At 40.0% G+C, this 72089-nt stretch overlaps 1 protein-coding gene across 1 annotated transcript; it reads right to left on the bottom strand.

The window, feature by feature from the left end:
* Positions 1-38143: 38143 nt before the first annotated feature.
* On the bottom strand, positions 38144-64847 carry UBE2V1 (ubiquitin conjugating enzyme E2 V1). Its single transcript, XM_026664980.2, has 4 exons — positions 64801-64847; positions 47438-47586; positions 44282-44407; positions 38144-40239 (listed from the first exon to the last, which is right to left on the bottom strand). Exons 1-4 carry the CDS (start codon positions 64820-64822, stop codon positions 40093-40095), a joined length of 444 nt encoding a protein of 147 aa, XP_026520765.1. The 5' UTR covers positions 64823-64847; the 3' UTR covers positions 38144-40092.
* Between the last annotated feature and the right edge of the window lie 7242 nt (positions 64848-72089).

Here is a 72089-nt window from a genome sequence, read left to right as displayed (position 1 = left end):
TTTTCCTTTATGGCAACCCTACCCATTTTGAGACTATATGTGCCAGAGCCTCAGTTACAGAAAGAAAGAAAGAGAGAGAGAGAGAGGGAGGGAGGGAGGGAGGGAGGGAGGGAGGGAGGGAGGGAGAGAGAGAGAGAGAGAGAGAGAGAGAGAGAGAGAGAGAGAGAGAGAGAGAGAGAGAGAGAGAAACGAACAAACCAGGAGTATAGGGATTTTAAAGTGAAAAAGGAGAAGTGAAGGATTTCTAACTCTTAATCTGCTATTCCTCAAGTCTGGCAAAGTGTGAAAGTAAACATATATTTGAAGACCATCAGAGGTTCTTCTCTTACCTACCCCCATAGGTGTGTGTGTGTGTGTGTGTGTGCGTGTGTGTGTGAGAGAGAGGTAGTATTCAGCAGGTTCTGACCAGTTCTGGAGCGGAAATTTTGAGTAGTTTGGAGAACTGACAAACACCACCTCTGACTGGCCCCACCCCCATCGATTCTCTGCCTCCTGAGTCCCAGCTGATTGGCTGGGTCTTCTTTTGGTGCCCTGCACAGGAGAACGGAGCTGGAAAGCAGGTGAGTGGGATGGGGAGGGAATGATATTTTGCAGTAATCTTCCCAGCCACGCCCACCAATCCATGCCCACAGAACCGGTAGTAAAAAAAATTTGAATCCCACCACTGTTATATCCACACGCTATCTTCTCATGGCATTTCAATATTTTTTTTTGTCTGTACAGTATTGTTTTGTATTAATTGAAGACAGTGGCCTGGTGATCAAGACAGCTTCGTTGGAGGAGGAGGCTCAACATTTTGTCCTAATTCAAGGGATTATGTTTTAAATGGATCATTTTAAAGCCTTGAATGAAAAGAATTTGTCTTTCTGGTCATTTGAAAACAAAACTATAATATGGATGGCTTTCCCAATTTCCCAGCCGTTTACAAATACTTTTAAAAGGTGATTGTTCTATAGGGAATATGGATACTGGTGGTTTAAGAGCTGTCTGAGTTGGTCATACTAGATGTGATTTTTGTTTTGTAGTTTTATTGATTATAAATGGTTTCAAATCCTTTGTTGAAGGGGGCATAAATACTTGAACAAACAAAGGAAGGAGCAAATTAGGGGAGTCTAGTCTAGACCATTTGTTCCTTATAAAATGGCCTTGATTTGCAACCATAAAAGACAAAGCTTCCATAAGAGGGAAGGAAAAAAGTCACTATGGCAGTTGCAACCACACTGGTGGGATTCAAAAATTGTTACTAATGGTTCTGTGGGCATGGTGTGGCTTTGTGGGTATGGCAGAGGAAAGATACAGTAAAGTCCCCATTCCCTCCCCACTCCTGGGGGAAGGTTACTGCAAAATCCTCATTCCAACCCCACCCCACTCACCTGCTTTCCAGCTCCGTTCTCCTGTGCAGGGCAACAAAAGAAGACCCAGCCGATCAGCTGGGACTCGGGAGGCAGAGAATAGATGGGGGTGGGGCTAGTCAGAGGTGGTATTTGCCAGTTCTCCGAACTTCTCAAAATTTCCGCAACTGGTTCTCCAGAATTGGTCAGAACCTGCTGAATACTACCTCTGCTGCCAGTTAATCAGAATGAGTTAATTTGGATTCCCTTAGCAAGGGATTCAACCCTACGATCTCAGTGGTCCTTTTAAGTCTAGGCTTTTCTTATTCTAATCTGGGATGGGTGATGATGTAACAAGCAATAAATATGTCCACAGCCAAGAGTGGATTGAGGCACCCCTTTTTTAAAAACAACAACAACAACCCCTGCCAATTTGGTCTTCTTTGGAGCCTTGTTTTTCCTTTCTCTCAAACAGCAGAGGAAAGGCAGGGTGCTCTTACCAGAAGTTTGACCAGATCTCAACCATAGAGGATTTTGTAACTTCAGCTCTTCGTCACCAGTGTAAAAATACCAAAAAATGTGTTCAAAAATGGGAGGGCTAATGATTTGGGGGTACGGGTTATGCAAGAAGGGAAATGCAAAAGGTTTTGGTTTTTTAAAATATTTTCCTCCTTCAAATTCTGAAAAGGTCAAAGAAAACAGAGGGAATGTTCTCAGGACTATGGCAATATAGACTATGATTTAGAATTCCTCTCCTCTCCTTTCCTTTCCTTCTTCCCTTCCCTTCTTTCCTTTCCTTCTATCCTTTCCTTTCCTTCCCTTCTTTCCTTTCTTTTCCTTTCCTTCTTTCCTTTCCTTCTTTCCTTTCTTTTCTTTTCCTTTCCTTCTTTTCTTTCCTTTCCTTCTTTCCTTTCCTTTCTTTCCTTTCCTTTCCTTTCCTTTCCTTTCCTTTCCTTTCCTTCTTCCCTTCCTTTCCCTTCCGTTCCCTTCCTTCCCTTTCCTTCTTTCCTTTCCTTTCCTTTCCTTTCCTTTCCTTTCCTTTCCTTTCCTTTCCTTCTTTCCTTTCTTTTCCTTTCCTTCTTTTCTTTCCTTTCCTTTCCTTTCCTTTTTCCCTTCCTTTCCCTTCCGTTCCCTTCCCTTTCCTTCAGACAGGCTAGACAGGCCATCCAGCTTTGCTTTCTTACTTTTGGAGGAATTTCTCTAAAACAATAATAGTGACATTGTTCCTCTACTTCGCTGGCGGTTTTATGGGGCTTGCCTGGGAGAAAGGTGACTGCGGATGCCTCTTGGTCCACATGTGTTTACATAAGGAAATGCATGTGGGTTTTGGGGTGGCGCCTGGTGTCAGCAGCCGCTCTCTGTACTCCTGACCCTGACAGAGCTGCTTTCTTGCTTCTGGGTACGTTTACTGCACTCCAGATGTGTGCTGGCTCCAGCATGGCTGCGGAGCGTCAAGGATCTGGCATCCCCTGGCTCATCGGTCTGTGGGGTAGAATGCCATGGTGGTTGTTTTAAAAGCTGTAATGTTTCTTGGTAACACATCGTGATTTATTCAGTCCTTGTTTGACAGAGCTGCTTTATCAAAAACTCATGTGAAGGATTTGCCAGGAGGGGCTGGGAAGGGGGAAAACGTTGGAGAGAGAATCACACACACACACACACACACACACACACACACAGAAAGAACACAAGTCCTCCCTGGATTCAGGGCTTTTGTATTCTAAAAAAACCCACCTCTTCTACACACTTGAGACAGATGCAATGGGAGAGGAGCCAGTTCTTTTGCCTGGCCAAAACTTGCCCTTTACTTACTGCCATCTTTGAAAACTATCAATGGATTGGGATGGCTTCTCCAAACCACAGAGTCTTGGGATGAGTAGTGACAATGCCTGAGAAGTGGAGTGGGAGGACTGATCATTTGCTGACTGAGATTTCTCAGAAAAGCTGACCACTGATTTGAGTGGTTGCTCAACCATATTTATTTATTTATCCATTTGTAGCCTGGTTGGGTTTGCATTCTATGGGGATTGTTTTGTAGCTATGACTTGTAAACTTTGTTTGTTATTTTATTTGCAGCTTTAAAAAAAAGATATTTGAGCAGAAGAATAGACCTGAGAAGGTCGAGAAAGATGCTGTTTTGTCAAGTTTTTAAAAACTTGTCATTAAAAGAACTTCCTCAGTGGGTGTTAACAGAATTATTAGATTTGTTTTTGTTTGTTGGCTTATTTCTAGAACACAACCTATCTGCTTATGGCAGGAGTGGTGCAGTGGTTAGAATGCACTACTGCAGGCAAATTTTTCCCACAGCCTAGAGTTCAATTCTCACTGGCTCAAGGCTGACTCAGACTTCCATCCTTCCGAGGTTGGTAAAATGAGGACCCAGATTGTTGGGGGCGATAGGCTGACTCTGTAATATGATATTTGATATCATAATGCAATTTTGCAATTTTTTGAAAATTTTCCCCAAATTTTCTAAATTTTTCCAAAAGTCTGGAACCTCAGTGGGCCAAGAATCATGCTGCTTGGAAGCTCTATTCTAAACTGGAGGAACCTGGGTTGAGTTTGTTGACCTAATGGAACCATCATATTAAGAGAATGTAGAATGCCAGGAAAGGCCATTGTTAGAGTGCAAGCAAGAGGGAAATAGCCTTCACACTCATTGTCTAATAGTTTCATTCTATGGAATTCCTATGGGAATTGAGGTCTTAGATGAAAGTTTCTTTAATACGCTTTTGATTGATTGTGTACATCAAGTCATTTTTGACTCCTATCAACCATAGAGATAGATTTTCTCAATCCCTAACCTTGTCTTTCATGTTTCCCAATGGTGGACTCATTGGTGCATTTGAACTGATACCATCTACCTGGCGTTGATCATCCTTTTCTCTTTCTTTCTTTTTATCTTTTTTAAGCATTTGAGCCTTTTCCAGAGAGCTGGGTTTTCGCTGATAATGTGTCTGAAGTAAGAAAATTTCATCTTGGAGATTTGTGCCTGGAGTAGAATACCGGGTTGATGTGTTCAATGATCGATCAATCTGTTTACGTGGCTGTCATTCTCAGGAATCTTCTCCAACAGCCATGTTCAGAAGCATCAATAGTCTTCCTATCTGGCTTTTTTAAAGTCCAACTTTTGCTTCTGTAAAATATCACAGGAAATACCATGGCTTGCATGATTTTGATCTTTGTAGGTATAAACATAACATGGCATTTGAATGTCTTTGCCCAGGCCTTCATTGCTGCTCTACCAAGTGCTGGTCTGCACCATACTTCTTGACTGCTTGTTCCTTTACTGTTGACCATTAATCATAAAAGGCAAAAGCTATTTTATACTTCAATATTTTCATTGCTGCTTCTAAGGTTGGCTGTTCTATCTGTTGTCATTAGTTTGGTCTTAATTGAATTTTAGTTTCATTTTTTTCCCATGGGGCTTTTTGACTTAGAACTCTATTGGGCTTCTGTAATCTCCAAGTGATAGGTTAACAGAGCTGGAAGGGATCTTGTAGGTCATCTAGTCCAACCCCCTGCCCATGCAGGAGACCCTACACCATTTCTCACAAATGGCAGTCCAATCTCTCCTTGAAACCTTCCAGTGATGAAGCTTCCACAACTTCCAAAGGCAAGCTGTTCCATTAGTTTATTGTTCTCACTGTCAGAAAGTTTCTCCTTATTTTCAGGTTAAAACTCTCCTTGTTCAGTTTCCATCCATTATTCTTTGTCTGGCCTACAGGTGCTTTAAAAAATAGCTTGACCCCCTCCTCTCTGTGGCAGACACTCAAATATTGGAAGACTGCTACATGTCTCCCCTGGTCCTGCTCTTCACTAGACTAGCCAAGCCCAGTTCCTACAATCATTCTTCATATGTTTTAGTCTCCAGTCCCCTAATTATCCTGGTTGCTCCTTTCTGCACTTTTTATAGAGTCTCAAATCTTTTTTTATAGTGTGGTGACCAAAACTGGATGCAGTACTGTAGCTGTGGTCTTACTAAGGCTTTATAGAGTGGTGTTAGTACCTCACTTGATCTTGACTGTATCCCTCTGTTAATACAAGCGTTGGCTTTTTTGGGCTGCTGCCACACACTATTGGCTCATATTTAACTGGTTGTCCACTAAGACTCCAAGATCCCTCTCTTTTAGGAATAGAGCTTGAAGATCCTTTGCATTTTCTGCTATCAAAACAGTGTCATCAGCATAGTGCAGATGTTTCAATGTTTTTTTTTCCTGCAAACCACACCTTCCCAATCCAGCTTCCCTTGATACAGTATATATTCAGCATATAGGTTGTATAAATAAGAAGAGGGCCTTCAGTCTTATTACACTACTTTGCCAGCCAGGAGCCACTCTGTTTCATTATCTTCTTTCCAGATTGGGGCTTTCTGACTTGTATATAAGTTTCTTGTGAGGACAATTAGATGTTGTGGGACTCTTATTTTTCCGATCACATTCCACAGCTTGACATGACTAACACAATCAAAGGCTCTTCTATAATTGATGAAGCACATATTAACATCTTTTTGGTATTCTTTGACTTTTTCAATTATCAGCAATAATGTCTCATCCTTGCAATAGGTCACCATAGAAATTGTCTAGAAGAAGATATACAGGCACTTCAAATTTATGTTGAACATATGAATGAAATGAAACATACTTAACATGTTTGGTAGACAGTAAAAAGGATTAGAAAATTTTGGATTCAAAGATTTTAAAAAAATTAATATACAGTTGAGACCAGAGGCTTTTCTTTTGTTATTGTTGGATAAACAATTGGAAAAGTTATGGAACTTTGTTTTTTGTATATTGCAATGGCAACATGATTATTGTATGCACTGAGATGGAAAGACTCAGCAGTACATGCCAAATGAAAGAAAGGTGGGGAAAATGCTAGAATTTGCTGAGATGGCTAAATTGACTTCTTTGATCAATGGACAAAAAAATGTATTTACATTTATTGCTGACTGGAAATCTCTCATAAACTTTCTGCATGAAAAAGAAAAAATGAACATATTATTTATCATTTTAATTATTACACGGGATATATTATAAAAACAACAGAATTATTCTATAACCATAAGAGGTAAATCTATAATTGTAGTTATAACCAGTGGTGGGATTCAAATAATTTAACAACCGGTTCTCTGCCATAATGATTTCTTCCAACAACCAGTTCAACAAACTGCTCAGAAAGTTAACAACTGGTTCTCCTGAACTGGTGTGAACTGGCTGAATCCCACCACTGGTTATAACTGCTGCAAAGAAGAATTGAATAGAATTCTTTATTGGCCAAGTGTGATTGGACACACAAGGAATTTGCCTTCGGTGCATAAGCTCTCAGTGTACATAAAAGCTATATGTGATAAATCATGATCATAGTCTTCATAAAAATACATACACCATAAATCATAACATCCAACACTTAGTGACAGTCATAGGATACTAAATAAGCAATCAACAAAATCATAGTAGGAAATGGAAGTTACTTCTCTATACCTTCTTCCTTTCTTTTCTCTTAGTTTATTCCCTTTTCTTGCATCTTATGTTTCTCTTTGATGTCTGTTTCTTACTTTATATTAGTTATTATATGTACACAAAGAGACGGGGGCGAAGGAGGGAAGGTGGGAGGGTGGGGGTGGAAAAGAGAGAGAGAGAGAGAGGTGGGGGTGACTGACTCCTATCTGCATTATGTTGTCTTACAGGAAGTCCTCAATGTATGTCTGTAATTGATCCTGACAATTATAATAACATAATGACGGTAATCTCATGATGGTAGAATGGGTCATCATCAAATGACTGGACTCGAGTTTAGGACCGTTTTTTGCAGTGGTTGTAAAGCAAGCATGTCAGTCCTCTAATCAGTGAATGCTCTAGTTATTAAGCAAACCCTTTGTTCTCTGTGGCATGTTTCTTTTCCAGGAATTGGAAGTAAACACCAGGTTTTTTGAGGGGGCAGGGAATGTACAGGCATGGGCTTTCTATACTGGGGAAGGACACCTGTTCATGCAACTGTTTTCCTGTGCTGGCTGCAGAATGACTGTATCCTGGTTCAGGATGGTTGGGGAGGGCTGGGAGAGAGCAGATTCTGCCTGGGCCTTTCTCCATGTTCTTGTTTATTCATTTCTTTTCCCAGCTATGAGCCCACAGAGCTGTCATCTGGTGCACCCTTGGAGCCTATTTCAACACAGCAATTTGCAACCGAGGACCCGATTGCTTTGGACTAATTCTTGTGGCTGCTTCCACATCAAAAGCATTTGCGGGAGTGACTCATCCATATGGTTTGCTCACATGAGGGCAGGGACAGCAACTCCCAGAATTCACCCACCACCCCCCAAGGATGATCACATGGCTAAGCCATTGGCATGTAGCGTTTCCTGTGTATGCAGCCACAGGAATGGCTCCAAACATCATGTTCCAGCTGCAGAAGTTAGACAGGGGCTCTTTTGAACATGAGATAATTAAACCTCAGCAGTAATCTCCTAATCCACAAGAGCTGGGCTGTTCCTAGTTGTTGCTGGGTTGCCTTAAAAGAAGCCCCACCACTTAATTCATAGAGTGTCTGCTGTAAATTTGCTGTCATCCTTTTGTACCAAGTGCAAAACTGAGTGCAGACAATTAGAACATAGAATAATAGAGTTAGAAGGGACCTTGCAGTGGGGGGTATTCTAATTCAACTCCCTGCACAAGCAAGTGACTTTATATCATTTCAGATAAATGGTTATCCAGTCTGTTTTGAAAGCCTCCAGTGATTGAGTACACACAGCTTCTAGAGGCAAGTCATTCCACTGATTAATTGTTTTCACTGTTAGGAAATTTCTCCTTAACTTTAGGTTGTTTCTCTCCTTGGTTAGTTTCCACCCATTGTTTCTTGTCCTGCCTTTTGGTGTGTTGGAAAATAGTTTGATTAATTCAGCAATCCCTCTGATTTCCATCCCTTTCCCATCTTCTTAGCTGTTAAATGCCACATCCGCTCTCTAAAATAACTACAGATAGTCCTTGATTTACCACCAGAATTATGAATTTCCATTGCTAAGGAAGATTGTTGTTAAGTGAGTCACACCTAACTTTATGACCTTCTTTGTCACTGTATTTTTCATTCATTCATTCGTTCATTCATTAATTCATTCATTCATTCATTCATTCACTCACTCACTCACTCACTCATTCATTCATTCATTCACTTTCCATGCCACCCCTCTCATTGCTACAGCAACTCTATATTAAGTGAATAATTGCAGTTGTTAATGATTCATGGGGTCAAGTCTCACTTTCCCCATTGACTTTGTTCATGTAACTATCAGGATGCTGCCATAGTCATAAGTGCAAGGTCTAGTCATAACTTAATATATATAATATAATATAAAAAATATACTGTCTTGGATTCCAGATTTGTTTTGCAACAGAAAGACTGCATTTGAAAGCTCTTAGATTTTCCAGCTCTTAAGGTTGCCAACTTTTCTATCGCTCGATCTGTGAGTACTGTATTAAATGAGTGTATACTGAGTGTCCTAGCATGGATTAAGCTTTTTCAATACCAAGAAAAGCATAATGAATTCTGTCCATGCAAAAGATAAGAGACACACAGCAGATTATTTGCTGATCGACTGGTGACACTCATCTGCATTAGCTCTGCACCTCCGCTGCTTTTGATTTGTACATTTATGATGTGATATTCAGTGCTCACTTGAAGTGTTATTCACATGGGTGAGAATGGATGCAGGAATCTTTAACTCAGGATTAAGTATAAGGCTTCTGTAACTTTAATCACAATGACGGGGAGTGGGGGGGTGGGTTAAGGTTGAAATAGGAGAATCAAAGGAAATGGGGTGGGGGCTGAATCCTATCTCACATGAGCTAGTTCACTTCACAGTTTAAGTAAACAATTCTCATATCCAAGTCATGGGGAGGAGAAGTGTGTTATATAGAAGTGCCTTTCTGCTGCTGTTTGGATAGTAGTTAGATGCCCAAGGATTTTGTATGGATCCTAAATTATTAGTGCAAAAAAAAAGTATTTCTTTAATTTTTAGTAGGAGATATAAAAACTATCAATTAATCTAACTTTTATTGTTCTTCTGGGACATGAGGAAGACATTATTTAAACAAATGGTTTATATTACTTTCAATTATTTTTTTTAAAAAGGTTTCTCACCCACCCCCACACCCATGGAAGTCTTAGACATCTCTATCAGATGAAAAGTATACTTCTACTTTGCTGAAAGGGATAAAAACAGTCATCCAAATCTTTGCTTGAGATGGATTTGTTTTCCGGTTAAAGTACACACATCATAGAATAAAAATGTGAATGGGGAGATGGGTCAAATGCTGGTTTTTGTGTGTGTATGTGTGCTCTAGTTCATCAGTGTGGGTCATGTTGATCTCAGGATTTTGAAGAACAGCAGCTGGTTGACTTCAGACTGCTTTTGAAAGCTGGGGGAGTAGAACCAGGAGCAGTGGAGAAGCGCTTTGAGTCTGATAATCTGGTAAATTGGCTGAGATATCATGAAGGTAATCCTGACAAGACAATTCAGCCAAATTAAGGACAGAGCAGAACTGACAGTAAGCTAGTAGCTAACATAGATATCTGAGCCAATTGTAATAATATCATTTGGTCTCAAATGCCTCTTAAGCAGTGTGAAGACAATTGCCTAACTAGATGGTATTATTTGGTCAACCTTGTTGATCTTGAAAAACTAAACAGAATTGGGCCTGTATATCACCTGCTTATGAAGCCGCTAGGCCAGGGCTGTCAAACTCGCGTCATGACAGCATCGCTAAACTGGGAGTGGCCAGCGTCTGATGCATCCGGCCCACGGGCTGCGAGTTTGACAGCCCTACACTAGGTAATCCTGGAAGAATAAGCTACACCAATGTTTTTAGACCTCAGCAAGTTAAAGATGTATGGACTTCATTTCCCGGAATTCTCCTACCAACCATGCTGCCTGCAAAATTTGGCAAGTTAAAGTCCACACATCTTGAAGTTGCTAAGCAGGTTAAGAAAACTAAGCAAGATGTTCCAGAAAAAGGAATGGTAATCCACTGTTGGGAAAGGTAATGGCACCTCACATTTGCATTGTTAGCAACAAAACGTCATGGATGTGTACATGGTGTTATTAGATGTCAAGTTCAACTCAAGAATTTACCTATAGTGGAAGAAGATGGCTCCAACCAGCAATTAAGATATTTAATCTTGAATAAGTCCTCTAGAGCAGTGGTCCCCAACCTTTTTTGTACCAGGGACCAGTTTCAAGCAGAAACACTTTTTCAAGGACCGGCGGGGGGGGGGGGAGATTCTATTTTCCATTCCCAAAACTTTATGTTTACCCTACAACTAGCATTAAAGACACCTGACTGCAGTCTCTCTAATTCTAGGTCTTGCCCAGCTGTGTAGCTACAAAATTTCATGCAGATGTTTCTCTTATCTCTGTTTGGTGAAAACAGGAATTGAATGAGGAGCATTTAGTCAGTGTGTTTTCCCTAGGAAGCTCCTGTAGTCCTTGTTTAGGGATCATTCAGAGCTACGATGGACCTCTAACATCCAGCCCAGGAAGAAACTGCTTCAAAGAAGCCGGGGGGGGGGTGGCTTTTCCTGTCGCCGCAGCTCCTCCGAAGCGCCCGTTCACCCCCACCCCCACCCCGCCCGCCTGCGCGCGGTTCAATCCAGTGCTCCGTTCTGCCTGTCTGCCTACCTGCCTGCCTGCGTTTCTGGTTGTTTCGGAGCAGCTTTGGCTGATAAAAAGAGGCGAATAGTTATTATTCTCAGCCGAAGCTGCTCCGAAACAAACGAAGGCAGGCAGGCAGGCAGAACGGAGCACTGGATTGAACCTGGATTGATTGGCGGCGGGGTGGGGGTGAACGGGCGCTTCGGGGGAGCTGCGCCGACAGGAAAAGCCACCCTGCCGGCTCCTTTGAAGCAGTTTCTTCCTGGGCTGGTGGAGGAGCGAGAGAGCGACTGAGAGAGGAACGAGGCGGGAGGAAACCGAAGCCGCTGAGCCGGAGAGCAGGACAGGCTTTGGTTGCTTCCTCCCTCCCCTTCTTTCATTTGTGTCCTTGATCCCTGATCCCAGCAGCATTCACCGAAGGTGAAGAAAGCCGCCATTTATTTTATTTTATTTTCTTTGCGGCCCGGTACAGAGTGCTCCACGGACCGGTACCGGTCCGCGGCCCGGTGGTTGGGGACCCCTGCTCTAGAGATCACTGCAATGTTATGACTCAGTTGTGCAATAGGGATTTGGTTTCACTCCAAGCCATCAGTTTGCATGTAGTTTCAGCTTGGTTTTGGTTAATGAGCCTTGGGGTGCCACTAAAAGGCAAAAATACTGAAAGCTGGAAGTTTACTCATTGCTGGATTAATGAGATTTCCCAGGATGTGTTTTAGCTTCTCTGATAAGAGTTCCAGAATGGAGACTCCAGATAATGCTGAAACCATGTGTTTGATTGATAAATCAAAATGTGTTATACATTCAAAGCTGTAATTGGAAGGAATCTTTTCCAGATGGAAGAAGTGTCAAGAAAAGATGGGAGGCTGGCTCCATAGAAGGCAGTTTCTTTTAGGCAGCTCAAAACATTTCCAAAAATAAATTAAGAAGATGCAGAACTAAAGCTTTGGAGCTCTGGGAAAGCAGCAGACAAGCAGGTGAATTATCATCAAGCAGATTTTCTCTTTAAATAGAGACCAACATTGATAAAGGGTCCAGTAATTCCAGGCATATTGAAATAAGGTAATCATTGTTGTTTTTGAAAACTTTATTAGTAAATAATTATTTTATATCTGTTTTGAGGAAGGCCAAATCAAGAGAAAGACACCACTGGGATACCAGGAATGCTATACTGCTTGTTTTTAAAGAAAAGGGTTAAGCAGGGCCTAATCGGAGTCTTTTTTTACATTTTCTATTTTCCCAGGGCTGAGCAACCATTTCAATCTCTCCCATCTCTTCCTCAAGGCCAGAGCTAAATTCCTCTACAGTGTATGAGAAATTGGCTTGGATTCCTACATCAGACCAGTCAGCAGAGGCAATGATGAGGGATTATAGAAACACAGATAGTCCTCGATTTACAACAGTTCAAATTTACAATGGCACTGAAAAAAAGTGACTTATGACCGTTTTTCACACTTACGTCATTGCAGCATCCCCATGGTCACGTGATCAAAATTCAAATGCTTGGCAACTGATTCATATTTATGATGGTTGCAGTGTTCCAGGGTCATGTGATCACCTTTTATGACATACTAACAAGCTAAGTCAATAAGGAAGCCAGTCACTTACCAGGTTACTAACTTAACAACTGTCATGATTCACTTAATAAATGTGGCAAGGTCATAAAAGGGGGAAAAACTCACTTAACAAATGTTTCACTTAGCAACAATAATTTTGGGATGAGTTGTGTTCATAAGTTGATTTGTAGTTCTTTGAACGATCTGGAAGTTATGATTAAGCAATATTTTAATTGCATTGAAACATTCAGTCTTTGCAATTGTCCATGCTTAATCACAGAGAATTGTAGGTTTTGTGTACTACTTAGTGTAATGCATTTCAGAGCATTGGTATCATCATACATGCTATTTAGGGGACACTGCTAAAACTGAGGAGCATACCATTTATATAAAGCAGAGAAAATCAAGTCCAGATTTTTCTATCGGTGTTGCAAAATGTACTTTAGGGTTATGAAATCTGGCTAGCTCAGGTTTTCTGCTAAAATTAGAGAAATGGACTACAGAGTATATGGAAAACATCCCTGGAGAGAGGGAGGAAGGAAGGAATAAATTTTTCAAAGTGCAGACATGAAGGGATGGTGTCTTGAATATGTACAAACTTGCTGGCAACACATTGGGATTAAAATATCTCAAAAATAGTAGCAAGCAGAGTTGCAAGGCTATTGATTACTCAAAACACGTGGATTTTCATCTATTTCCTCCAACTTCTGCAGATACAGAATGTATTATTGTTGTTCGTTTTTGAAGCACTGCTGAGCATCATCTGCCTTTTGGGAAAAATGTATCAAGAAATGTGAATGCCATGAAAATAATATTTATTATTTTTCTAATCCACCTACTAGTAAATCTTGTCTAGTACATCAGAACGCCCAGAAATTCAATCTCTTCTGAGTGATTAATTTATCTGGGATTCCCTGGGATTTGCGATAATTTTCTTTTGTTCGATACAGGAAGAATGCATTATATTATTTTTCTTTTGAGCACCTTCTTGTCTTCCTCATAAAAGTGATTTAAATATGGTGGCAAGAAGGACCAGTTGATGTGGAGGATATATGACCATTTTTCTAGTGGCCTTCAGAGGGAAACCTCAGCAGCTGGAAGAAAACAAATTCTTGCTATCCCTCTAAATTTTGTCCTGTGGGAGAGGGAAGGGTTACTTTTTCTCAGTTTTCACAGTCAAAATAAAATCTGCATTTCACTTTGAATCAGGGAGGAAACCAACTCAGTAAGAGAACTGATAAAACTGATAAGTTTGGGAAAAAGGAATTAAAGGCTTATATTTTTTTTTGTTTTTACTTTGTTTTAAAAAAATAACTTTAAAAGAAATGGTTTAACTTTCCTCTTCAGAATCAGATTGCCAGTAGCTTTAGCTCGCCTGGTGTGTTGCTCTGCCATTAGCTTTGTGGAAATTGCTTGATGTTTTCCCCATGTATAAATGCAATCATCTGCCAATCCCTGCAGATTATAGTATAGACAGTCCTCACTTTACAGCCACAATTGGGATCAAAATTTCTCTGGCTAAGCAAGATGGTTGTTAAGTGAATCGTGCCCAAGTTTATGACATTTCTCCCAGGTTTGTTTAGTGAATCACTGAAGTATCCATAAGGCTCTTAAGTGAATCCTGCTTCCCCAATGACTTTGCTTGCCATAAAATATGACCCAGAAGGTTGGAAACGGTGATCACATCTCAACCATCGCAAGTACATGCCAGTCGCCAAGTGCCTGAATTTTGATCACGTGACCATAAAGATGCTGCAATAGTTCTAAGTGCAAGAACTAGTTCTAAGTCACTTTTTAAGTGCTATCATGTCAGAGCATTTGCAGCGTGACTGAGACAACAGTATGAGACAACCCAGGGGCAAAACACAGCACACAGAGACTTAGACATTTAACAGTGGTTTATATACAAGACATATATAGAAATATATGTGGTAGGCAAATACCTGGCAAGCAAGCAATCTTCTTAACTCTACACAGAGAACTCTGCAATGGATACAGGACATAAGGAAAAAGAAATATGCCCTTTAATGGCTGCCTTATATAAATATCTCTTAAAGTGGTAAAATGTCTAAAACTGGCAATGCTGATTCATCTTCATTGCATCAGGCTTACATTGCATCAGCTTTACAGCTGGTCAGCTCTTAAATCCCAATACCTTAACATATCGTAAGTTTCAAATCTGGTAGTCCTTGACTTACAACAGTTCATTCAGTGACTGTTTGAAGTTACAACAACATTGAAATAAGTAACTTATAGCCGTTTTTCACACTTGCAACCATTGCAACATCCCCATGGTCACATGATCAAAATTCAGATGCTTGGCTCATAGTTATGATGGTTGCAATGTCCCAGGGTCATGTGATCACCTTTTGGGGACCTTCTGACAGGCAAAGTCAATGGGGAAGCCAGATTCACTTAACAACCATGTTACTAATTTAACAATTGAAGTAATTCATTGAACAACTGTGACAAGAAGGGTCGGGGGAAAATTCCCCTTAATAACTGTCTCACTTAACAACAAAAATGTCGACTCAATTGTGGTCCTAAGTCGAGGAGTACCTGTACTAATATTTGTGTCCATCGTTTACACTGTTCTGAGATTCGGTGTGCTTGTAGGAAAGAATAATGCTGGCTTGTCCTTCGGGCACACTTTACAAGTGCATGAGCCTAGCCTGTCTGGCCACCATAGAAAAAGGCCATTTGGAGGAAAGAGTCGCTAGTCAAACGCACAAGCATTTTTCTTAAGAGAATATGTAGCTATCATTGTATTTATTTCCAAACAGCAGTGAGATGCTACCGGTTCGGCCTGGTTCTATAGAACTGGTAGTTCTGAAGAGCAGCAAACACAGAACCGGTTTGCTGTGACGACCTTTTGGTCATATGTTTGGCCTACCCGCCCTCCTGGGCTCTTGGCTCTCCTTTATTTCCTGCTTTTTCAACCTCAGCTGCTTTGCGTGGTACAGCTGAGGTTGAAAAAGCAGGAAAGAAGAGGATTTTCAAACGCTGCGCACCTGCGCACAGCGCTTGTCAGCTGTCCGGGCGGCACAGCTGATTTTTTTTCCCCAAATGTTGTACACGCGTGTGCAGCTCTCACCAAACCGGTAACACTGATTGAATCCACCCCTTCTTCCAAATATGCCTTGGATGGTGTTGTTATGCAAAACAATATGCTTGTGGCTTTATGACTTTGTGAGTAGGTTTCTTGCAGTAGGACAGGTTTTTTTCTTTTCCATCAGTCAAGAATGTGGTCAAGAGAAGATAGAGTCACATATTGCGAAGGTCATTAAGCTATGATTTACAATCCATAATGGCTTTATTTACAGTATTTTCAAACACACGGCTAAACCGCATTAGCTCACTGCTTTGTGAGAATCCAGTGTAAGTGAGTTCGGAGGTGGGAAAGTGACAAGGCTTTTTGAGTTGATTCATCATCAAATATGCAAGTTGAGCAGCATCACAAAGTTGTGGGAACGGCTAGGATACCATATTTGAAACCTTTGGTAAAGAACATGGATGTGTTTATATTCCCTACAACCTACAGCTTCTTTGGGAGAATTTCTTTCCAGTGAAATCATGGCTGAAATGTCATCCTTGCAGAGCATAAATTCAGCTCGATCATTCAGTGGCGGTTTTCCAGGTCTGGGATCGCAATGCAACCCCTTAAAAAAAAAAAAGACATGACTCCTTTCTTACCGAGTCTGGAATTCCCCCAGAATATGATTGAACTGTTGAACCTTCAGACAGGCCCAGACGCTGGTCAATGCGGTAACCAAAAAAATCTTCTTCTATTTGCAATATGTACATTCCTTTCAATCTCCATTCTGCTGACTAACATGCTGATGCATGCACTTTTCCCCGTGTTAATAAACAGAGAGCAGCTTCCTTCATTTGGTACCAACCAGCTCCTGGGCCCTGACATCAGTTGTTTGTAGAACGTAGCCTGATTTCAGATTCTTTTTAAAAATAAATAAATTTTATTCAATATAAACATTAAAAACATTGAACGTGGTGGTCTTCTTTGATATACATTTCTGTTGATATATTTTGCATTTAAAAAGATAAAGAAATTATGCACAATTATATACATATATACATTTAAACTTTGTAGTTTTTAAATCTTTCTCATTAATCCTCAAATATGAGATCCTTCATCTCTTCCCGATTTCACCTTAAAATCTTCTTTCAATTTTATGGACTCCCTTTCATATCCCTCCAGTAGTAAAATTTATTCCAAATTTTATAGTATTCTGATTTATCTTCATCTTTCAATTCTAACGTCAACCTATCCATTTCGGCGCATTGTAATATCTTATCAATTGTAACTTCCTCACTAGGGATTTCACTTGCTTTCCAATTCTGGACGAATATCATCCTTGCTGTCGTAATTACATGTATAATTAGATAGGTGTCGGGTTTGCTAAATTTCTCTTCCATTATTCCCAGTAAGAATATCTCTGGTTTGTAGCAAATTTTTAGCCCCATCATTCCCTCTAGCCATGTCCAAATTTTATACCAGAACTCCTGAGTTTTTTACAGGACCACCATATATGATAGTAAGTGCCCCGTTCTTTCAAGCACTTCCAACAGTTGAGTGATTGGTTTCCGTACATTTTGGCAAGCCTAGCTGGTGGGAGATGCCACCTATAAAACATCATGTACAAGTTTTCCTTGTATGATGTAGCTAGTATAATCTTTTTGTTTCTCTCCCAAATTTACTGCCAAATTTGATTTTCAGATTCTTGATTTGAAGGCTGGGCAAAAACAGCAGTTGGGTACTTGCATGTACTATGTCAGTAGAAAACTTTATCCTTTTCAGGGCTCTAATACAGATAGTCCTTGACTTACAATCACAATTGAGCCCAACATTCCTGTTCCTAAGCAAGACAGTTTTGAAATGAATTTTGTGACCTTTTTTTGCCACTAGTTGTTAAGTGAATCACTGTAGTTGTTAAGTTAGTAACCCGGTTATTAGGTGAATTTGGCTTCCTTGTTGGGTTTGCTTGTCAGAAGGTTGCAAAAGGGGATCACATGACCCCGGGACACTGCAACTGTTGTAAATGTGAGTCAGTTGCCAAACGTCTGAACTTTGATCACGCAACCATAGGGATGCTGGTTGTATGTGTGGAAAACAGCCATGAGTTACTTTTTCAATGCCATTGTAACTCCAAACGGTCACTAAATGAACTGTTGTAAGTCAAGGACTACCTGTAATGTGCCCTAAGGATAACTGTCACAGCTCCGGCAGTTACCGCCATTTAAATCATGAGTCTCGAACCGAACTTCCAAAGCTTAAAGAAGATTTATTAACAGAAGACATGCCAGAGCTGCCTGGGTGTAGCCGACTCTCAGACACATCATTCATTGTCACCCTTGACCCTAGTCCCTCCCCCCCCAGTGTATAATAATTCATATTCTCCAATGGGACACATCCATAGCCAAGAGTAATCAATCATACTCCCCAATTAGAATTTTGTGCGGCAGAAACTTCGGTCACCTAGAAACTATCTTTGAAAACATTTATGGATTGCAAGCTGTCCACTGCTTCCCCCTCCCTTTCTGTAAAAAGGACCATAGAAATATTTTATGAGTTGACCATAACCTTGTAAAGCATCCTCAAGGATTCTCTGTCTATGGGTATTAATGTCTTACAGAATTATGCAAAACATCCAGATGTCTTGGTTGTGCTTTGCTTTATCTAGGCTGGTCAGTCTTGTGTATATGACCACACCAGTTGCTGCTCCAACTCTAGGCAACAACAGGGTTGACCGTGACTCTTTCGGATAGTTTGACTTAAAGTCTTTTGCCATTTTTTTCAGCAAATAGGTGACAAAGGTTTTTTTTTTTTCTTTCTATGCAGAGGTGAAACCAGGGCAGAAAGGAAGGAGGGGTGTGTGTTGTGTATGCTTGTGCAACCGGAACGTAATCACTAGAAGGATGCAGCGATGCACCCTAAACAAACACACTTATCTCCCCGAGGGTCACGCAGGGACTTGGTCGCTGGCACAGTGACCTAAGACTGTCGTTCTATCTCAGGGCTGCCCCCATCTCTCATTCCACACATTAGCCTGTTAACTCTCAGTTAACTCTCTCGCTCTGCTGACAGACAAGACAGCGACTAAGTGCTTGCTGCAAAAGCTCACTTGAGAGTGTCTACATTTCAAATGGCTTGAAGAGTGGCGTCTCTTTAGTCTGTTTTCTGCATTTCATACGGTGGGTTTTTGGCTTGAGCAGCCTTCATCGATGAGAAGAGAAACAAGCTGCCAAAGACAAAGCAGCCAATATTCATCCTGGCATTCTGAGAGCCTCTCATCCCATTGTTTATATTTAATCAATCAATCAATCAGAATAATGCTGGAAGGGGACCTTGGAGGTCTTCTAGTCCAGCCCCCTGCTCAAGTAGGAGAACCTATACTATTTCAGATAAGTGACTGTCCAGTCTCTTCTTAAAAACCTCCAGTGATGAAGCACCCATAACTTCTGAAGACAAGCTGTTCCACTGTCCTTGCTATTAGGAAGTTTCTCCTTAATTCCAGGTTCCTTCTCTCCTTGATTAGTTTCCATCCATTGTTTCTTGTCCTGCCCTCTAAATTGCATAGGTTTCTAGTCCATATGTTTGGAGAGAAAAAGGTGAATGCGGGACAAAGCCTTAAGGTGGCCTCTGACTAAGGAAATGCGTCACTAGTTAAGAGAATGGTAATTTGCACAAAATGTCCAAGTACCAGAAGGACATTGAGAAGGCATTGCTATAATTTAAACAGAATGCAATTAAGTTTGCCACAGGAGGAAAGACAGTGACCTCAGTTGGCAGCTCAAAGAAATGATTTGATAGACAGCATCAAGGTTCTGATAACTGTCCCTTATCCCTTGCTTTTCTGTTTGCACATATTCATCTTGTGTAATCCATGTCTCTCTCTCTCTTTTTCTCTCTCTCTCTTTTTATCTCACTTCTGGTTGCTCTAATTTTAAACCTCTTAGGGCAGAAAGCTGGAGCTTGGGGGTTGTTCTCTGTTTTCATTTTACTTTTGTCATAAAGAATCCATGAACACCGAGGATAACAAACTCTTATGCTTCGAGGAAAAAGTATGATTCTGGCTTTGCAGAACTATACCAACTGTGCAATTAATATAGACAATTAATGAGAGTTCTCAGGCCATAATGCATTGCTAGGATTCTAAGGTGCCAAAAAAGGAAAAGGGGGAAAATGGGCCCTTTGTTGGCTTTGCTGCAGGAGAGGACTCCAACTCATGAAAACTGCACAATTGATGGTTTATGCTGCATCGGAGAAGTTGTGGGAAGCCATTGTGGCTTGGGGATATCTATGGAGCTTCTAAATGGGGACAATGATCCTTTTAAAGAGTCCCACAAGCTGCATGACATTCACAAGATCGAATGGAGCATTTCCTTTGATATCTGAATGGCCCTCACAAAAGAACTGAACATTATTTTCACCAACCACCTCCTCTTTTTCAAAAGAACTACAGCTAATCGTGGGTTCTGAATAAAAGGCATGTTGTCCTTTAATTTCCTGGAAGGTCTGTGACCCTTATGCTGGCACAGCGGGCAGTCCATAGCTTGGCTCCTACTGACCAGACGTATCACATTGTTTAAAACTAGTTTGCCAAAAATAAAAGTCGTCTCACAGCATGGAAGCAATCCATTCATACTGATGGATTCAGAGGACCAGAGATCAATTTGGCTGAAGATGCATTACCTTCCATACTCATGGCATCTCCTCCTTCCACCCCATTCCATATCCCTCAAACTGGACTTAAAGATAATGTCTAAATGCCAGCTTCTCTAGAAGGCATACTGCAATAGGCAATGTAAGAAAGATATCGTCTATATATCTCAACAACTAAATTGTCCCCCCGCACTACGCTGGAAGTGACTTGTAACAGTAAAGCAATATTCTTATAACACTTTTTGTACAATTTACACCTAAGAAATCAGAAGAATATTATCCAATGGTCTATTGTGAATAGCATTCAGATTCTGGAGTTAACCTGGGCTGATCTTCCTCTAACATCCTCTAAAATAGCTCTCTTTGTTTTGGACTACATCTCCCATTATGCCCAACCAGCCTGTACATAAACCACACTGACTAGAGATTAATGGGAATTGCAGTATGAAACTTCTGGAAAGAACACAGGTCAAGGAAAGCTCTTCTTTGCTATTTGGAAGTAACTTTGCCTTCAGCTGGACTTCTGAGGAAAAATGAACGAATCTAAGCATCCTGAATTTCCGCTGAAATTGATTGCTAAAGCACCCAACTGGGAGTTTCTGGAGGGAACTGTTATAGTCAGAAACCAATTCTGGAAACCAAGCCATGCAGTGTGTGTGAAGGACTTCATTTCTGGATCATGGCCATTTAGATAGAAAAACATCCACTTGCATGCAGTTCCCAGGAACAGGATATATGTTTATCCTGTTCCTGGGAACTGCATGCAAGTGGACGTTTTTCCCAACTAAATAAAGTCCAGGTGTTTTGCCCAAAGACAGCTGGTGATTTTAGCTTTAGGAATTAGACTTTTAGAGGACTTTACAGATGTAACTGATTCCTTGGGAATCAGAAATCAGAAAAGATGTGTGGACAAAATCAGCTTGAAGATCTGTGGACTTCAACTTCCAGAATTCTCCAGTCAGTAAAGCTTTGTATTCAATCATGACCAGTTTTCAGCAAAGCTAGCTGGAGAATTCTGGGAGTTGAAGTCCACACACTTTCAAGTTGCCAAGGTTGAGAAACTCTGCTCTACAGGATCGAGGAAATAACAATAACTACAATCACAGAGGATGCTACGCTACCAATCTTGAGGAGTGCCTTCTTCCAGGCATCCTTCAAAACATACTTACAGGTACTTACAACCACAATGGAGCCCAACATTTCTGGTTAAGTGAATTTTGCCCCATTTTATGACTTTTCTTGCCTCAGTTGTTAAGTGAATCATTGCAGTTGGGAAATTAGTAACCTGGTTGTTAAGTGAATCTGGCTATCCCATTAACTTTGCTTCTCAGAAGGTCACAAAAGGAGATCACATAATCTCGGGACACAAGAAGTCATAAATATGAACCAGTTGCCAAACATCTGGATTTTGATCACATGATCATGGGGATGCTCAAAAGGTCGTAACTGTGAAAAATGGTCATAAGTCAATTTTTTCAGTGACATTGTAACTCTGAACATTCACTAAACAAACTGTTGTAAGTCGAGGACTACCTTTATTGGGTTGTTGACAGCCATTATCTCATCATTTTTCTACAAAAATAATGGTATACAGTGGTGTGGGGATACCTAGTCCTCTCCAACTACAGGTAGTCCTCAACGTATGATCACAACTGAGCCCAACACTCATGTTGTTAAGTGAAAAATTTGTTCAATGAGTGTTGCCCCATTTTACAACTTTTCTTACCACGTTTGTTAAGTGAATCGCTGCAGTTGTGAATTTGGCAACACGGATATTAAGCGAATCTGGTTTTCCCCATTGACTTTGCTTGTGAGAAGGTTGCAAAAGGGAATCACATGATCCTGGAATACTACAATCATAATACTACAGTCATAAACGTGAATTAGTTGTCAAGCATCCAAATGTAAACTGATTTGAGCACGGGGATGCTGCAAGGGTCATAAGTGCGAAAAATGGTCGTAAGTCACTTTTTTCAGTGCCATTGAAACTTCAAAGTTACTTTTCAAACAGTTCTGCAACCCAACAGGACAGACACAGACTTCAGAGGATAATTAGGACTGCAGAAAAAACCATTACTACCAACCTGCCTTCAACTGAGGACCTGTATACTGCACAAGTCAAAAAGAGGGCTGTGAAAATATTTACAAACCCCTCGCCCCTTCAAAACAACGCTATAGAGCACTGCACACCAGAACAACTAGACGCAAGGAGTTTTTTCCCGAATGCCATCACCGCTAAATAAATAATTTCCTCAACACTGTTCAACTATTTACAAAGTCTGCATTGCTATTATTGTTAATCTTCTCATCACTCCTTATTACCCATCCCCTCCCACTTGTGACTGTAGGACTGTAACTTGTAACTTGTATCTTTACGATTTATACTGACTGTTTCCTAGTATGATTTGATTGCTTATTGTACCCTATGACTATCATTAAGTGTTGTACCTCATGATTCTGGACGAATGTATCTTTTCTTTTATGTATACTGAGAGTATTTACACCAAGACAAATTCCTTGTGTGTCCAACCACACTTGGCCAATAAAGAATTCTATTCTATTCTATTCTATTCTATTCTGTTCTATTCTATTCTATTCTATTCTATTCTATTCTATTCTATTCTATTCTAATTCTAATTCTATTCTAGTCTAGTCTAAAGTGTTGTAAGTCCAACTAATGCATATTCAGACAGTCCACTCATCCTCGTTTTAGGCCCAGGGAAGAGTCTGGAGACTGCAGCAAGGAAAGCGGGAAGGAATCGCAGGAGGAAGCCTCCTTGGCAAGGCAAGGGATCCATTTGAACTTCTGTCCAATGTTCTTCCTAATGTTCTGCTGCTCCAATTGGCCTCGGGGTTTCTTAAAACAAACAGGCACGCACCCAGCCTCTGCCCGGACAGCGCCCTTTATCTACCCCTCGGGCGAACTTTTGCTCCGTGGGCCGGGAAGATCAAGCGCGGAGGCGGAGCGCCGCAGGAGTTGCGGAAGGCCGGAGAGAGGCCGAGCCTGAGTCAGGCGTGGCCTCCGCCGGCAGCGGGTCATGAGGGAGACGCTGCCGGCTTTCCAGGCGATCTCTACCGGCCATTCTGTTCCTCTTCTCGTCCTTCCTGGCTTGAGAAAACGGTAGAAGAACAAATAGGCGCGCATTCCTCAACCTTGGCAACTTTACGATGTGTGGACTTCAACTCCCAGAATTCCTCAGCCTGCATTTCAAGTGTGTATGTATGTATGTGTGGGGGGACAACTAGTAGGTGTGAGTTGTGTCACCCTTGAAAAACCCCATTTCAGTGGTTCCCCTGGGGGCTCAGAGAGCTCCTATTACACCTCTGCTGCTGTGATGGTCCTGCTCTCTGGTCTATAACCATCCATAGGAAACTCTGAGATTCAATGAAACAATTTCAATTCCCTCTCCCCCTTTTTAATAAGCAACCTAGAACTAAGGAGAAATTTCCTGACAGGTAGAACAATTAATCAGTGGAACGACTTGCCTCCAGAAGTTGTGGATGCTCCAACACTGGAAGTTTTTAAGAAGAGGTTGGTCTGGAATGGTATAGGGTTTTCTGCTTAAGAAGGGGGTTGGACTAGAAGACCTCCAAGGTCCCTTCCAACTCTGTTGTTCTATTCTATTCTAATAATAAAACAGCAAATCCTTCTGATGCCAGGGAAACCTGATGAAGGGCTAGCTTTTGCTCCAGAAACAAATATGATTTGGGTATCATCACTGTGAAAACATGCAAGATAAACAGCAGTTCATAGCTTTGGCTTACTGCCAACTTCTCAAGACAAAAATCCCCTTTGTGTGCCGTCAACGTTTTTGTCTTCCAGCCCCGGACCGGAGGGAAGTCTAAATAAGAACCAGGTTGGTAGATTGAGAACAGAATATTATTGGCTTGACTAAGTGGAATACTTAAATGTGACTGAATGAAGAAATGAATAGGAGGGATATATACAGGTAATTACCACAATTGGGACCAGAATTGCTAATCACGCAACCATGGGGATACTGTGACAGTCATAAGTATATAAGGATCATCATAAGTTACTTTTTTCAGTGTCATTGTAAATTCAAACGGTCACTAAATGAATGGGTTGCAAGTATAGGATTACCTGCACTGATTTCAGAATGGACTTATCAGAAAGGAATGTCTGTGTCTGTGTTTTATTTAATGTCTACCTTCAACTATTATAGTTTCAGCCACCATTTTGCCTTTTTTGTCCCCTCCCTTGGTAACCTGTGGCAGCTATTTTTTGACATTTGTGCAATGTTCATAGCAGCCATTTGCAAGATCAACAAGCAGCTTGTTTCTAAAATTAAAAATTCACTAATTAACCCTCCGGATTTGATGGGCTAAGCCTTTTTTGGTAATAAAATAGTTCAGCGGGATTTCTACATTCAGAATAAGTCTTGCCTGCAAAACACTAGCAACAATTGCCAGGATTAAATCTGTGTTAATTTCATCATTCTCTAAAATTGTCCCAATACATTCAGAAAATAAAAACCAGATTTCCTTAACCTGATGGCCTCCAGATGGGTTCTATTTCAGTTTCCCCAATTCCTAGCCTTCATGATCAATGACTGTTATGGATGTTGAAATACAACATGTATAGAAAGCTCCACGGTGGGATCATGTGACCCCACAACACTGCAACCATCATAAATGTGAGTCAGTTGTCAAGCATCGGTGGCACAGTGGTTAGAGTGCAGTACTGCAAACTACTTCTGCTGACAGCCAGCTGCCCACCAGGCTCAAGTTGAACTCAGCCTTCCATCCTTCCGAGGTGGGTAAAATGAGGACCCAGATTGTTGGGGGCAATAGGCTGACTCTATAAACCGCTTAGAGAGGGCTGTAAAGCACTATAAAGCAGTCTATAAGTCTAAGTGCTATTGCTATCCAAATATAAACCACGTGACCATGGTCAGGCCGAGATGGCCATAAGTGTGAAAAGGGGTCATTTTTTTAAAGTGCCGAACCATTATAGCACCCTGGTACTAAACGTTCTGCTTATAAAATATGCCCTAATGCTTTTCCGAATGGGAAAGCAGATATAGCCAGGATTTTTTATATTATGAGGATTCAGTGGAATTTCAAGCAACACATCAAGAATAGCTTTCCAAGTCAGCTTTCATGTTTGTTTGTTTTCCCATCTTTGCAGGAGAGCAATTTCATGATGTGCAGGGTGGTTTAATCAACATAAGGGAAATGTGAATTCATACAGAAATGCTTGCGGGGTAATATAAAAGAATGAAGCTGAAACATTCCTTTGTATAACTGCCATCAATTAGTGCATTTATTAACCCTAGGAACTACAGGAACTGAATCTTACTTAGCTCTTGTAGCTACATACATGCTGGTCCTGGTATGAAATGGTTGGAAGTCTTCTCTGTATGGAAAAAACAGGTTTTCTCTGAAAATGAAGGCAGATATCTTTTCTTCTTCTTTTTCACCACCAGATCTTGAAATAAGTTACTCTGGAGTGGAGACAACCAATTCAGATTAATTTCAGGCCTATAGTTAAATGATTCGGTGCTATCATGATAATTCTTAATTAATCTATTCATCTTCTTTTCTCCCTTGTGCTCCCAATGTATTTTTCCTCTCCAAAGAGACTTAAGCTATGGTAGCAAGAATCTCAGCTCCATGTTTTCTCTACAGTGGCATTCTGAATATTGTGAGAGCATTTAACCATTCATTCATTCATTCATTCATTCATTCATTCATTCATTCAAAGGAGTTTTTCTCATGTAGCTCTGGGACAATCAGGACAGTGGGATGGGAGATACAGTACAACATAATTGGAGGTCATCAAGCTAGGGATGATTATCTGAGAATATTTTATATTGTACACATCTTAGAAACCATCAACTGTAGTCCGTCCTCCTTGCCAACTGCAGTAATCCACTAGTGAAGCATCCCACAAAGTGGTAATTCAGCTTCTGTGTAAACAATGATGAGCCCACATTTTCTAAGGCAGTCTGCTCCACTGTTATAGTTAGAAATTTTTTGATGACCAACTATTTAAAATATAAAAATATTGCTTCTTTTGCCTTCTGATCGACATTACCCCATTTTCAGAAAGTTGAAGACAGCTATCAAGTCCCTCCGCAGTCTTCTTTTCCCAGAACACTTTAGAAGATAGGCCCAAGATGGATATAGTCGCCTGCTCAAGCAGGTGATATAATAAGATGTTCTCCAGTCTTCTAAACATGTTGAATTAAACTCCCGTAATCCTCATGCTGGTTGTAGATGAAAGACAGCAAGTTAGAGAAACCGCACTCAGATACTTGAGGGTGCTCCAACATTGGAGGTTTTGAAGAAGAGATGGGACAACCATTTGTTTGAAATGGTATAGGGGTTCTTGCTTGAGCAGGGGGTTGGGCTAGAAGACCTCCAAGGTCCCTTCCAACCCTATTGTTCTGTTATGACAATTTGCCATGGCCAACTCACCACGGCCATCTCACCACAGCCAATTCACCACGGCCAACTCAGTATGGGACAAGAGTTACATTAATATCAAGGAAATAGTGGAATAGAATCATTAAAGAAACAGTAAAAAAGGAGGGGCAGAATGAAATGTGAATGGCGAAAATTAAAATAACTTTTTTATTTATTTTAAATAATTAAATAGAATTGTTAAAACGTCCCACGGCGAGTTGTCCCATGGTGAGTTGGCCGTGGTGAGTTGGCTGCGGCAAGTTGGCCATGGTGACTTGGATGTGGCGAGTTGTCCCCTTCCTGCTCAAGATCTGGATGGATCTCGACAGACTGGAACACTGGTCCCTATCTAACAAAATGAAATTCAGTGTAGAGAAAGGTAAGGTTTTTACACTTAGATGAGAAAAATCAAATATACAGATACACATTAGGTGAAACCTGGCTCAATAGCCGTACTTGTGAGAGAGTCCAAGTGGGCAATCATTTAAATATGAGCCAGTAGTGTGTGGAAGCTTTTTGTAAGGAGGCTTTTAAGAAAAGACTGGACCACCATTTGTCTGAAATGGTGTAAATGCTTGAGCAGTGGGTTAGGCACTTGAAGACCTCCAAAGGTCCCTTCCAACTCTGTTATCCTCTCTGCAGTCTTCTTTTCCCAGGCCAAACACACTCAATTTCTGCTATCATCCAATCATTCTTCAGAACTTCTATCATCTAGGTCAGTGATGGCTAACGCTTTCATTGTCGCATGCCGAAAGTGTGCGCGTGCACCCATAATGCAACGTGTGCATGCCCCGTCCCCCTGCACATGTGCATTTGACCCCTTTTGCCCCGTGCACCTCTGTGCATGCGTGCATGACCCCCCACTTGCCCCGCATGCCTCTGCATGTGTGTGCAACCACCGCACACGGACTGCACCTCTGTGCATGCGCGCGCATCTCCCATATGCCCCCACCCCCCCATGCATGCGCGGCAGATACCTGACAATCACCTGGCTGGCAGGAGGCACGCACATGCGCAGTGGACCTGATCCGAGTCGACAACTTGCATGCCGGCAGAGATGGCTCCATGTGCCACTTCCGGCCAGGGGTGGGATTCAATTTTTTTAACAACCGGTTTTGTGGGCGTGGCTTACTTGGTGGGTGTGGCTTGGTGGTAATGTGACTGGCTGGGCGTGGCCAACTCAACATTACTCACATCAAGGCACACATCTCCTCGTCTGGCCTCTCATGACTGTGGGGATGCTGCAACAGTTGTAAGTGTGAAAAATGGTCATAAGTCACTTTTTTCAGGGCCATTGTATCTTTGAATGGTTACTCCACACAAGCAAAGTACCAGCAAAGGAGGAAAAAAAACTCCAGAGACGTTCCTGAGACAGAAAGTCTATCCTGCCAAAAATGTAATAAGGCTTAATGGAGAGGCAGTTTCTGTAAGCAACACCAGAATGTTTCCTTCCTGCCTTCCTTACAGGATTAGGCCAGTAATTTCTTCTAACAACCGGTTCTCCGAACTGCTTAGAATGTTAACAACTGGTTCTAGCGAATAGGTGCGAACTCGTAGAATCCCACCCCTGCTTCCGGTACAATTGCCATAGGTTCGCCATCACGGATCTAGATTGCTCTCCTCTTAACACGCTCCAGTTTGTCAGTGGCTTTTTTTAAATGAGGTGCCCAGCATTAGGGACACTACTCTAAATCCAGTTTGACCAGTGCAAGGTAAAGGAAAATGTGACTTCAACGTGACACCGTATCTCTGTTCACTGCAGCCTAGAAGTGCATTTGCTTCTTTACTTCAGCTGTATGGCATTATACAGTCAGATAAACCCTATCAGCGAAAAAAAGAGGTCATGGGATCGCAAGTCCTGTACAATAACAAATTGATTATTAATTTCCCCCTTGGCCTCCTGGAAGAAGTTTGTTCACAGAGATAATTCGTTTTTGACCCCTGCAGACTTCTGAACAGAATGAATGAGAACCTAGGCCTTTTTTAAAAAGAAAAAAGAAAAAGAAAGAAAAATATTTGTAAGGGCAAATGAGGAACACGCAGAAAGCAAAATGAGTTAATGAAAGCTTAGTGCGCAAATGCTCCCTGTTCTGTATACAAAAGATTTAAGTAAAGCCTTCATTTGCTAGCCTTCCAATTCATAAAGTATGGCTCCATTTCATAATCCCACAACAGACAGGAAGGAATTCTATATTATTTACTTCATTTCAGAAATATCACTAAAACACACTTTTTTTCAAAATAGAGGGGCTTCCCTCGCCATCTCACCCCTGTTGTCAGCATATAAACGGAGGGCATTTGCTCCAATGCAGTTTTTTAAAATTATCAGAGTGAACTGTTGAACATGGACCAGAATAATTATTTTTTCTTACAGCTCCTTGCCCACCCTACTAGTATTTACATTTTTACAGGAAATGTTCACCCATGTAAAAATGTCACAAGGCTATCAAGCTGATGGATACAATCTGCAGATCAAGCGCAGACTTTGTAAACAGGCATTTTTAAAATCCCATAGCAACATGTAAGACACTAACTTAGTCCTGAAACGGGCATAATAAAAATGGAAACCACTTAATAGCAAACTGAAGAGCAATCTGAGAAAGGCTGATTTCATTAATCAAAATTATCTCTTGATACTCTTGCATCAAAATGTTTAAATCTGGTGGGTTGTTTTTTTTCAAACTTCTAAGATGGATGGACTTTAACTCCCCTGGCAGAGGAATTCTGGGAAGTGAAGTCCACACATCTTAAAAGTTGTTAAGTTTGAAAAAAACACTTTTAAAAGAAGAGAAAGGCACTCATATACATTATGTGGCACCTTGCTACTGTTCTGTTTGTGGCACATTGTTTTTGTTGCTCCTTGCAATCCATCTGGCAAAGAACGAAGTTAGCACTCACACCTAAAGATAGCAGTTTTAGTAATAAATATAGCAGTGTTTCTCAACTTCAGCAAATTTACAATGTGTGGGCTTCAACTCCCAAAATTTCCCAGACAGAATGACACAAGTGCATGCATGTAGTTGTGTACCCCACCCGAATAAAACTTTACACTGATGGACACAGAGTTAACATTGCACCCTGCTCCCCTTTTCCTGTTTGTTTTTAGAGGAGTTAGTAGCACTTCCCGTTTCCTTACTGGTCACTTTATCTTAAGTGAAAAATTAAGGTAGTCCTTGTCTTAAAACTACAATGGAGCTCAAAATTTTCTTGCTGCAGTTGTTAAGTGAATCACTGTAGTAGTTAAGTTAGCAACACAGCTGTTCAGTGAATCTGGCTTCCCCATTGACTGTTAGGTTAAAAAAAGTGATCACATGATCTTGGGACACCACAACCATCATAAATAAATGCCAGTTGTCAAGCATCCAAATTTTCCACAAGTGACCATGGAAATGCTGCAACAGTCATATGTGTGGGAAAGGCCACTAAACAAATAGTTGTATGCCAAGGACTACCTGTATATGTTTTCACACACAGCATCCATCAGGTCTCCTCAGGGGTGGGCTTCAAAAATTTTTTAGCAAAGGGTTCTCTGCCTGGTTGCTAGGTAGGCATGGCCATGGTGGGCGTGACCTAGTCGGCCTCCTGCACCACGGCGGGGTGTGTGTGTGTTTTTGCCCTCCCTGGGCTCCGGAGGCTTTCTGGAAGCCGGAAATGGGCTCATTTGTGGCCGTCCCGAACTTCCACGAGGCCCGTTTTTCACCCTCCCTGAGCTTCCGTGTGCTCCTGCACTTACCTGCATCCAAAGTAGGCCACGTGGGAACTTCTGGGAGGGGCGGGGCAGGGGGGGCAGCCAGGAGTGGGATTTGGGGGTTCTCCAAATTGTGCAGACTCTTAGCTAGGGGCTCTCCCAAACCTCTGTGAACCCCCAGCAGCCCACCCCTGCGTCTCCTTGATTTTCACCTCAGAAGAGAATCTCTTTTGTGGAAGTCCATATATTGGGGACAAAGAAAAGATAGGGAGCCCCAGAGAAGCCCAGTGGTATATAGGTAGTCCTCGACTTATGAACAGAATTGAGCCCACATTTTCTGTTGCTAAGTGAGATGGTTGTCAAGTGAATGTTGCCCCATTTTACGATCGTTCTTGCCTCAGTTGCTAAGTGAAACACTGCAGTGTTAAAGATGGTAACACAGTTATTTTTTTTTTTTAAAAAAAAAATCTGGCTTCCCCGTTGGCTTTGCTTGTCAGAAAGTCACCAAAGGAGATCCCGTGACCTCAGGACACTGTGGCCGTCATAAATATGAGGCAGTTGCCAAGCGTCTGATTTTTCGATCATGTGTCCAAGGGGATCCTGCCAGAGTCGTGTGAAAAACGGGCATAAGTCACTTTTGCCAATGCCTTTGTAACTTCAGTCAATAAATGAGAACTCTTGTAAGTCGAGAACTACCTGTGTATTATAATTTGAGCGTACATAAAATTAACTTTGGCACATACATGAGGGCTTTCTTTTTTTCTCCCTCCCTCCCTCCCTCCCAAGTGCATTTTGTGGTATTTCTCATGGTGGGTTTGTAGGGAAGGAGACAGTGTTTCTGCGACTCTGCTTTGCTGGGAAGCCTGATGGCATCCAGTGAACAAGGAGAGCGCTCGAAGCCTTCTGGCCTGAATTATCTGCTAACACAAATAATCAAATTCCAGCGACCACACGGCTCTGGCGCCACTAAACCAAGGGGGAGGCTTGGCCCCGGCATTACATTAGCAGGTGGCAGCTCCAGCTTGAACCACACAAGATATTCTGGGGCAGCAGAATTTCTGGATGGGTCCCTAAGGAAGACAGCATCCCTCACAGTATCGTGGGAAGTTTTTAATGGCTCGCTTAAGGCTAGGCCTCTACAGTGTTTATATTAATACTTGCTTGCTGGATAGCCACTCTTTTCGGTCTCAGCTGGAAATCTGTCCAGCAGCTGAAAAACATCTGGTCATTAACCCTAGACAGCATCTAATCTGGTAGCCCAGGGCTGGAGATTTCTGCAGTGAGGCAATGAAAATATAGTGAGGGGATTAAAAAAAAATTTTTTTTGAGGGGAATAAGGAGAGAAATCTCTGTTCTAACATCATGGATTATGAAACACCAGTTGCAGTTGTATTTTTTTTTTTTTTATGCTTTGGTGTAGGGATGGAACAACACACACACACACACACATAATATAGAAAGAATAAAAGAATAGGAGTCAGCAGTTTCCTCTTAGCTTTAAAATCCATTGGATTTCAAAGATTACTGTGCTTTAATTACCATCTTTCTATCTTATCTACATCACAGAATTGGGGTAAGGCTGTAAAGGACAGGACGAAAAATCATATACATCAGGGATATCCAACCTTGGCAACTTTAAGGATGGTGGACTTCAACTCCCAGAATCCCCCAGACAGCATCAAATTCTCCCATTCAATTCTGGGAGTTGAAGTCCACAAGTCTTAAAAGTTGCCAAGGTTGAACACCCCTGATGTATAGAATCCTGAGAAAACTATCCACAGTTTGGGGGCCAGAATTTCCTTTGCTAAGTAACACAATTGTAAAGCACAATTCCACATGAATATATTGCTTGATGAAGGCAAACCCAGCACTCCCCATTGCTATTGTTAATCGTGGATCATTAGTTGTTAGGCAATTCTCAGGTGGCAAGCAGGCCAGTATTTTATTTATTATTAATTTTATATACCACCCATCTGGCTGCCAGTAGGCAGGTAAGTGGCTACCTGCACCACAAGGTAAGTAAACACACTGCACTACAAATGAGTTCACCATCTTTTAGCCTAGCATGTTAACGTGAACCCAGCCTTGTGATTAGTTTATTGCTCAGCTTACTGATGTTACTGCATCCTACAACATGTTCTGAATCTTTCCATTCTCTGCCTATTTTAGGAGTTAGCAATATGGCATCTACATGGACTACAACCCACCATCTCCATAAAATAATAGATGGCCAAAACAATCATGACTATTGATATGTCTGCTGAAACCTTAAGCAAGATTTTGGAAAGATCACGTTTCAAAATACCTGGTAAAACAAACTCTTGTAAGAGTTTTATTTTCCACATGGTCTCATGAAATGTCAATTTATTTTTAATTTTGGAGTAGCACCTCTTGGGGATCCAGTTCATACTGCACATATCATGTTAGTTTTATCCCTGCTAGCAGATATTTTTGTTCTAACTTTAGACACCAAATTGAGAATGTAGCGTTTACTGGAAAACGTTCCCAATCCCAGTCCCAAATGCAGTAATACCAATTGTCTTATGACCAGTATCTTTAATAATACACCCTTGTCTCACAACTATTAAAGTAGACTACAATTATTGTTGTAAACTGTTTTAATACGTAAGACCAATTGGCTAAGAATCTTTGTCTTATCGACTGAATAATGTATACTATTCAAAATCAAGTGCACTTTACAGATTATGATTTTTTTGTGACAATTCAACCAAAATATGAAATCTTAAAAGCTTTGTAGAGGGGTGTAGTTTATAAATGAGTTACAATTCCTGAATTTCTATTAGGAGTTCTAAGTGTGACAGGACAGCGAATGATGTTCAGTTTCTCTATTCTTATCATAATCACTGAATTCCATTCACTGGATATTTCTGGATGAAACTCAGATTCAAATTTCACAGCCGAAGGAAGGCTTTGTGTTTTGTTGGAAAAAGCAGTGTACAAGGACTTTTTTATTTTTAATGTTGTGCCTATATCTTAAAGAACAAAACTTGCAAGCTCAGGGAGGGAAAAAATTGCGCACGCATGTAGAAATCTGTTAAGATTCCAGTGTAAAATCTCCAACCTCATCAGTACCCTCACCTCCCATAGCTTCACGTCTTGGCATGAATGAATGGCATAATTGTGCCAACCTTCCAATTCAGAGATTATGTAGATTAAAGAAAAATGAGAAATAAAAGCAATGATGTAATGTACAGCATTCAGTTGCATTACTTAGGGTAGCATCGTTGATCAAGACTGCTGAATTCACACATTTTCAAAGGAGCTAGAGAAGATCTGCTTTTTCTTCTTCACATGGGGTAATGCCTCCTTCTCAGAACTGTTGATGGGTTTAAAAACTTGCTTTTCCAGAGATAGTCTTTAGAAGGTGAGAAATTCACTGCTGGAGATGTGCCAACACCTGGATCTCTCTGAGAATTCAGGGCAGACTTCATGGCACATTATTTAATGTCAGGTGTGGCTGCCAGAGACAGACATATCTATGGTACTTTAGTATTTCCAGAGGAAATTCTAGGCCCAGAGATCTCTAGATGACCACAATTTCATTTTATAAACATGTTAGCAACCTTTCCCTTTTTCAGCTTACAACTGGTTTGTAAAAGTGTACTTGTGACTTGATCAAGTTCTTTGCTGGCTGAATAGTGGCAGGAATATGTTCTTTTCACCTTTTATCACAGGCCTTCAGTTGGACCCAATGTTGTGTGTGGCTAAATTTGTTGTGATATTTCTTGTATTTGTACATTAGTGCAATGTCCCCCCCCCCCAACCTTTCGGGCACTAGGGACCGGTTCCGTGGCTAAAACATTTTCTACGGACCAGAGGGGACGTGGTTTCACATGTTGCCTGCATCTCACAGGTAGGGTTTCGTTTGTTTGCGCAGCCCAGTTTCTGGTATGTCCTGACCCGATGCCAGTCCACGGATAGGGGGCTGGGGACCCCTCCATTAGTGCATCCACTAGAATAAAGAAATTGTCAGTAATATTCAGAAAATCCCAAAGTAATCATCATGGTAACCATGAATACCAAAGCAACATTGTTGTGAAAAAGCACCAACACTGCTATCGAGATTCAATTCCTTCTTGGGATCAGGAATGTACAAATGAGCATTTCTAGGAAAGGGCTGCAGGATGATTAGAATTTATATAGATCAGCAATAAAAAAGGTGATCTCCAAAAACATGTTGTCCTTATTTTTAATTCTGAATTTTAATTTTCAAACATTTGGAAAGTCAAAAAATATATACCTATTAGCTGGAGACAACAGGAGTTACACTCCCTCGTTTCTAGAGGTTTTCCATTCCAAGAAAGGTGATTAAAAAAAATATCCAAAACCCAGATGAATCATTTCACGCAAACTAACCATGACTAGGCAGTGATGGGGACAAGAAGATTGTAGGGCTAAGAAAATGAAAACTAGAACCAAGCATGCTCCCAAAGCCGCTTTGCAAAACAACACACACCTCTTATTCATAAGAGGCAGCCAGTGCTGCTTTGTTGCTTCATTTCATCTGCCTTGACAAGCACTCGCAAGAGCTGAGAGAGGAACTTCAAGTCTAGGGAGTCAGAAAAATCTTTACTGCCTTAAAAACTTTGCAAACACTGATGGAGCCAAGCAAAGCAACATAAAATGCTGGTTGAGGCCAATTGCAGTGCTTAAAAAAGGACATTCATGGTGCAAAGCTCTTTGTGAAGGCAAGTCCAAAGTGCTTTGTACAGGCCTAGTAAGCGCAACTGTGGCTGTTTTGACTGGCATTGCTCAAAGCAGCAATACTTTGCATGAGATGAAGGCCTTCCAGGTCATCTGGAAGGAGTGGGAAAAACAATACCAGAAGTTGAAAGAAAATTGTTGGGTGGGGATTCAAATCCTTTTGCTTAAAAATCCCATTGAATTTGCTGAATTGCTTATTACAACAGGAAAAAAAATGACAATATACAGCAACAGCTGTTTTTTTTTTGTTTTTTTTCCTGGAAAGCTTGCTAGCACCCCCTACTGGTACGTTACAGAAATTGCAGGTTTCTTTAGTCCTTTCACCCAATCTTTCCATTCCCCACAAATTTGTAGAAAACAGAAGAAACTTCATGAGAAGTGAATGTTTTCAAAGAAAAAAACAACAACCAAAGTCCAGTTGCCTTTTGGGGGAAAAAGCACTTTTGGGACAACAGCGACTGGATGATTAATAATCTCCATAGACACCCAATCTTCACAGTATGAAACACTACCACTGTGGATGAAACCAAGATCAGGAACCTTTGTCAAACAAACTAGTTGTAACTGCTACAATAGATGAGAAATAACTGCAATCAACTTTCTTGTTGCATTCCAATGATAAAAATATTCTTGGCATATACCAGTAAATTACTAACACTATTATAACACTGCCAATACAGCAATATAGTTGGGTTGGATTGGGTTGGTAGGCATATCAAAGAAATTTGCATAATCTCTCTTTGGGAAGAGGCTACACATGTTTGTTTTATGTTAGTGGGTTATGGGTTAGTTACACTGTACTTTAATAAAAACAAAGTGCTGTGAACAGGCAAAGATCATGTTTGGAAACAAGACAGGTTTTTGTTCATTTCTTGTATCCAAGGAGGGCTCTTGCAGAAGCTTCCAAGCACAACTGATACAGGTAGTCCTTATTCAGCAACCACTTGCTCAGCAACTGTTTGAGGTTACAGTTATGACAGTGCTGAACAAGAGGGCTTGCCATTCCTTGTAGTTCTAGCTATCATAGCATCCCCACAGTCACCATTTGGATGCTTTACAACCAACTTGCAATTGTGACGGTGATAAGTATTCTACAGACAGTGTTCTGCGGTGTTGTGTTATGTGGTTGCCATTTGCAACCTTCACTGCTGGTTTTCGACAAGCAAAGCCAAAGGGGAGGAAGGCGGGTCATAAATGGTGATCATATGACCACAGAGGACACTACCGTTGTGTGGGATTTGCCCAAGGACAGCAGCTAGGACTACTGAAATGGTTGTCCTAAGCCAGTGTGATGCCACATTGTGCTTTATGACTACTTCACTTAGCAACGGAGTTGCTGGTCCCAATTACCGTAAGTGAGGACTACCTGTACATGTAAAAGAGTCAATACTTCAACTGCAATTGTACTCTTGACTTTGTTTTTGCTACACACATATTGCAGATGGCCCCAACTCTTGACATAGGCTTTCCAGGTCTTCACAAAACTCTCCATGCCTCCTTCTGAACAGCATACAATGCAAATTACAATGTCATGTGTAACCTAGTTCACATGGACTAGCTTAAAACAACAGTAACCCTCAAAACAAAATTATACTTTAAAACATTTCTGTGACAATTCCTCTCTATTATTTCAGACACTGGTACATATGTGTGCCTGTACTTGTAGATATCTAGAAAATTTACAATTACTGTTAATAAGTTAAAACACAACTAATTAAATATCCTACATGGATTTATTGGCAGAGACTTTGTATTTGGAATAAAATACCTATAGGAAGGTATATCTGACATTAATCACTGGCAGATTTAATTTCAGGTAATCCTCGATTTACGACCACAACTGAGACCAGAATTTATGTTGCTGAGTGAGAAATCTGTTTGCCCCATTTTGCTATTTTTCTTGCCACATTTGTTAAGTGACTCACTGCAGATGTTAAATTAGTAACACAGCTCTTATGTGAATCTGGATTCTCCATTGGCTTTGTCAGAAAGTCGCAAAAGATGATCACATGACCCTGGGACACTGCAACCGTCATAAATGTGAACCAGTTGCCAAGCATCCAAATGCAAATCACGTGACCATGGGGATGCTGCAGGTAGTGTGAAAAATGGTCATAACTTAAGTCATTTTTTTCAGTTCTGTTGTAACTTCGAATGGTCACTAAATGAACTGTTGTAAATCGAGGACTACCTGTACTGGAGTGATGTTTTGATACAATTCAACCATGTGATTACACCTTTCTTGGAACGTTTTTTTTTTTTTAAATCACACTTGTGATAAGTTGAAAAACGTGCCACGCAGAATTGTGTTAAGAGGCATGTAAAAGTTGTAAGGACTGCTTTGGCTTCAATGTTTCGGGTGAGGGACCCGACCCCCTTTGCCCATCTCTTCTGTGAAGTGCCAGACATCCCTTGGGAGTCTATTCTCGCAGAACAAGCAGCAGAGAGAGGATTCTGAGACGTCTTGTACAGAAGCCTCATCCAATTACTGGATGTGTTGTGCCAAAATAAATGTCGTTCCTCAATCTTTCTGGATTGGGGGGGGGCAGAGGGTAGTTCTGTGCAAAAGCGGGCTCACACCTGCCGCTCGTGCAAATGAGCACGCGAATACGTGCTTGCTTGCTGCTTGCGCAAGTGGGGATGTGTCCGTGCGCCCGCCACTTCTGTGGCCTGGTTCTGAATGGCTCAAGGCGCAGAAGTGGGCCACAGCTCGGGGGTTGGGGACCCCTGTTATAAAGTGTCCTGAGATAACTTTAATTTAATTTGTAGTTGTAGAATTTCCTTGTCAAGTCAAATTGCAGCCACTTCACATAGGTCTACCATAGGCCTAATTCCAACAATTTTACAGAACAATCCCAAATTATACCTAAATAACAGGTCACAGTATCGAAATATTTTTCTGAACTCTATAGCAATATTACGTTTAATAGCAGCAACAATAAATCACATTGAATCGGGCGAGTTTCAGTAACATCCATGGTAGTTGTCTAAGCATTACTAGTGTCCTCTAAAGATCAGGGTAATCATTTCAATGAGATAGTCCTCTCCAAGATCTCCAGTCTAAACATAAATACAATTACAGCACAGTAATATTAATGCACACTTTTTATTATATTAAAATCAGGCAATGGTCTGATACAATAAAAAGGCTGCTTATGGAATACTGTTAATTTTTTTTAATTACAGAGGATGTTAAATCCTTACAACTAATATGCTCCTTAAAAGAGTTAATGGAAACATCAATTATTCATTGTCTTGATACTTCTGCTTTTAAACGTTGACTTTTGCTTTTTGTTTTACACGAACACTGCATTTTTTAAAATTTTCGTTAAGAGGATACATTGGATTGTTTGCATTTAAGCTTTGCATCCACGTTTCAGCAGTCAGTGGTCCAAAACAAGGAGTCTGAAAAAGAAGTGATTTGCCAAGAAGCCTCACCCACCATGCATGGCAGCACCATCTGATTCTTTAGGAAAGAAACGCATCTCCCTCTCTGCAGGTTGTCAGAACACAATCTCCTCTTCACAAAATGGATTTGTCTTTATGCCGGCAGGCTGCTACGGAGCCACAAAGTTATGCATGCCGATGAGCAGTTAACATGGCATTCAAGCAGAGGTAGTGACCTTCAGCTCAGAAAGCTGGAGTGTTTGTTTTAAACATCCATGTAGAGATCTTTCCGGAATATTTAGCCATTCTTAACAACGGACTTAGACGCTCCTGGTAAATTACTGCTCTTTCACTGTATCAAAACCCTGTCTAATATGTCAGCTATGGCTAGCTTTCTGGTATGGAAGCTGCCACAGGATAGGAAGGGAAGGCTGTTTGTGAGCAAAACCAGACATTCTTGTTTTCTCAGCTGGTGAAGATTAATTTATAGACCCTACCCATGCCCCACCCCAAAATTGACAAGCATGAAGCAATAATAATAATAACAATAATAATAATAATAACAATAATAACAATAAAATCAGGCAGTTTGCCAGCCACTTACCTCTTTTGGCCAAATGTAAAGCATCATGGAAGGGGCAAAAAGAAAGCAGCACCCCAACCATGACAAGAAAGACAGACAGGAAAGTCTGAAAAGTTCCCCCAGATCTGTCACCTCAAGGCCCTCATTCCAGGGGGGAAAGAGTGAGACAGATATACAATCTATGCCGTAGCAAAGGTTTTGGGAGAAAGAAGAACCTGCCCCCAAATGGCTGTGTAAGCATTCATTAAAAGCAGAAAAATAAAAAACCAACCTTAGAGACATTCAGCGTTTTACTAGAGCTTGCACAAAGGGAGGGATGACCAAAGTTACCAAAAGCATCCCATTAGTAGTCCATACAACCCAGACACACCTGGTGATTGAAACCTTGTGGCACAATCTTTTGGGAACGTTGTCTTGGGCAAGCCCTTTTGGATCAAAGGAGAACTGTGCAAGAACCAAGGATATTCTGGCTCAGACTCTATACTCTTTTCAAAAGGTCTTGGGCAAGATCACGATCTATGGATTGTGCTCTCCATGTCTACTCTAATAAATAGCCCTGAGCATCAACTCTATTGCAAACACATAAAGAGAAAGGAAGAGAAAGAGGGGGAGGGAGAGGGAGAAAAAGAAAGTGTGTGTGTGTGTGTGTGAGAGAGAGAGAGAGAGAGAGAGAGACGGGAGAAAAGATATAAACCCAGGCCGAACACACAGCAATGTGATTGTGTGATGTATGCTTTTTATGCTTTTTCACAGTCGAGTTCAATGTGACACACTGGTCTTTTTGACAGTAATAAATTTAAATAGACTTTTCTTGATACCAGAAGTTCAACTATGTGGACAGTGGTTACACAGGACAGCATTATTTGTTATAGCACAACTTATTTTCAAATGAAAAAAAAAAAATTAGTATAATTTACAGTATCTCAAGATAAACTTTCCTTTGCAATGGGAACTTCCTTTCCAGTACTTGGAGATCTACAAGATGCATCTAGAAAATTTACTACTATGGAAAATGAAGAGAGCTTAAATTGAATGATGGGGCATGATTTTTCTTTTTGTTTTTTCATTAATTACTGTAACATTGTCCTTCAGGTGGTTGAGGAAGTTTCATATTTTCTTTAGACATCATAAGACGCCGGAGCTCTTGCAGAACAACTTTGATACTATAAGAATTCTGCCATTTTGCTAGGACTGATATGGCTCTTGGATCAACCTGGCGGAAAACAATGAACAAACTTAAGTCTCAAACAGCTTTATGTGCCTTATTTCAACAACGAAAACAGTCAGGCCTAGGGGTAAAGAGCTACAAAATTTCAGAAACACAAAAGGTTCCTGACTTGTATTCCTTGAAAGCTCCAATCTAGCTGATGCATCACTTTGTAAAAATGAGACGGTTCTTAAATACAGGTAACCCTTGACTTACAATTGTTCATTTAGTGGCCATTTGAAGTTACAATGGCACTGAAAAAAGTGACTTATGACCGGTTTTTACACTTATGGCTGTTGCAGGATCCTTATAGTTACATTAGGGGTGTCGAACCCACTCGCATCATGGCTGTATTGTGATGTATTGCAATGTTTTTTTGCCTTTGCCGAGCCGGGGTGGGTGTGGCCGTTTTACAGGCCTGGGTTACATGATCAAAATCCACACATTTGTCAACGGATTCATATTTATGATGGTTGCAGTATCCTGGGGTCATGTGGTTTACCGTTTGCGACTTTCTGGCAAGAAAAATCAAGGGGAAAGCCAGATTCACTTCACAACCAGGTTACTAACTTCAGTGATTCACTTAACAACTGTGGCAAGAAAGGTCATAAAATGGGAGCAAAATTCCCTTAACCTCTGTTTCGCTTAGCAACAGAAATGTTGGGCTCGTAAATTGTGGTCGTAAGTCGAGGACTACCTGTAGTATGAATGGCTGTAGTCATGAATATTCCTATGTTAAGCATGCCAATACCAGCTCTTTGGATTTCATACAATGTTTAATACAATGTTTAAAAGGAGTAAACAGTTGTCGAATCACTCAACAGAGGCCAATTCAAATCTGTAGAACCTGGGCGTTTAAGCCTTATTTGTTTACTTTGCACACAGTCTGTTGGTTTTGGAAAGCAGCGTTGTTTGAAAGTAGGAGGCAAAAAAAAAAAATCAAAGATGCCTTTTTCTTCTATCAATAGTTTTTATTAGTTATTTTCTGAAACTCATATTCCCTTTAATATCTAGATTATAAATGAAAAGTCTTCTATTATTTCATTATTTCTTGAATTGGTATATTGTCATAATTTCTGGTGATATATAAGATCAACAAAATAAAGAATAAGAATCTTTTTAAAAAATCAGTTGAAAACATGTATATCGTAACAGTAAAAATAAAAAGTAAATCTCTACTAAACTTATTATTGGAAATAGATTTTGAGCAATAGCAGTAACCTGCATTTTAGTTACATATATTTTCATCAAAATAAGGGAATGATGCAAAGATAATCTACCCTTACCTATTTTGTTGGACTTATTACAGATTTTAGCTCAGAATATAGGAAGAATCAAAAACTCTTCAGAGCTTAATATAGAAACAGAGCATTATGTAATTAATATGTTTGAAAATAATATGCTTATTTTTCTTAGGCAGCTAAACAGAGGTATATCTCAACTACAGAACAATTAATAGTACAATTTATCTTTGATAAATGTTCTGCTATGTTAATTACTGGCACAGAGACAAGTTCAACAATATACAGGGTGTCACACTAGTCCACTGGATTAAATATTCAGGAGAAATTATTGTAAAGGATTAAAAGATTAAAAAATAACTCAATATTTAATAAATATGATCTCTTCTGCATGCACCAAATTGAAACAAACTTAAGCCATGGGATAGTTTTCATTATCACTGGTCAACAGAAGAGTTGTAGTTAAAGTAATTATATATATATATCCTAAAATAATGTGTTTTAACTTCCTCAATCCCATTGCCCATTATTTGTGTATGGAAAATAATTTTTTTTCAATACTTACACATAACCATCTATAAAAAACTACAGTTAGACAAATAATGCATTATACTTTAAAGCAGGGGTCTCCAACCTTGGCAACTTGTGGACTTCAACTTAGGCAAAGCTGACTGAGGAATTCTGGGAGTTGAAGTCCACAAGTCTTAAAGTTGCCAAAGTTGGAGACCCCTGCTTTAAACTTTATATAATAGGATAGAGAGTATAGACCCCTGCCAGATCCCTAACTGCCATAAGGGTCAGAAAGCTTCCTAAAAACACTATAGGGAGCCAACCACATAAATAGGAGAGAAACCAAAACAACCCCAGGACCTCCTACTTCTGATTCAGATGGTCAACTCAGAAGGATTCCATGTTTAATTGCATACTCCTGTTTTTTCTCTGGAGCAGGTCATCTGTCAGAACTACCAAGCCATCTTTGGAATGGAACTAGACTGGAATGGGGCTAGACAATCCAGATCCAGATCCTCTAGAACAGGGGTGTCAAACTCAAGGATCCAGCCCGCAGGGTGCTTAGATCTGGTCCATGGGGCTGGCCTGGAAACAGCAAAGGACCGACCTGAGGTGCCCCCTGCCAGCCAAAATGGAGCTCGGGGGCGGGGTGAGCACTGTCCCCGCATCCCGTTTTTGGACGCAACAGCCTTCTGCAGCCCTCTGCCAATATCCACCCACCCCCGGCAGCCTGTTTTCAGCCAAGACAGCCTCCCCGAGCTCAGTTTTTGCTGGCAGAGGACTATCCAAACAAAAACAGAAGGAGAAATGTTTCCCCTTTTGCATTTGAATATGCAAGAAGGGACAGGAAAGGAGGAAGGGAAAGACAAAGAAAAAGAAGAGAAGATGGGAAGAGAGCAAGGGAGGAAAAATAAGGAAAGGGGAAGAAGAAAGGAGAAGGAAGAGAGAAGGAAAAAGAAGAGAAGTAAGTAAGTTATAATGAGAGTGAGGGAAGATCTCAGGGAAGTCCTGCCTTAGCACCTGGCCACAGGTGCCCCATGGCCACGCCAACCCCCGGCCTTCTGAGATCAAACACAACCCTGATGTGGTCCTCAATGAAATAGAGTTTGACACCCCTGCTCTAGAATACACAATGTTGATCAGACATTGCCCTCTTAAGTACCTGATTGACTCCCATATTATTGGCTCTCTGTAAGCTATTAAAACACTGAATGGTTTTAGAGAGTCTATGGAGAATAAAACATCCCTTGGTTTATTATTATTGCTGGTGTTCATGCATATCAATAAACAAACATCTTAATAAATAGATGTTTTTAAACCTTTTAATGACCATTTTATACTGCAATTTCTGTCAGAGGGAAGTGAGAAAAAGTGGTAAAATTTCCTTTTTCTCAGTAGCTTAAAGATATTCCTTTCAGTACCACATATTGAAAGTTACCTACTATATAAAATTAATTAAACTTGTTTTGGCATACCATGGTTTTTCCTTCCTGGCTTTAGCTGCTCTCAGACTTGACAAATCTCATAGCTAATCTCAAGTGGAGGATTTGGGGCCTAGAATTAGCATTTCCTATTTGCCTTATAGCTCAAAAATCATACCATTTTGATCTATTCTCAGATAATGGGTAGATTCACTAACACTGTTTATGAAAAGCATATTTGTATGTTATAATGCAGTAATACAAGCCTGTAGGTCATGTAATAGCAATAGCACTCAGATTTATATACCGCTTTATAGTGCTTTCCAGTCCTCTCAAAGTTTACAGAGTCAGCATATTGCGCCCAACAATCTGGGTCCTCATTTTACCCACCTCGGAAGGATGGAAGGCTGAGTCAACCTTGAGCCTGGTGGGATTCAATCTGCCAAATTGCAGTAGGAGTAGCTTGCAGTACTGCACTCTAACCACTGCGCCACTGAGGCTCCTTGGTAATGTTACGAGTGCTGATACTAACTAAATGAAGGACAGTCTTAGGACACCAACTGTTAGGTTGCCAAATTTCTAACAACAGCCATGGCTCATAGAAGTTAACAGGTTTTCATTAACTATTAATTATCTCAGGCTTTCCTGTACAAGTTCTTTTATTGTTTTATATTTGATATACTGTTGTATTATTGTGTTTTTAAAAACTGGTCTCACACTTAAAATATTAAAGTTTCTCAAATGTTTACAACAGAAAAATGGCAAAACAGAATAATAAATAATTAGCTGCATGCTTACAAAAATGTGCTGCTTTCCTATTCTGCTTGAAAAACTGACAGAATATTACTGTTAGGATAGAAATAGTGAAAAACTTACCACTCCGTTAGAACTATTTACTCCATTCATATTAATTTTCGTTACAAATCTTACAAATGGAGGTGCTTCAGGATATTTAGGGCCACATTCTATTTTAAGGCTATATATTCTGTTTTCATAAATAGTCTGTGGGGGGAAAAAGAAATATTTCTGTAAAGGAATCCATAACTAAAGGACCATGGCATACAAGATCAGTTTCAAATTAGCGAAGCTATTTTCTTTCTTTTCTCCCACCCTCCAAATGAACACAATTTGCATGCACATAATACAGTAAATAATGATAACTACAGATGGACAAGTGCATCTAAAAATACAAAGATGTATTCCCTAATTCTTTTTTCTTTTTTACTAATTATTTACCTGACATACGCGACTCCAAGTGTTTCTCAACAAGTGGTTGTCTTTTTAAATTAACAGGATGTACCTGCTCTTTGAGGGAGAGAACCTACAATTTGGCACTCTACTAAATTACTGCTTGGATGTAAATATTCTACTTTGCAAACAGAAGGAAATTCATTTGTATTCATCCTTGGTTACTTGCATGTTCTTTTTTTTTTTGCATGTTCTTTTCCTCTGAACCACTGTCTTAGAAATTTTTTCTGTTATTCAATATCTGATTTTGGAGGTTATGGAGAACTGATGGAAAACTGTATGATTCATAAGCCTTCTGCTTACCTTGGGATGTTGGGATCATATTCCAATTAAATAACTGTTTATACTGGGCTTCTCCAAGAATTACAAAAGGCAAAATATATACAAAGTATCTTCCATCAGATGCATTCTATACTGCATCCTCAGTATAAATTATTGACTAGCAAATTCCATTTGTTATCAATATGCTCTTATTTTTCCTCCAAAGAACATTCTGGCTTATAAATGGATATATTACAAGTGCAACATGACAGTAATTAGGATACAATTTGGATTGCAACTTATTTTGATAAAAAATGACACATACTTGAATGCTTTCTCAAAACTAGTAACCACATAAAGATGAGCACTAGTCCCAAGCACAGAAAAAAATAAGTACACCCAATAGATATACATGATGATATTTTTAAAATATGACATTGTTTCCAGGCTGAACTCATTTAAACCAATTGGTTGTGATTGACAGCTGGATTATTTTATGCCATGCTGAACTGGGACCTGATGGTGAGTAATAAATTAAGACTACACCACAAAAGAAACTCAATTTAAAATTTATTGGAAAAGTCAAATGATTCATATATTTTATAATATAAGAATCAAGTTCATGAAATAATTAATAAAAATCAATATAATTGTTAAACATATAATAAATGGTAAATAGATTAGCTTACATTCAGCAGCAAAAAAGAATATTAATCTAGATCAGGTAGAAATGTGTTAACTTTCAAAATGTCCTAGGATAAGCATATTTAAGCATCTAAATAAATAATTCAACATATAGAGAAATACTTATATCTACCATTTCATATTATAAACTTTGCTTCAAGATGAGTTCAACTCATAGTGTTTTTACGACATGTCCATGCATTCCTGAAGAAAATTCAAAATACTTGACATGGTTCAGAGAAAAATTAGAAAAGTTTTAAAAACTTCTGAAGCGAACTGTTTTTTTCATGCTTCAACTAGAAAAATTCAAAATAAAAATGCCCTGTCTCTCCATCTTGAAAGACTTACCAAAGATTTAGCATTAGAAGGAATTTGACAACATAGCCTAGTATTCAGGAAGAAGTTCCCCTTTTGATTATATCAGCATTTTTTAAAAGCACAAGTACCTCTTCGTACCATGGACATGACATTTTCTCATATTCTGATTGGCTGCTCTATTTGTGATATTATCCTAGAATTTCATTTGGTTACTACTTCCTTGGATGTTCATTGGCTGGTTTTACAACTTGGAGCTTTCCAATTCAAACTAATGTTATTTTAATGGTTGTTAGATCAAAGCTGTATGTCTTGCAGTCTATGCTTCCTAATTAAATTTCTGATTCTCCAAACAATAAATCAAGACATAAGTCTATCCATCCAAATGTCGTGCTCTTGACATTCTACAAATGGCCCTTGAGCTTGTTTGGAAGTTCAAGCAATGTAGCACATTGTATCTTGTATGATTTGACATTCTCTTTCACGGAGAAGCAGTTTTGGGAGAGAGACACATGGAGCACTGAGAGAGGAAGAGGACACACCCTAGTGAGCAGATCGAACCTGGGATGGGATGGCCACCAGTCAGATTTCCTCACATCTATGTTTTTGACATAAAAATCACCTTAAGAAACTGAAGCTAAACTGAATGTTTCTTCTATAATTTCATCACAAAACTTGTTTCTATATAGAAGAATGCTTTGTTGTAATGTAGTTATATTATAGGTAAGCATATTTAAGCAACATCAATGAAAATTATTCCTGACATTTATAACTATTAGGTATCATGCTCTATATTCCTTCGTGATCAGATGGGGGTGCTATAAGCAAATGTAAAACTCTCAGTTTTAAGTTGTCAATTTTAATTATGAGGAATTGGTAACTGTACTATCTTTACTCCTTCGTATTTCAAAGTAAAATGGCGTATTATTTATTGTCTAATTTTCTTTCAGTTTGTTTATAACATTTATTTTTTGCATCTTTCATTTGAAGAGACTGAGAAATCCTATATGAATTCTTTAAAGCAATTTTGTTCAGACTTGGGTCCTCAAAACAAGATGAACAGATCCATTTAAATTACATTTGCTTCAAAGTCCCATTTATGAAAGATGTCTACAATTTATGCACAGCATATGGCATTCAAAAGTATGTTCATATCCTACTCCCTCATCTATTATTGTAAAGCTGAACTTTTCCCAATTGAGTTTTGCCTTAGCAGTTTTTGATTCATTATTATGTGCAAAAAAGAAATTGTGATTAAATTACCCAGTTAGTCAAATAATCAGTTGAACAACAATCAATTTAATGCTACACTTTAAAAACATTAAAAACTGAAATGGAATCTCCATATCATTTAAAAAGGCAAAGAAAAGAAGTTAAGCATGGGATTTACTATTATACAACCCTCTCATACTATGAACTACTGTATATTACAAAATCAATCACAAAAATAATGTATCCTATTATAATACTAGAAATCAGTTTTAAAACAAAGCAGTAGTTTTATATCTTTAAACTGATGCTTACCCTTGGGGGGCCAATAATCATGCCTGTCCATCTTGTAAGTGTCATATCTTCATCATCTTCAAGACCCCAGCTAACTGTTCCATCTCCTACTCCTTTCTGGCCTTCTTCTAGCTCTTCCAGCAGTCGAAAATTACGAGGAACCTTTACTCCTGGAAATAAATCAGATTGGACTTTTGAGATTAGAATGGTTGTTGGCAAAATAATATTGAGTATCTGGACCGAGGTGTCTTATTAGTGTGCTAAACATTTAAACAGAATAACAGAGCTGAAAGGGAACTTGAAGGTCTTCTGGCCCAACCCTATGCTCAAAACAGGAAACCCTATAGCCGTGATGGCAAACCTATAGCACACGTGCCACAAGTGGCACACAGAGCCATTTGTACTGGCATGCGAGCTGCAGGCAAACTTACTTCACTGCGCATGCCCGCGCCTCACAGCTGATTTTTTTCCAGTTGGTTTGAGGCCTTTTCCGGCCTCCCAGAGGCTTGGAAAAAGCCTCTGCAAGGTTTCTCAGGACGAATTATAGGCCTGTTTTGTCACTTCCTGTAATATAATTCGGCCTGAGAAGCCTTGCAGAGGCTTTTTCCAAGCCTCTGGGAGGCCGGAAAAGGCCTCAAACCAGCCAAAAAATCAACTGTGAGGCACAGTGCAGGTAAGGGGGTGAGGGTGGGGATTGCGCAGGTATGCGCAGGGGGCATGGGGGCGCACATTGCATTCTGGGTGCTGGCACACGAGTATGGGCGTGCTGGCCACTCACAATTTTTGGCACAGGAGCCCAAAAAGGTTTGCCACCACTGCCTTATAGCATTTCAGACAAATGGTTATCCAATCTCTTCTTAAAAACTTCCACTGTTGGAGCATCCACAACTTCTGGAGGCAAGTTGTTCTACTGATTAATTGTTCTACCTGTCAGGAAATTTCTCCTTAGTTCTAAGTTGCTTCTCTCCCTGATTAGTATCCATCCATTGCTTCTTGTCCTGCCTTCAGGTGCTTTGGACAATAGGTTAACTCCCTCTTCTTTGTGGCAGCCTCTTAGATATTGGAACACTGCTAGTCCATGTCACTCCCAGTTAATAATTAACAATATAACTCTGATTACAATTAAATCCTGCTAAATCCTGCTTTTGTGTGTATGAGTAGCTGCAGCTAAAAGAAGCTATTACTTTAAGCATCAAAGCACATATTAATAAATAATTACCAACAATTATGTTTATAATTAGTTTGATAACAATCTGCATCCAAGATTAATCTCTATAGAAGATACCCATTTGATTTTACAGACCTTAGAAAAGTATTAAAAGAACAATTTAAATAGTAACTTCTTCTACAATTCATTTTACGTGGCAAATTAACCATGCCACGCTGCGGAGAAACTATTATGTCATTACAAGATGTTATTAAAAAGAAAAAGTATCTCTTGAGCTAAAGCTGTAAATAAACAGAAACATAAATATACCTTGATCATATCCTTATTGTAACAAAAAGTTAAGCCATTTGCAGTGAGGAGATAAGGGAATCAAATAGATAGAGAATGCTATCCATTCATAGAGTACACCTGGGAAAAGATTGGGAGTACAAGATTGGGAAAAAGAAAACAAAAAGTATAAGGGGTCCTTGGTGCTCTCTGAGCTCGGTTGTTCTCCAGGATGGTGTAGACAGGATCCATGCATGGGATGTATTCAACTCTGTTTGGCTATATAGACTGAATAGAAAAACTGAAGACACACGCATTCTCAGGTAAGTCTACCAACGTTCCTTTTCTTGCAGACCTTTCATTACACGAACTAGATAACATAATCAGCGCTAGTAAAAACAAAAAGTACACTGGGCAAATGACCAAAAAACCCCAGCTTCTTTCAATAGATTACTCTGCTGTTTTGCTCATTACTATACACTGCTGCACAGAATGGAACGACACCAAGTTCCACAATCTGTTTTCCAGATGTGTGGCATAACAAGGGCTGCACTGGCTAGAATTGGGAAGTTGTGGCAAGATATTTGAAAAGCACCAAATGGGAAAAGCTGCTGTGGATAATATTGGGTGTGAATGATCCTTAAAAGTTACCACCAACATTTTGTGGGAATGCATATAAGCTGCTTATTTCATAAGTCTAATGGAACAGGAAAAAACCCCAACAGATAGAATCTCCCGCCCTCCCCCATAAGCCTGCTGGATTCCTCATTCAGTTAAAACAGAACAAATAAAAACCATTCTATATTATTGCTAAGAGAAGTACATGGATATGGCCATAGGATCCCCAGGAATTGATACTGACTGAAGGAAAAAAATTATATAGATAGGTTGGGAGCTTTAATTGTATTTGGACTATTTTTTTCTCTAAAGCATCATTCACGGGCATAAGCAAAATTAAGCATTTGTCAACCATAAAGTCGATATACAGTACTATTGCTAAACATAGTTTGTTTCCAATTATACCTGAAGTACCATCTGCTCCCCTTTCTAGAAAAACAAAAACTTAATAAACATTATTTTGTTCCTTGGTAACACCAGCATCAATAACTGTAACCTAAGATCAACGAGTTTAAACTGGAGCGATTCTTTGGAAACTGCAGCTAGTATTTCACATATACTGTACTGAGAAATCACTATCTTTCTAAATGCAATGCTTATGATTCATCCCATTAATTTTATGTACAGAAATACATGCAGTTAGAACCATTAGGGACCAAGGGTTTGCTGAAACAATATAGACTTGATGTACTGATCCGAATAGAGCTGAAGAAGCTTCTTGATGAGAAGCAAAAGGTCTTCAAAGGAAAAACAGAAAGTCCAGTTGCCTCTTGAAAAAGCACCTTTTGGATTACTGATGGAATAGTTAGCAAGATAGAATCTGCACATATTTCCAGACGCAGGAAGTTGCACGAAACCAAAATTGTCTGAAAGAAGTTCTGTTGGGTAGCTCATACCCTTGAACCTCATGAAGGTTGTGTCGGGGACTTTCAACATGCCCTCTTTTGATGACGTATGTGCAGATTCAATCCTGGCAAGGCACAGCTTGACATATTCCAAAGCTGTGTGGTTTAGGGCTTTAAAGGTAATGACTAGCAATTTGAATTTGACTGGAAAGCCTTAACTCTAGTTGCTTGGGAGCTATTCACATCAGTTTTAATTCTGATCTGCTGTTGTTTTTCTCAACTTACTGTAGCAGTTGCCAAGGGGCCAGAAATAAAACTCCTATAATCCAGAATTCTGGCTCAGCTGCTGTTTTCCATATTGCAAAACAGTTAGTAGCTAGGATGCTTCTTCTCTACCGTGTTTCTCCAACAATACGGCCTCCACCAATAGGAAGACGCAGCATGTTTTCTAGGCATAAAATCAAATTAAGCCCCTCCCCCCAAATTTAGGCCTAGTTTAAAACATGCAAAATAGGGGGAAGGGTGGGGGGATTTGCCATTTGGAGTGCCGTTGGAGCTGCCACCGCCATTTGGAGTGCCGTTGGAGCTGCCACCGCCGTTTGGAGTGCCGTTGGAGCTGCTGTTGCCGTTTGGAGCTGCCTCTGCCGTTTGGAGCCGCCGCCGCCGTTTGGAGTGCCGTTGGAGCTGCTGCCGCCGTTTGGAGCTGCCTCTGCCGTTTGGAGCCGCTGCTGCCGTTTGAAGCTGCCGCTTCCGCGTTTGGAGCACTGCCGCTGTTTGGAGCACCACCGCCACTCCAAACACGGCGGCAGCTCCAAACATGGAAGCGGCAGCTCCAAACGTGACGGCGGCACTCCAAACAGCGGCGGCGGCTCCAAACGGCAGAGGCAGCTCCAAACGGCGGCAGCAGCTCCAACGGCACTCCAAACGGCGGTGGCAGCTCCAAACGGCAGAGGCAGCTCCAAACGGCGGCAGCAGCTCCAACGGCACTCCAAACGGCAGCGGAATGGGCAGAAGGGAAAGCAACAGCGGCAGGTGCCAAAGGTCTTGGGTCTGCAGCAAAGGTGTTTGGTGGGAGTAGGGAGCTCTCTGCGCTTCGCCATGATCGCCCGTTAGGAGCGGCTGGTGGCGAGGCTGCCCGCGGGGCGCTCTAGATGAGGATGAAAGGGGGGAAATTAAGTTACCCCCGAAAAGACGGCCTAGCCGTTTTTTCGGGGCTCAAAAAAAATAAATAAGGCCCGGCCTTATTATGTGAGAAACACGGTAGTGACTATCCAAGATGTTGACCCCATCCACTTAGCTCACCCTCCACCAGTGGTATTGCTGTCAAAGGGTATCTATCGTTCATTTGCAATAATTTTCTGGCAGGTCAGTCAAAACCAATGCCAGCATCCTCTGCAGAAAACTTCACACACTACCTCTCCAATTTCACATTCTCCTCATTTATAAAGCTTCCTTCCCACCTTTGATTCTATTCAATTACCACTCTTTCTAACTCTTCCACTTTCCACTCCAGCAAGTTTCATTTGTTTGCACTTAAATCTCAAAGAAATTACACTTTAAAGTAAAATCTTGCATTAAAACTGACAATGAAAGCTTGATATTGGAATTGACTAAAATAGATATTTAACCTGAAGCCACCTTTCAAAATACATTTTAATTAAAAAAAAAACCTGAATACATTTTGAACTGTCCTAATATCTCTCAAAGACACTGAGATCTTATTGCAGCCATTTGGGCTACAATTTAGGCTCTTCTAAGCAGGCTCTCAGATTCCATTTAAGTGTCATTCTTGTCCTCAGTTAAGTGGCTTCTTCTGGTAACTTTTATTTGTTATTTTAATACATGCTGCATTAAATTTTACTGATTTTTAAAAAGGATATAATTTTATGATTGTATTGACTTTAAGCCATCCCTGCATGAGCATTACTCATTAGTAAATGGTTCCTGAGTGATGCGCAAGCATAAAAAATAGGAAGATCAGTAATGTATAAAGTGAGGATGTAGAACTTATGGCCGTCCAGATGTGGCAAACTACTGGAACAGGGTGAAACATTGAGGAGTGGAGGTACTTATGAAGTGACAAAACTATTGAGGCACCATAATTTTTCACAGACTTGTCACAGCTATTTTGAGGGTCTTTTTTTATGTCTTCTGAATATTTTCAGAAGATACTTGGATACACTGCTATTGAAATAACACAAGGTGGCGAGCATATCCAATACACCTTCCTCCTATTTTCTCCACCACAACACTGTGAATTATATTAATATAGGGGGAAAATACATATGACTAAATGCCAGTTCCTCGAATTGGAAGTTAAGGGATGCACCTATGATAATCTGAAAACTTTAGATGCTGTTCGACTTATTTAGTTTTTGCAAGTGCTGTTCCCTATCCTGAGCTGTGTTCAAATGCTTTACACTGCATGGAAAGTGATATAATTCCAATGGAGGCAACAGTACACATTTGTCAGCCAGGCTAATTTACTCCTGTTTCCCAGTGGCTCACTGGTGCTGTTAACTCTCCTTGATGGTCTCTCATCAAAGTGGAAAGGAAAAAATCTCAGCTGACCTGTGTCAAAATGACCTATCTCCTGCCCCTAGGTTTAAACAATGCTAAAGCCGTAATCTGTTGAATCCAATGGATTTGGGTTTGGTTTAGCAGTTACGGTGCTGGTCTAGAAAACTAGGAAACTGCGACTTCTAGTCCTGCATCAGCCATAAAAGCCGGCTGGGTGATAAGTGTGATGCCTTGAAGGCCATCTGCAGGGAGACCAGAAGGCTTCCTTGTGCACTTGATTCGCCACTATAAAAACATAGAGAAGGATCACACAAACCAGGGATTTCATCCAGCAATGCTCTTTTTATATCCTTACTGCTAATAGGCCTGTCCCCAGAAGAGGGTAGGGTGAGGGGTGTGTGTGGGGGGGAGAGGAATTTCATACATTGTAATGATAAAATGTTTCTCAAGTACCTTAAAGTCCCATCCTAATTACAGAGGTAAGGTCTTGTTTCTAGGTGAGTGCAAAACATTTCATTTTGAAGGATTTCTGGCACAAAATGTCATAAAACACCACATTTTGAGTGCCAAACTTCTGTCGTGAATGTGGATCATTTCCAAATGCTTGAAACACATAATTTCATACACAAAAATGGTAGTTTTAAACTTGAAAACGGTTCTGCAAAATATCAGTTTTAAAATGTTTCAAAACAAAGTATTTTTTTATTCTTTTCCCAGCTTCATAGTAATATGAATATTAGGGCTAAGGGATACGTTCTAGGAAGGCTTGATATAAAATTTAGAAGATCTCTTGTTTGTCTGATCTGGAACAAAAACCACCTCATATCTTTTAAATTTAAAAGCAACAGAAAGACATCTCTGCTAAGAACATGACTGTCTACACATGAAAAGTGACAAACCCAAAATTAAGTCGGAAAACATATCCTTGAAAATAACCAGAGAAAATGGCCTGACTCAACCAACAATAAAAAAAGCTATTATACTACCCAAGGGCTGAACGGATCTTAAAGTAGACTAGCAGAAGATTTATATGTATATTAATGCTTTACTGGAACAGTTTAATAGGAACAAAACATAACTTGGCAAGATTGTTATTTAACAAAAAGGTGCAAATTTACATTTTGGTAGTGTCATGGCTGTTTGAGTTATAGGCGTAGCTACAACATTAAAAGCCTACGAAGCAGTTAAGCATTTAATGTTTAATTGACCACTGTCCAAAGTTGGACTAAAACATTATTCTGCTCTACGAACCAATATAAATGTTAAGTTGGCAATAAAATTCAAACTGTTTGATCATTTTGGTATTTCTTTGCCAAGGTTTGCTGATATAAATAAACATTTTCAGTTTTATAATAGTTCTTCACCTATTATCTGTGTATAAGGTGTTCACTTCCTGAACAGGACAAAGCCCACAATTAAGCCAGTATCAATCTTTTTTCACCTGTGTTCCTCCTGAAATATTCTAGGAAAGTAGTTCTCAACCTTTCCTTCACCACAGACCCCCTTTAAATGCCGGTACCTTTTGTGGCCACAGACCATGACCACGGAACTCCAAGACTTAACTCAAGATTTAAAGCATAACTTTTCTTCACGTGGAACCCCTGTGACAATATTGTGGCCCCTCAGGGGTCTGTGGCCCACAGGTTGAGAACTATTGTTTTATCCTCAAATGTTCATTATTTGACTTCTAATTGCCATTGCCACATTCAGAGAAATGGAGAGCTGGAAGAATTCTAATTTGTATAATTAATTTGGAAGATACACATCAGATATTCATTTCCAAATATGGACCGAACCAAATCATCAAGCATTCTTAATGTTATAATTACATCTTCTATTAAGTTTAATCCTGAATGTAATTCAGGGGACAGAGCATATTTTTCTCTTCCCCTACCTTCCACAATATTACAGAATAATTTATAAAGTGCATTCCCTCCTGTTGACAGCAATGATCAATCAATGTATTTTTTGTTGTTGCATACATCAGTTCTCTTACCAATTCTTAGAAGGATTTGGGTTCATAACTCTACCACATTTTAAATCTAAATAGAGAACACTGAGACTTGAAAATATATGAAGCTGAATTATCATTAAGTATATACAATACAAGGCCAGCACAAACTGGTGAATATCAACTCAGAAGTAATTGCCACTCAGTTCAGTTGGGTTTACTCAGACAATAAACGGAAGAGTCCATTACTCTGGACACCTTTGCAAACTCTTTTTAATCTTAAACGGTATTTATTTCCAAGTAGATATGCAAAGTTGTTTTCTCACTGTTATGAAATGGTTTGATCTGTAGTGCATGTCTCATCTAAAATTAACATAAAATCCACAGTTATCTGCATAAGAAAGTAGCAGTTTAGCAGAGTTCTCCAACCCACTGTATGAAGTGATTCTAAATTCTGTTCTTTACTACCCTGCATCAGCAATACTTTATTATGTGGTTTCAAGCAGAGTAAACAAACCAGCTGAAAAATGTCAGTGATTTGATGATAGATCTATTGCTGCTACAATGATTGACATTTGCTGTTCCAACAGAGACAGCAAAAGAAACAAAAGGGGACTTTACATTACATCTGTCCTAATCTTTGTATAACCCAGAAAGAGGGAAAGCAAAACAAAATGAAATTATGACAATGGATAATAGAGCACCCGCATCTTAGTGATCATCAGAAACTCACAATTAACTTCTGGAAATTAACTCTAAATCTATAAGCCTGCTCATTATTATTTATTTTCTAACTGCGAGTATAATAAGTAAGTATCCACATCATTGTAGAAATTATTCATTTATGGGGGAAAAAACCCTGAAGAGAATGGATCCGTATTTTCACCATCACAAAAACACTGTAAGAAAAAAACATGTGCACAAACAATATCTGACATTAAAAAAAATATGAAATAAAATATGAAAATAATAAATTTAAAAGAAATTTTAAAAGGGCAGGCTCGCTGGACTATTAGATATTTTTCCCCCTGCAATCGGTTTTCTATGTTTCTAATATAACCAGAGAAACTAGCAGGCAGATGTGCTCCATAACTCTCTACCCATGCTATTTTATACACAATGGCTGACATGGCAATATGTTGATAATGGTGTCTATAGCTCCTCTCAAGATAGACTCTTAAAGCAATTCTTTAATGGAACAGGAGATAATCCTTGTTTAGCGACTACTTTGGATAGCGACTGTGGTTACAATAGGAATGAGAAACCTTGTGATCAAGCCTGGCATTCACACCTTCACAAGTCAGTAAAGGGAAGCTGAAGTAAGATCATAAGCACAGTCACAGTTTACCTAGTGACTGCTGTGTCCCTTAACCAAGGGTTTTCAAACTTCGCAAGTTTAAGACTTATGGACTTCAACTCCCAGGATTCCTGAGCTAACATGACTGGAGGAGGAATTCTGGGAGTTGAAGTCCACAAGTCTTAAAGCTATCAAGTTTGAAGACCCCTGCCCTTAACAATCAAGTTGCTGGTTCCAGTTGTGGCTAAACAAAGGCCACATGTATGAATAATTTGCCTTATCATTTTAGTCAACTTAAAACTGCAAATCAGCAGCTGAAAATATTATAGATGTATTGAATTGGCTTAGCAACCTGAAATGAAGCAGAATAGAATAGAATAGAATAGAATAGAATAGAATAGAACAGGGGTCGCCAACCTTTTGGACCTCAGGGATCACCAAACTCATAATTTTAAATCCCGGGGACCACTAACTGCTTTTATGGGCATGGCCTAATTTGTGGGTGTGGCTTGGTGGTCATGTGACTGGCTGGGCATGGCTTGTATTTAAATATTATCAATATTTATATAAATATTGAATTTTTTATAAAAAAGAGCAATTTTTACCCAAAATCAGGCAAAGCAGGCAGGCAGATTGAGTTGCTCACAGAATCACAGATTCATTCAGAGAGATCTTTCTGGCATCGGCTAGCACTGCTTCAGTCCTAAGGAAGATTCGGCTCATCTAAAGATTAGATAGAAAGCAAGGAATCCAACGATTTCCAGCTTTCTAGCTAATCTAAATCTCCCGGCACAGCAGAACAGATGATAGTCGGAAAAAGGAAAAATAGCAATTTAGCAGGCAAGTTTGCCAGGTAAAGATGAGTGGGCGGGGAGAGTTCCCGCGGGTCATGTGGGCAGCGCAGCCTTGTGTTCCTGCACAGCCTGGATTAGTTGCTTTGGGGGTGCTCTGGGGGTGTGTGTGACATTTCTCTGCGGACCACCAAAATTTTCTTGCAGAACCACCAGTTGTCCGTGGCCCACCGCTTGGCAACTGCTGGAATAGAACAATAGGTGGAAGGGACCTTGGAGGTCTTCTAGTTCAACCCCCTGCTCAGGCAGGAAAGTATTTCAGACAAATAGTCGGCCAGTCTCTTCTTAAAGGCTATTATTACTAAAGGAGCTCATTGACAGCATCAAAGACATTAGCCAAGTGCTGACTGTGGAACAGCCCTGCCATGTGCTAGTTCCAGTTAAGTTAAAGAAGAAAGACAACCAGTTTCCACAACATGATCTTGAGCATATATCCACCATTTTCAAAATGAACATCAGGAAGCACTTTGGAGTCTTGAATTTCATTAGTAGAGAATCACAGGAACGGTGGAATGAACTTTAAAAAGCTGTTAAAGATTGATATGGAAATAAGAGTCCAAAAACCCAGAGGCAGAAGGAAACAAACTAGGGTACCAGAGTAAACTGTGGAAATTGCCAAGAAGAGAATAAAAGACAAAGATAAGAAAGACAAAAATCTCAAAAAGGAACTGAATAAAGTTTCAGAAAGCTGTGACAAAAGATAAGACTCAAGTACATTATTGCAACAAAATCTGTAAAGACACTGAAAATGGAATAGCCATACCAATTCAAAGATTAATTGGTATGGCTATTCCATTTTCAGTGTCTTTACAGACACAAATGGACAGACTATCTAATTCAAAACAGATCAAAGATAGATAGAGTATACTGAAATACTGTAAATATATCAACATCCAAAATACCTTAAAAGATATTCCCTACTTACAAGAATGTCTAACACTAGAAGATAAAATTAGATCAGCATCTGATTATTAGCAAGTTAGAAAGCTACCTACAGAAACTGATGGAATACCCATAGAAATGTAGCAAGCAATAGAAGAATCAATAAAGGTCCTAACCAAGTTATGCCAGCAAAAATGTAAAACAACACAGTGGCCAGCCAATTGGAAAAAGTCAAGTTACATTCCAATACCAAAAAGACTTTTAACAAAGTATGCAAATTATCATACAATATCCTTAATTTCACACGCTAGCAAAATAATGCTTAGGGTCATCCAACATACATTAAAACATCACATGGAAAAAGTGAAACCAAGCATTTAATCTGATTTTAGAAAAGACCAAAGAACATGAGACATTATTGCTGATAAACCCAATTGAAAAAGCCAAGAATACCCCCCCCCCAAAAAAAGGAGTCAAGTAAATGATTCATTGATTATAGAAAGGCTTTGCATTGTGTTGCTGATGTCAAACTGTGGAATATCCTTTAGAAAAATTGGGAATTCAGAATATTTTCCTGTTCTCATGCAAAACCTATATGCATCGTATAGACAGAGCATGACAAAACAGATTAGTTCTGGGATGGCATAAGAGTGGGACAAGGCCATGTGCTCTTCTCTTATTTATTCAAGTTATATGCTGAATATGTATTAAGAGATGATATATATGTGTGTGTGTGTGTGTGTGTGTTTTAAGTTTTCGCGGGTACTTACATGTATGGTATTCAGCTTTGTTCGGGTATTTTCCCACGTCATTATAGTTGTGCTTTTAAAGTTGTAGCAACGTTTTGGCAGAATCTCATCTGCCATCATCAGGCTTCTGTATTGTGTTTGTCAGATGAACACTATACAGAAGCCTATAGTGTTCTGTATATAGAAGCCTGATGATGGCAGATGAGATTCTGCCAAAACATTGCTACAACTTTAAAAGCACAACTATAATGACGTGGGAAAATACCCGAACAAAGCTGAATACCATATGTATGTGTGTGTGTGCATGTGTGTATATGTATATACTATATGTATATGTAGTCCTTGACTTATGACCAGGCATGATATTCCCCTCTGAAAAAAAAATCGGGGCCGGCCAAAAGAGACCCCCCCACCGCACGCCAAGAAATCGCTGCCCAGCTCCCTTTTCCTGCCGCTCAGCGGGCTCCGCTCGCACCGCCCGGGCTCCGCTCAGGTATCCGACTGGGGCTGTCAGGAGTTGCTACCGCCGGCGCGGCTCGCGCGGCTCCAGTCCCGCGTTGCCTCGGGAAGGAAAAGGCAAAACCAGGAGCCGCTGCTGCCGTTGCAAAGCGCCGCCGCGGCTCTTCCTTTTTGCCTTTCCCTTCCTGAGGCAACGCGGGACTGGAGCCACGCAGAGCCGCGCCAGCGGTAGTAACTCCTGACTCGGGGCCTCCGAGGGGAGGGGAAGGAGGAGAACGGGGGGGAAAGAGGGGGGCGATTCCCAAAAAAATCGGAATTCCGATTTTAATCGGAAGAATATCATGTCTGCTTATGACTACAATTAGGACCAGAATTCCTGTTGCTAAGCAAGGCTATTGTTAAGTGAATTATGCCTGATTTCACCACCTTTTTGCCTTGCACTTAAGTAAATCAACATGGTTGTTAAGTGAATCCAGCTTCCACCACCGACTTTCCTTGCCGAAGCTGGCAAGGAAGGTGGCCAGTGGAGATCACATGACCCTGGGAATCTGCAACTGTCATAAATACATGTTGGTTGCCAAGTGCCTGAATACTGATTATGTGACACTGGGAGAATGCTGCAGCAGTCCTAAGTGTAAGGATCTTTTGCAGTGTTTCTCAACCTTCTCAACTTTCAGATGTGTGGACTTCAACTCCCAGAATTCTAGGAATTGAAGTCCACACATCTGAAAACTGCTAAGGTTGAGAAACACTGATCTACTGTAATGATCTCACTTTTTTCAATGCCACTGTAACTTCAAAACAATCGCTAAATGAATGGTTGTAATTTTAGAACTACTTGTACTGTTTTTAAATTGAAGGAATAAACATCAATAATCTGCACTACTCTGATAGCCGAAAATGGACCACCATGAATAAAGGTGACTAAGATCTCTCTATATAAAAATGTGTGTGTGTGTGGAGAAAATATTTCTGTGTATTCCTAAGTGATGGCACATCCCTACTTGATGGCACATAATCAATTAATCAATTAACACTTCACAAGACGGAAGTGCTGGAATTCCCATGTCAGAATATTTTATGAAACAGGACAAACTTAACTCTTTCTGCATCACAAATCGTTAGTGTATAAGACACTGCTATAGTACACTGTCACATCCTATAGTTTTAGGCCAGTATTGCAAAGTTGTTGTATCACGAACAAAGTCCAATATGCTGGTACAAAGGTTGAAAATAAACGTCTCAGTGTTTCAAATGTGGCTGCTGAAACAGTAGGTTTGTAGGAAGATATTTCCAAAATACAACATCCAAGCAGGACATTTGACCAGAACAATAAAACTACTTTAAAACTGCTAAAATGAATGTTTTGATACTAACAATTGTAGAATTATGAGTTAACTTAAGATTTTTCATTTCCTCATTCAAAAATTGTTGCTATTGCTGCTATATATTTTTGTTGAACAGAATTATCTGCTCAGACTGGGAAACCTAAGAAACAGTGTGATACAGTGGTTAAAATACTGGATCTGAATTAAAGAAACAGCATATCTTTGGCTATTAACAGTATTTTACCTTACAATAATTATAAGCAGAGAAGGAATTAAATCCATGGAAAGAAGTAAGATGCAAATGTAATAAATATCTATCTGATCATGTAACTTTATTACAATTACAATATTTTGTACCCTTTTGAAAGATATTTTCAAAACAGTTTTGCAAACTAAAAGTATAGAATACAACAAACTAAAAATGTGATACAAATAAAAATAAAAATTAAGTCCATTGAAATATAACAGAGAAAGCAGTGGAATAAAACCTTCAAAGATTAAGAACAAATTAAGAAATAGTTATAGGGGATGGCAGATCCTGTCTTTTGTCCCTACTTATCTGATAGATCTAATTGGCAGGCACATGACAGAGGGCTTCCATAGCTCACCTTAGCATTCAGACAAGTTCATACAGGTTTAGGATGGTATGCTACTTCCTTTGTCAGTGGGGTTTTGGATTATCAAAACAGTGTGCAAAAAGAACTTCAGAGCAGCGCACAAGCCAAAAAAGGATTTGAACATGCTATTCTTGTGAACTCTGAAGAATAGTGCTTTATTGTAAAAACCAAAGAACAGTCATTTTGCTTGTGTTCAGGAATGCATTACATTCAGTAGTATAACAAAACAATTTTGAAATGAATTACAAACTTCATGCATTTGGATAACATTATAAACATGGCTCAAGCAATGCAAAGACAGCTATATCAAATCAGTAGGTCAGCTTCAATCAGACACACTACATTTAAACCAAACCATGGACAGCTATTTTCTGGCTAGGTTGTTGGGGACAAGATAAGCCAATCGTTGGAAGCAGAAATGTTCAGTGTTATCCAGATCGGTCCCTGCTGCATTGTTCAACAAGTCCACTATAAATACAATCAAATAATAAAGATGTCAGGCATCACCCCATTGCCACTATCAAATACAGGATGCAACTATTCTTGATTTCCTTCATGTCAGGGGGAAGAGAAACTAAAGTGGCCTAAGACTGCTTTGAAAACAAAGTGGTTAAATCAACATTAAATGCAATGTACTTATCTTTTGATTTTTATTTAAAAATGTCACTTAAATAGACTATAGAGTTTTACAAACCAAAACAGTTGCCGGTTACACTTAATTTCTTCTATATAAATTTCAAGCTGGAAACTAAAATGCGAGAAAGAAAATAATTTCTATAAGCTCAAGTGAAAGATTTTTACTTGTTCTACTGGGTACACGAATATCATTAACAAATGTGAACTAGACAGAAATTCTTTCTCTTCCAATTTATTGAATGTGTTCCAGTCTATGACCAATCATTTCCTCCAGACTAAGGACCACAAAATAGCTTCTTCCTTTAAAGATACAGTACAGCAGATTCTACCCTAAAAGATGCTTCCTTCCTCTTCTGCCCCAGGACTGGCAAGTTGCTGGATAAACTACAGCTTGATGATTTGCCACATTTCTTGTATAAGAGAGGATTCCAGCTGGATCAGATAGTAAATAAATGCTTTAGACTCTAGGGACAATAAACTAATTACAGTACCTATTTTTAACCTAAATGGACAAGTACAGTAGTCTAATCTCATAAAAGTCACTTATCTATATTAATATGGAGGAATAAAGGATGTCCTTATTAGGCTGGAGTCCTTGTGAACTTTCAGAAAAATAATTCTCAATAAATAGGATTTATGAGCCAACATTCATAGGACTGCATAGTTAATATGTTAGCATTTCTTATCACTTCACTTTGTATAGACAAAAGATGCTGGGTTGCCACAGACTGTTTTAATGAAAAATGTCTGCTTTAGAAAAATCATATTTATTGTTTACCCTCCCATTTGAAACAATCATCTCCATAGAAAGATCTCAACACCCTAGCCTTTTTGATAACTTTTTCAACAAAACACAAGGAAATTCCATTTTAGGGATGGAAGCTTTTAATTTGCCAAAAAACATTTTTGTTACTCACTCTTATGAAGTATTATGTAGAACAAGTTTTTCAACATTTTATTTGGCATCAGCCCTTTCTGAACCCATTATTAACTCATTGAGACCCTATCAAGAATTATTTAATCATAATATCATGTGATCTATATCAGCGCTGTCCAGATCTGATTCTCCAGACATACTGGACAATTTCCTCCATTTATTTGTCTAATATCCTTTTAAGCCATCACTTCAACTTCTGGCAATAACATTTACAACTTTGTACTGTAGATAAAGATGTAGGTTTCCTGGAAAATTTTGAATTGGAAAAATTTTCTAAACAAATTTGTTACCAGCAGTATCTACTCACCTGAGCAATTACTTTCCCCAGAGACAACCCTTTCTTAATTAAGCTAGGAACCACCCCACTATGTGGTTATATGCAAAATATATCAAAATATTCTTCTTTTTCTCTGATAATAAACAGGGACAGAAAAAGCTGTGGGGAAGTCACAAGTTATAACTAGAATATAAGGTTATGTGAATAGTCATCAAATTCAGTGAATAAGCAGTTGTAGAATAGAAATATTGTCAGGAAACACCTCAACAGTCTCCAGATTGTCCTCATAATCTCTGTTGCTTACAATAAGTCATCAAAGACTGTAGTGTCTTCTTAAAACCAACTGAAAGCTACCAGTAGTATTTAAAGACTTGGCTTGAAGACAGACAACAAGCAAGGATGAAATCCTATCCAGCTATAAGGTACTCCGAGCAATCATCTCTATCAAACAAACATAATTCATGTCTAAAATATTGGATTGTTTTAGAATTATAACTTTTGCAGAATACAGAATAACACAGTTGGAAGGGACCTTGGAGGTCTTCTAATCCAACTCCCTGCTTAAGCAGGAGACCCTATACCATTTTAGACAAATGGTTGTCCAGTCCCTTCCTAAGTCTCCAGTGTTGGAGCATTCAAAACTTCTGAAGGCAAGATGTTCCACTGGTTGATTTTTCTTACTGTCTCCTTAGTTCTAGGTTGCTTCTCTCTTTGTTCACTTTTCATCCTTTGGTTCTTCTGGTGCGTTGGAAAATAGGTTGACCCTGTTTTTCTTTATGGCACCCCTCAAATACTGGATCAGTGCTATCATGTCAGTCCTAGTTCTTCTTTTCACTTTTCATCCAAATCTTGCAACCATTCTTCATATAGCAATAGCACATTTTATAGTGCTTTACAGCCTTCCCTAAGTGGTTTACAGAGTGAGCATAATTTGGGTCCTCATTTTACCCACCTCGGAAGGATGGAAGGCTGAGTCAACCTTGACTCAACCTATATTTTAGCCTCCAGCCCCCCAATCATCTTTGACATAATTTAGGATTTATTTATTCATAAAATTCATTGACAGCCCATCTTACCTCAGCGTAACCGAGACACTATAATGCTGGGAACGACACAGTGCATTAGGCTCAAGATAAAACGTCACTTCCTAGTAGCGGAGCCTAAAAGGATCGTACTAAAAATCTACCTAAATGAAAGTTCTTACATTCAATTAGGACTTGAACTCCAAAAACCATTTAAATAGTGGCAGTGGAAAGTATATGCAACTCAGGGGTCAATGATCAAAAGGCACAGAAAAGGCAAACAGCCCTCTGGGCCATAACCTCCACCCTTCAAGACTCACTGCTTCTGAACATGGAGGTTCCAAAAAGCTGCCAGAGTTTACATACATCTCCTCCCACCTGCTTTTTCTGATTTCTGGTGCAATCCAAACGGGACAGCTCCAACTTCCATCACCCGTACAGCAGGGGATGATGGGAGCTGAAACCCACCAGCTCTACAACTAAAGGAAGCTTCCTAGAAGGAGATTTCTTTAGACTCTCTCCACTATCAGACCCTCTTCCTTCCCCCCTTCCCCTGGACTCCCCTGCCACACCAACAGGATGCCCAAGTTGCCCCTTCTTCGCCCATTCCTGCGGGATACTGACTCCCGGGGCCACCGCCCCTTTGTACGCCTGGGCTGTCAAAACACGGCTGGCCACTAGATGGCGGTAAAGACTAAAGACTTTCATGTCTTCTCCTTGCCAGCACCCTGCTGGTTGCCTGGATGGGTTCCATCCCATATACAGTAGCATGTCCCTCGGGCCCCAGACACACCCAGCCGGCGAGTCCGGCTGGTTTGGGAGCCCGCGGGGACGCCTTCTGAGCCCCACTCCCAGGAGAAGCAAACCCCCGGCAGAGTCGCCAACCCCCTTCTCCCTCCCCACCGAGGAGCGCCTTCCCCTCACGGCCCAAGCTGGCCTGGGCTACCGGTCCCCGCTCACCCGAGCCCGTGGTGGCCGCCATCTTGCGCCGCTGTCGCTCCAAGCCCGCCCTCCCCACCGCCCACGTCACTTCAACGCGGGAAGTGAATTGCTGCTGCGGCTAAGGCAAGTGGCTGCAGCAGCTGGAGAACGGGCGGGCGCAAGACAGGGTTAAAAAAAAAAAAAAACGTCGCAGGCCATCGAGACCAAAGCCTTCCTCTCTCCCTATTTCTGGGTCGGCGTTTGTTTTTTTGGTGCAGATATACCGTTTAGGAAACGAGCACATCCGGGAGGGCAACTTTCAATCTCTGAAGAGCCGTTGGAGGGGGCCCTGAATATATATATATATATTGAGGGTTTTTCTTTTGGAAGAAAAAAGATTGGTGGAAAAGACTGCTGTCGGAGTAAATCTCTAGTTTGAATAGAGATTACGGAGAGGTAGAGCCCACGTTGGCATAATAAATCAGGAAGCGACCTAATAGCCGATTTAAGAGTTTACTTCCTGAAAGGCTAATTGGTTTGCATAATATCTGGTTTCATGCGAATTATCCTATTATTGCACAGAAATTAGCCGCTCTCCTCAGCGCCACTTTTACACTGGATTTGCCTGCACACGCATACATACACAAAGAAAATGTATTTTTTTCTGTAGAATGAGGCAGTTTTCCCCAGTCTGGTGTTAGCTTGACTGGATAATAAGGAAGGGTGCATCACATTTGAAGGACATGAAGGTTTGGATAGTAAGTAAAACAATGGCTTCAAACTTCCCAGGTTTGAGAAATCTAGGAAGTATAGTAGTCCTTGATTTACAACAGTTCGTTTAGTGGCTGTTCAAAGTTACAACTGCACTGGGAAAAGTGACTCATGGGCCACCCCATGATCATGTGATCAAAATTCAGATACTTGGCGACTGGATCATATTTATGACAGTTGCTGTGTGCCAAGATCATATAATCACCTTTTGCAGCCTTCTGACAGTGGGGAAGCCAGATTCACTTAACAGCCAGGTTACTATTTCATCAACCGCAGTGATTCACTTAACAACTGAAGCAAGAAAGATCGTAAAATGGGGCACTTAACAAATGTCTCACTTAACAAAAAACATTTGGGCTCCATTGTCATATGTCGAGGACTACCTGTATGTTACAAAAGGTCAAGTGTTCCCCAATCTTTTAAGATGTTAGACTTAGCTCTCAGAATTCTTCAGGTAGGGATGATTCTTGAGGAATTCTGGGAGTTGATGTTTACACATCTAAAGGCTCTGAAATGGATACATATAGATAGTCCTTCATTTACAACAGTTTGTTTGGTGACTGGTTTAAAGTTACAAAGGCACTGAAAAAAAGGGATTTATGAGCATTTTTCAAACTTGTGGCAGTTGCAGCATCCCCCTGGTCACGTGATCAGAATCCAGATGCCTGGCAACTGATTCATATTTATGACGGTTGCAGTGTCCCAGGGTCATGTCATCACTTTTTGCAACCTTCTAACTAGCAAAGTCAGAGAAACCAGTCACTTAATAATTGTGTTATTAATTTAATAACTGGAGTGATCCACTTAACAAATGTATCAAAAGTAGGGAAAAAAGTAAAGTAGGGAAAAACTCATTTAACAAATTTCTCACTTAACAACATTAATTTGGGGTTCAATTGTGGTCGTATGTTGAGGACTACCTGTACAGATTTAGACCTTTTGACTCTAGATCTATACAAAATGAGGGCTTGGCTTGGGTGGATATAACTAGTTGCATCGAAGAGAGAAGGCAGCGGGACATATTCTTTCAAAATAATTTTGTTCCTTGGAGTCAGTCTTGACTGCTGGTGACTACATGGACAATTCTTCAGTTTTCTTGGAACTTTTAAAAGTGGTTTGCCTTTGCTTTCTTTTTCTTCCTAGGGCTGAGAGAGAGGGACTGGCCCAAGGTCATCCAGCCAGCTTTGGGCCTAAGGTAGGATTAGAACTTGTCATCTCTGGGTTTCTGGCTGGAGGTCTTTAAATGCTGTTCCAACTTGCCATTCAAAACCTAATCACCTGGATTAAAATTAATGAGATTTCTGTTAATACTTCCACGATGGATATGTTGACTTAAATCAGAGATCTCTAAATTTGGCAACTTTAATACTTGGAGACTTTAAGACTCCAACCAGCTGGCTGGAGAATTCTGGGAGTTGAAGTCCACAAGTCTTAAAATTGCCAAGTTTGGGGACTCCTGACTTAAATGAAGCCATCCCCTTTCTCAAAATTGCTATGTTGTAGATGGGATGTTTGTCTGAGGGGTGTTGTGCCTAGTTGATCTTGGATAATTTCCAAATAGGAAAGAAAAAAAGCTCTTAAGTAAATCAGAACTGTTTAGTTTGAAAACTAGTTAGCTAGAAAATCTATGTGGGTAGATTTTCCCAGACTAGGTTAGAAAAACATCCTGAAGGGAGGCAAACCACTTTCACGTTGTTGCTACCAAAATTACATGGCTGTGTCCATGTTATTACCAGGAGTTGACCTCAATTAGAGAGTCTCTTTAAATCAAAAGGATAGCGCAGGGGAGTTCAAATAAACATGGCACTACTCAGAATCTTAAAAGGCTCTGGAAATATGTATTTATTGGGCCAATATAGCTAAGGGAAGAGAACTCCAAGAAATCCTCAATAAAAACAGTTAATAGCATATACCTGTGTTTCTCAGTCTTGGCAGCCTTAAGATACGTGGACTTCAGTTGTTGAAATCCACACATCTTCAAGATACCATGGCTGAGAAAAAAATGTTGTATACACAATGAAATATGCTGCTAGATTCCTATGGAAACTGGCCACTTTCCCAGTGAGTGTGGTTCCCAACAATGAATACAAATTAGACTGGGCTTTGTATCTTCTAGCACAGGGATGTCAAACTCAATTTCATTGAGGGCCGAATCAGGGTTGTGTTTGACCTTGGGGGGGCGTGGTGGTGGGCATGGCCAGCTCGATGTCACTCATGTTGGGTGCCTGTGGTGGCCCGAGTGCTCTGCTAGCGAAAACAGAGCTTGGGAGGGCCGCACACGGCCCTCTCGAGGTCCATTTTTTTGGCAGAGGGTTGCAGGAGGCTGTTGCAGCTGAAAACAGCCCAGGAGGGCCACATGCAGCCCTCACAAGCTCTGTTTTCACTGGTAGAGGCACCATGGGCTGGTCTGTCGCTGTTCCAAAGGTGGCCCGGCGGCCCAATCTAAGCACCCTGCTGGGCGGGTTTCATATCCCTGTTCTGGCAGAAATCATGGAACTTCAGTGGGTGTTTGCTGAGGTCCTGCTGTGGTCTCAGTGCAAAACTGGGAGGTTGAAACATTTCTGATCTTACTGCTCTATCTTTGGGCTATTTGGCTCATCCATAATATCACTGGAAAGGAATGTGTCCACCATCCTTCTATGGAGAAAACCTCTATGGAGAATTAATTCTGAACATTGTTAGAAAAGTACTGACATGGAACAACCCATACTGTACATACTAAAACTGTACCAGTTTAGGCGCTATAGTTACACTTGTGTTAAAACCTCAGTGGGAGAGCTAGAATTTTGACCTCCTGTTTTCCTCAGGAATTCAAATTAAAATGTCCCCGACAGATTATTGACCACATCCAGTGAAGAAAAGAACAATTCCACTTCTATAAATGATTGATTTCAATGCTAGCTGCTCCTCCTGTTAAGAAAGTTTTTAACTTACACTTAGCTGGAATCTGCCTTACCAAAATCTAAATCCTTTGTGTACTGCTTTCTAGAAGAAATAAGATTGGTTCCCCCCTTGATACTTTTCCAGAAGACCCTGAAAACATAGGCAGATCTGGGGATCCCAGATTTATATGGAACTGATCAAGTGGCTGCAATGAGAGGTTGAGGATATTAGGAGTTTTATACCGTTGATTTTAACGTTGTAAGCTGCTTTTTTTTCTCCTGGCTGCATCATGTTGGTGACTTGGGTTCAGCTTGTGATCACCTACAGTTCAACTGATGCAAACTCAGGTATTCATAATTATACACTTATGAATTTAATTTCTATTTTTTTTTGAGTTACTACTTTAAGGCCTGTATTTTTTCAGTAGTTGGTCAGACAGCTTCTTTTAAAGTTAAGGAGTCTTTCTAGAATTACTTATTATGCAGTATCATCAGGAACAAATAGCACCACATTCAAGCCCTTTTAAAGAATCTTTATATTCCCATGTTTTTTTTAATGTTTTTATGGTTGCAATATCTGTCTTTGACCAGCAGATGTCTTCAACTACCTAAAAATGATGCCGTGGCAAAATTGAGAAACTAAAATGGTGAATTTAAAAGTGCAGAATTCCCTTTTAAATTTAGAATTATTAATCTAGAATTACTAGATTTACACTTCACATTAAGCTATGCATTATTTTAACCATGGTTAATTATGTATGACTGTAACTTATACTTATGATTTATATTGACTGTTTGCTAGTATGATTGATTGCTTATTGTACCCTATGACAATCATTAAGTGTCGTACCTTATGATTCTCGATTCCTGACAAATGTATCTTTTATGTATACTGAGAGTATTTACACCAAGACAAATTCCTTGTGTGTCCAATCACACTTGGCCAATAAACCTATTCTATTCTATTCTATTCTATTCTATTCTATTCTATTCTATTCTATTCTATTCTATTCTATTCTAAGTGAACCTTCATGGCAGAGTTCATACATCATGCAAAACTATAACCCATGATAGACAAATTGCTAATTTGCATAACACCCTAACATTAAATTGTATTATGAACTTATGAAGCCATTCCGGCCTCTCACATACAAAAGGGTGGGATTTCAATTGTGTGGTTGTAGTCACCACAATGTTAAAATTGTTCTGGGGATGCTGCTGCAGATCCACATAATGTAGATGCAATACAATTTAAAGGAAGCTTTTTTCTACACCAACTCTCAAATGTTAGTAATTGCCTTGGGTGCAACCCCAAAACAACTGGAGCACCACTTAAACACCATCAGCACTGACAAACTTACTGTCAATTGAGAAAAGGCAAGCTTTCCTCAGAACAGCTTACATCCTGCAACTATACCTTTTATGATCATCAAGCCTCTGCCTATCCCAGATCCTTGGGAAGGACTCAATAGGTGGACAAAACTGCCAAATCTACCCTGAATATCTCACTATGCGGCAAACCTTAAAAATACATAATACCATCTATTTCAGAGACTTTCAGTGGAGACAGGGAGAACTGTATTAGTCTGTTCATTCATCAGTATGGAATTCCTTAAGATTTCTGTTTTTCATTCCTGGCTCCAAGCTAGAAAAGGGATTTCATTACAGTCTGACTTAAATTCTTGGTCTCTCATTCCCCAATATTTCTACAAAATTGTATACTAGTGATTCTGAATTTGAAATATTAAAACCTTTGGAATATAAGCATCATAATCTTGAAGCTGATGTCCAAGCATGAACAGAAAACATCTAAGTTTTGTAGAAAAATGTCTGTGGAGATTCTCAATTATCCAGGTCATGTCCCAAAGGTGCTTTTTTCCAAGGCAAAAAACAATAAAGTCCAGTTGCCTCTTGAAAAACTTTCCAAAACAAAGTCCAGTTGCCTCTTGAAAAAAAGCACCTTTGGGACCACCATGGCCATAAACATCCAGGTCATTCTTGTCCCAAAGGTGCTTCTTTTTCAAGAAGCAACTGGACTTCGTTTCCACCCACTTGAAAACGTTTACTCATCCTAAAAGCTGAACTGAAGAAGCTTCTTGGATAAGAAGTGAAATGTTTCCAAGGAAGAAAAAAACAAGTCCAGGTGCCTTTTGAAAAGCACCTTTGGGATGATTTTGTAGATAATCTTTGGCAGAATTAGTTTGACAAATTATTTAAGCAAAGTAATTATTTCTAAAACAAATGAAACAAAAAACATCCACCAGACCTTTCAAACATTTAATACATTTATTGTGGCAGGTAAAACTTAGGAACATAATTAAGAGTCAGAATAGAAAAATTAAAAAAAAAGTTATCAATTAAAAAGTGTGAATGTTTTATTGGTTTTTGTTCAACTAGATCTGGAGGCATGCCAGTTCGGATTTCTGTCTAGTATGAAGTTTATAAGGGAACTATTTGCTTCTCTAAGTATAACATAAGAAAGTATAGTTTTGGGGAAAAATGGGGTGGGGGAATAAATGATGAGATTTGCCTTCAGGTTGAGAAAGGAATGTACGTTCAAGCAATGAGTGGGCAGTTGTGGACTTTTCCTTAATCTCACACTCAGAATGGGCCCTCTGTAAAGTCAATGGTACACAGTTGGTTTCTGCAAGCATTGATATCAATCACAGTATGGCAAGAGTCATGAGAAGGACACTAGGCTTTAGTGCTTCTTTCCTTGTACAGTCAGCACTTTCAGGGTAACATAGTTGATTGGCTGCCTTCAGTGCCTTTGGTCCAAGTGGCTTATCAGCTAGAATAACTAATGTGACTTTTTGTGTCAGCTATTCAGTTCAAAAATTTATTACCTGCTGTAATGCACCAAAATAAAACCAGATACTTAATAAAGCATTCAGTGCTTTCCCCACGTAAGCAAATTTGACGCTGCAGATGGTCACATCAGAACTGTGTTCCTTGTGAAGCAAAATTTTGCTACAGAAGAGGTGACTTTAGAGTTTCTCTCAGGTGCCAGGTAGCTAAAATAAAACATTTCAGTACAACCAGAAATATTTTTAAATACTGGTTGGAGAAGTCATCGTCTTAGATTGGAAAGAGAAAGGCTCAGTCTAGATAAACTTGGGATCTCACTGGGCCTGATCCAGATAGGTTTCCAGGAATTTGCCTTCCAGGATGGCTAAATGGAGAATGTCTACTATGTACCCAGTTTCTTATTCTTTCCTGTAATCTGACATTCATTTATACTGCTCTGATTTTCTGGGCCATAGAACAAAATAGCAGCAAAAGTTCTACTATTTGCAAACATGAATTGTTGTTAGCTAATAAGACAGAAAATGACACCTCAGTTGTGAGAAAGCAGAAAGAAAAGGCTCAAAATTACCATGCTGTGATTTGGATGGTACTAAGGGGCAGAAGAAGGGAATTTGGACAGATTTTCCAAATTCTATTACACCCTACCAAAACTCCCCCCCCCCCTTTTAAGATGTATGGACTTCAATTCCTCCCCTTCCAGCTTGCGTGTACACACACAGAGAGTATGAGAGAGATAACTCAAAGCCAGTTTAAAAGCTGTGTTTCAGCAGAATAGAAATTCAAATGCTTCATTGATGATTGTTGTTATTATGGCATCAGGCTAGAAACTGGTAGACTGAATTCTAGTCTCACCTTAAAACACAAAGC

The sequence above is a fragment of the Notechis scutatus genome, chromosome 3 (assembly GCF_049901735.1).
Source record: "Notechis scutatus isolate UNSWTSFEM ecotype Mainland chromosome 3, rNotScu1.2, whole genome shotgun sequence".
In the NCBI taxonomy this organism is placed as follows: Eukaryota; Metazoa; Chordata; class Lepidosauria; order Squamata; family Elapidae; genus Notechis; species Notechis scutatus.
The sequence above is the reverse complement of the archived record's forward strand: the minus strand, read 5'-3'. Positions and strand labels throughout refer to the sequence as shown.

Bases quoted from the DNA above. Each gene is read 5' to 3' on its own strand.
- UBE2V1 (XM_026664980.2), bottom strand. From the start codon at position 64,822: ATGGCGGCCACCACGGGCTCGG. The intron at 47,587-64,800 runs GTGAGCGGGGAC...ATTTATTTCCAG, and splicing joins GGCGGCCACCACGGGCTCGG to GAGTAAAGGTTCCTCGTAAT. The intron at 40,240-44,281 runs GTAAGTTTTTCA...GTTTTCCGCCAG, and splicing joins TAAATAGTTCTAACGGAGTG to GTTGATCCAAGAGCCATATC.